The sequence below is a fragment of the Saccostrea echinata genome, unplaced genomic scaffold, assembly GCF_033153115.1.
Source record: "Saccostrea echinata isolate AGI-Se365-2 ecotype Australia unplaced genomic scaffold, CSIRO_AGI_Sech_v1 ptg000009l, whole genome shotgun sequence".
NCBI classification, from domain to species: Eukaryota; Metazoa; Mollusca; class Bivalvia; order Ostreida; family Ostreidae; genus Saccostrea; species Saccostrea echinata.
Genome location: NW_026889758.1, coordinates 32,371,784 through 32,443,872, shown reverse-complemented (window position 1 = coordinate 32,443,872; position 72,089 = coordinate 32,371,784). Strand labels below are relative to the sequence as shown.

At 33.3% G+C, this 72,089-nt stretch overlaps 2 protein-coding genes and 1 non-coding gene across 3 annotated transcripts; 2 read left to right on the top strand and 1 right to left on the bottom strand.

The window, feature by feature from the left end:
* Positions 1-19,378: 19,378 nt before the first annotated feature.
* On the bottom strand, positions 19,379-59,299 carry LOC133182225 (long-chain fatty acid transport protein 2-like). Its single transcript, XM_061316981.1, has 11 exons — positions 59,259-59,299; positions 48,381-48,753; positions 48,152-48,262; positions 42,340-42,546; positions 42,083-42,241; positions 41,845-41,969; positions 39,156-39,347; positions 38,523-38,616; positions 21,206-21,410; positions 20,215-20,312; positions 19,379-19,775 (listed from the first exon to the last, which is right to left on the bottom strand). The coding sequence occupies exons 1-11, from the start codon at positions 59,274-59,276 to the stop codon at positions 19,450-19,452; spliced, it is 1,908 nt and encodes a 635-aa protein (XP_061172965.1). The 5' UTR covers positions 59,277-59,299; the 3' UTR covers positions 19,379-19,449.
* Positions 29,003-29,076, top strand: Trnay-gua (transfer RNA tyrosine (anticodon GUA)). The gene has a single exon. It is a non-coding gene; the product is annotated as a tRNA-Tyr (tRNA).
* Positions 29,657-32,536, top strand: LOC133182226 (uncharacterized). The gene is made up of 2 exons (XM_061316982.1): positions 29,657-31,608; positions 31,769-32,536. The coding sequence occupies exon 1, from the start codon at positions 29,695-29,697 to the stop codon at positions 30,793-30,795; it is 1,101 nt and encodes a 366-aa protein (XP_061172966.1). The 5' UTR covers positions 29,657-29,694; the 3' UTR covers positions 30,796-31,608; positions 31,769-32,536.
* Positions 59,300-72,089: the final 12,790 nt, after the last annotated feature.

Genomic DNA, 72,089 nt, shown 5'->3' with positions numbered 1-72,089 from the left:
CTTTATTTCTGAACATTATTTAGCATTAATTTAGTATCTGTTTTGCATAGATGCACTGCTTTTAAGTGTTCTTTCTATATCTTTCTACATGTCTACAGTGGACTAAATTTAAACGTGACTGCAAGTCACGTACCATAGTATTAGTATTTACATAAAGTGTTAAGCTTCTCAGTGTTATGAAAAATAGTTAACGTAGCATTTAATCACTGAATAAAACATGGTCATCATATGGCAAAACAGAACAGATTATATTCTTCAGTTGTCTGGCACCTTTGGTATTTAAAGAATAATAAAGGTTGTTTTCTTCCAGTAAACAAATTATTTCAATCAACAGTCGAGAGATATTGTCTGCAATTATAAGGTTAGTCGTTTATATAATACTGTAAAATCATTTCGTGAGGTCTCTTTATACCAAGATAACAACGAAAATTAACCCCCATGCAAATGAGTGATTTTACAGTACTTTTGTGTGAATCATCTCCCAATTTAAGAAATATGTATATTGGTTTTGCCATTAGAACAATGCAATTTTGAAGCAGACGAAACACGGACCTAAAAACATCAAATCTGGATCAGGTACCATGGAGGAGTAAGCATTGCCCTGTGGACTGGTCATACCCGCCGTATGCTACTTGTCATGATCGGGAAAACTGAAAAATCTGTAGACAATTCAGTTAAATATAATGGCATAACAATTTGATTTAAAGAACGTTAGCCAACATTCGACTTAATAACAGATTGTATTTGTTGACAAGGTCTTTTATCGACCATAAAATATGCGAAATGATCATTTTCAACGAGACTTTTGATATTGTTGTTTAATCAACTGATTTGTCACAAGCTTGCCTCGTTTAAGAAATCGATCGTATGTAGAGCGTGTTCTTGCGTATCGAATCAAGTGGGAGACAAACTCCATATGCAGGTATATTAATACAACAATATGGGAGGTTGACGATAGAAAAGTTGAAGTCATCACGTTTAGCATAAAGTTTTGTTATTAGGTTACTATTAAAGTCTTTTTCTCGTAAAATATCCAAATATGAAACAGATTAGTCGGACTCTGAGGTGTCATTTATTTCGAGTTCAAAGGGATATATCGAATCAATGGAATAGAAATGAACATTGTTAATTGATATAACGTCGTCGATATAATTATCTAAAATTTGAATTGAAGGTCGCAGCAAGAGACTTCATCTTTTCATGTAAAAGTTTTTGAATAAATTCTGCTTGATATGAATGCAAAAGTAGGTCAGCTAATAAGTGGCGCAATTAGTACTCATGGGAATTCCAACAAATCGCTGGAAGAGTTAATCTCTAGAAAAATAAAAGTGCATAGATATTGCCAATCAGAAACTCAAGCATCTTTTGAAGGAGGTTGGATCCTGTTATCAAAAGGTAATGACAATTTTTTATCAAGTATATTTTAGAATCTACATACACAGCACAGCTTCATTAAAAATCAAAACAAAAATCGGGGGTCAATGCGCTTCTTTTAGTGCTAAGCATTTAATGACCTTTTTGCACTGAAATTACGTCTAACACATAAATCAATTTTGCAAGTTTTTCCTCAAATATTTCTTATCCAAATAAAAAATGGGATTAAACAAAGTCTTTTTCCATCTTGAAAAGTCACTTTAAATTGTGTGACTACAAAAATGTTTCAAATTATTCAATTATTTGACCTTTCTGCACTCAAAAAAGTCATTTTTCTGGCATTAAAAATTAAACAAGCAACAAGATTATTTGAAAGTAATAACTTTTTTCTGATTTTTAGCAGAATGGTTAAATTATATTATATATTCAGAAAAGAAAATTCAAAGTGGGTGTCTGTGATGTAAATTTTTAGATATTCCTAAAAAAAAGTGATAATTTTAAGCTAAAATTTGGCTTTTTTTCCAAAAACTTTCACACAATATTTGCTACATATTTGTCAAATATGATGAAAGCATTCATGACAGTTAATTTAATATATAATTTAGGACCAGCATAAAACATTTCACTGCACAAAATAACTCTTTTTGATGGCTGCATGTAAAATTAGGAATCCAAACTTAACAATACTGTAAATAAATTGATCATTTTCTTCTTAAAAAACTACCGCAACAAAATATAAAAGTTCTTCACTTAATGCTTTCGATATGGAATTTAATCATAGGGTTTTGACTGAATATAGTTTAATTCGCATTGTAGAATCCAAATTTATTCTAAGAACTAAAACGTTATGCAGAATTTTTTAAATAGAGGTCAAGACAAAATCTGCTCAAAAGCTCAGGAACGAACCTCTTTAATATCAACTTTGGAGTAATTGTGTGCACAACTAGAGGGTTCTTTTTAAAATAATCAGACTGCTTTGTATTACTGGTTTGAACCGTAACCACTCCCCCTACGCTACTATAACAGCCAGGTTTGGGCTTTTATCATACATTGGATTTGGATCTTTGACTAAAGTTGAAGGAAATACCACTACAGAGAAATAAATTACTGTTTTGAATATCAATGTATAGGCCCTGTTGTAGCAAAGAAGTTTGACGGAAATCCGTGAATGTTGCAGGAACATGAAACAATTCTAGTATACCGGTCCCTTTAAATATGATGCTAAGTGTCATCGAAGGCGGACGGTGTAATTTATGATACGATGAAATCGATAACAATTGCAAAATTAAACCAAAATTAATATTTCTTGTGAAGAATTTGGTTTAAAAAACTGGTTTTAAACACAGTTTTTTTAAAAAAAATGAGATTAAGATATTTCGTAAATTTTGTTTGTAGATAAAACTTCATCTTCAGTTGTTAAGAAATGTAGTCACTTGATCAATTTTTGACGTAATCTCATAAATATTCATGAGATGCGTCACTTGTGTGTTGACGTAATAAAGAACTAGCCTACTGGATTCAAAGTAAATTGTTGCTAAAATTGTGAGATTTTTTATGGGAAATGCAGGGATTTAACAAGTGGTAACTAATTACTAGTAGTTGGTTTATTGATTTGTTCATCATCATCATCGATTTGAAAGGAAAATATTCTGAATATGGATATTATATAGGAGGTCAGGATATTTTGCTCAAGAAAAGGTAAGTCACTTTTACCAATAACTTATCTATACTTAAAATAACAATAGCAGGATGATAATTAACAGTATTCAAGCTCAAAGTCCATTAAATAGTACAAATCGGAAGCATAGCAAACACAGACCTTCAGAAACATCAGAGGTGGGATCAGGTGCCATGTAGGAGTGAGCATCCCTTACCGACCTGTCACACCTGCCGTGTCCTCCTTGTCATGATCGGTAAATAACTGAAAAATCTGTCGACAATTCAGTGTGTAAATAATGGCCTAACAACTAGTATGAAAAACATCAGTCAGCGTATGACTTAATGATAGATTGTATTTGCTGACAAGGTCATTGTATCGACCGTAGAATTTACGAAATGATGACTTTAAACGAGAATATTGATATTCTTTTTTCATCAACTTGTTTGTCAATAACTTACCTCGTTTTAGAAATTGCTCATACATAGAGCATGCTCTTTCGTATCGAATTAACTGAGAGACAGTGGCGGATCCGGGAATCTTGAAAAGGGGGGGGGGGAGTTTGAGGTCGGGGTAGGGGCCCACAGCCACACCAAAAGAAATGATTTATTAAATCTTATGTATATATTGGACACAAAAGGGGGCGGCCCCCCTGCCCCCTCTAAATCCGCCTGTGAGAGATATACACGCCATATGCAGATGATAAGGCTATATTACTGCATAAGTAAGGGAAGTTGAAGATTGAAAAGTTAAAGTCATCACGTTTATCATAAAGCTTGGTTGTTAGATTACCATTAACGTCTTTTTCTAGTAAAATATTCAAATATGAAACAGATGTGTCAGACTGTTATTTCAAGCTCACTGGAATATATCGTGTCAAAATATGAATGGAAATAACTATTTTAATTGATAAGGATAGGATGTTTCGACATCAGACCCTAGGCTGATTCATCCAAGTTTTTGGTAACAAAACTTTCCAGTGCCTTTTGTAAGCAAAAATCACATAAATTAGCCCAAAGTCAGGGAGATGCGAGCATGGGTACGTGTTCATATAAAACAGTTACAATCTCAGAGCAAAAATAAACGTTTTGCTTAAGAGAGGAGCAAAGTCGGGGTCTGTATACATTGTTTCATGCTTTACTCCTGTAAGACAATATATCGGCATGGTTCCACATTAGGCTGATTCATGTAAGTTTTGGTCAAAAAAGGGCATTTGGCAGTGCCTTTTTTGACCAGAAATTACATGAATCAGCTCAAAGTCAGGAAGATTTAAGAGTGGATTTATGAAACAGTTCCAATTATAAATTTATATACTCTAACCCTAATCGTCCGATCGAATGCGTTTTGTCAAAGCAAGGGGGAAATGGCGGTTTGTTTACATTCTTCCTAACAACGTCAAGGGAAATAACCGCTCATGCGCCGGAATCAATCGAATATTCTCGGGTCTTTCCGTAAGAGATCGGAAAAACAACCTCGAATGTATTAACATCACCGGATGTTAAAATTTTATACAACTTCCTATTTATATAAATATAGGATAGACGGAGTTAAAAGTCCCTTCTATAGTATATTTTAGGTAATATCTTTACAGTCAATAAAGTTAGATTCTATACTTTACAGATAAGAGGTCTTCCCACATTTATTTGAAAGTTTGTGAAAAGGGAGGTTGTCATGGCGTCTACGTAATACATTCGAGGTTGTTTTTCCGCTAGTCGGAAAGGCCCGAGAAGTTGCGATTGGACCTGAATACTATAGCTATAAACTTTCCAAAACAATTGTCTTAGTCACCAATCTCGATTGAATGTTGAATGGATATTATTGAATGACACTTCTCCACTTACTTCGGGCGTAAGGGAGATACTGTAGCATAGATCTGTTTAGGTGTTAAAAGGGTATGTAAATCAGTCGTTTTTCGGGGTAATATTTTTGTCTGCTTCAAAGGAACAATGACAGTGAACTGCTTCAGACATGAAAATAAAATGATAAAATAAAAATTGTTTGATAATGCAGTTTTTTTTTTAAATTTCAAAAGGTGTTCATACTGCTTCTGAATATCTTTATTTCTGAACATTATTTAGCATTAATTTAGTATCTGTTTTGCATAGATGCACTGCTTTTAAGTGTTCTTTCTATATCTTTCTACATGTCTACAGTGGACTAAATTTAAACGTGACTGCAAGTCACGTACCATAGTATTAGTATTTACATAAAGTGTTAAGCTTCTCAGTGTTATGAAAAATAGTTAACGTAGCATTTAATCACTGAATAAAACATGGTCATCATATGGCAAAACAGAACAGATTATATTCTTCAGTTGTCTGGCACCTTTGGTATTTAAAGAATAATAAAGGTTGTTTTCTTCCAGTAAACAAATTATTTCAATCAACAGTCGAGAGATATTGTCTGCAATTATAAGGTTAGTCGTTTATATAATACTGTAAAATCATTTCGTGAGGTCTCTTTATACCAAGATAACAACGAAAATTAACCCCCATGCAAATGAGTGATTTTACAGTACTTTTGTGTGAATCATCTCCCAATTTAAGAAATATGTATATTGGTTTTGCCATTAGAACAATGCAATTTTGAAGCAGACGAAACACGGACCTAAAAACATCAAATCTGGATCAGGTACCATGGAGGAGTAAGCATTGCCCTGTGGACTGGTCATACCCGCCGTATGCTACTTGTCATGATCGGGAAAACTGAAAAATCTGTAGACAATTCAGTTAAATATAATGGCATAACAATTTGATTTAAAGAACGTTAGCCAACATTCGACTTAATAACAGATTGTATTTGTTGACAAGGTCTTTTATCGACCATAAAATATGCGAAATGATCATTTTCAACGAGACTTTTGATATTGTTGTTTAATCAACTGATTTGTCACAAGCTTGCCTCGTTTAAGAAATCGATCGTATGTAGAGCGTGTTCTTGCGTATCGAATCAAGTGGGAGACAAACTCCATATGCAGGTATATTAATACAACAATATGGGAGGTTGACGATAGAAAAGTTGAAGTCATCACGTTTAGCATAAAGTTTTGTTATTAGGTTACTATTAAAGTCTTTTTCTCGTAAAATATCCAAATATGAAACAGATTAGTCGGACTCTGAGGTGTCATTTATTTCGAGTTCAAAGGGATATATCGAATCAATGGAATAGAAATGAACATTGTTAATTGATATAACGTCGTCGATATAATTATCTAAAATTTGAATTGAAGGTCGCAGCAAGAGACTTCATCTTTTCATGTAAAAGTTTTTGAATAAATTCTGCTTGATATGAATGCAAAAGTAGGTCAGCTAATAAGTGGCGCAATTAGTACTCATGGGAATTCCAACAAATCGCTGGAAGAGTTAATCTCTAGAAAAATAAAAGTGCATAGATATTGCCAATCAGAAACTCAAGCATCTTTTGAAGGAGGTTGGATCCTGTTATCAAAAGGTAATGACAATTTTTTATCAAGTATATTTTAGAATCTACATACACAGCACAGCTTCATTAAAAATCAAAACAAAAATCGGGGGTCAATGCGCTTCTTTTAGTGCTAAGCATTTAATGACCTTTTTGCACTGAAATTACGTCTAACACATAAATCAATTTTGCAAGTTTTTCCTCAAATATTTCTTATCCAAATGAAAAATGGGATTAAACAAAGTCTTTTTCCATCTTGAAAAGTCACTTTAAATTGTGTGACTACAAAAATGTTTCAAATTATTCAATTATTTGACCTTTCTGCACTCAAAAAAGTCATTTTTCTGGCATTAAAAATTAAACAAGCAACAAGATTATTTGAAAGTAATAACTTTTTTCTGATTTTTAGCAGAATGGTTAAATTATATTATATATTCAGAAAAGAAAATTCAAAGTGGGTGTCTGTGATGTAAATTTTTAGATATTCCTAAAAAAAAGTGATAATTTTAAGCTAAAATTTGGCTTTTTTTCCAAAAACTTTCACACAATATTTGCTACATATTTGTCAAATATGATGAAAGCATTCATGACAGTTAATTTAATATATAATTTAGGACCAGCATAAAACATTTCACTGCACAAAATAACTCTTTTTGATGGCTGCATGTAAAATTAGGAATCCAAACTTAACAATACTGTAAATAAATTGATCATTTTCTTCTTAAAAAACTACCGCAACAAAATATAAAAGTTCTTCACTTAATGCTTTCGATATGGAATTTAATCATAGGGTTTTGACTGAATATAGTTTAATTCGCATTGTAGAATCCAAATTTATTCTAAGAACTAAAACGTTATGCAGAATTTTTTAAATAGAGGTCAAGACAAAATCTGCTCAAAAGCTCAGGAACGAACCTCTTTAATATCAACTTTGGAGTAATTGTGTGCACAACTAGAGGGTTCTTTTTAAAAGAAAATAACTTTGCAGATGACCAATGACAAGGTACGTAAATTAACAAGTTCCATTTTTTTTTTAAAAATTAGCTTTCTATGATGTCAAAATGTCTGGACTTTCATTTGTCGTGAGGAATTGTAAAAAGAGTAGAAAAATCGTACATTGTGATGCGAATGTTTTATAATTTTATAATTTTCTAAATATTCTTTGGAGTTTCTTAAGTACTTTGAATGTAAATAATATACGGTACCAATGAATATGTTGTTGTACAGTACTCCTCAGTTTCTCCTTCGCTCCTGTTAATGTTTTGGTTAGGAGTAAAGAAAGAGGTTTTATAGAACATTAACTGGAACCCGCTATGTTTCTTCGTTTTGAGGATTTTTATGTAGTGAAGGTATCCAGTATAGGTATGGTAATTCAAATCAAATTTACTTGTTGGGAATATTAAAAATATTTAAAACTAGCATATGATTTTGAAGACTTTTCTCTTTAAAAAGGGAATTATGAATATAAGTAATTACCACTCGATGCATTTAATCCAAGTTCCTCCCAAATAGTATTAAAATAATGAGTCAATGTTGTTACCTTCTTTGTCAGCTGGGACCAGTATATATAGTGTATATTTATATGAGGTCAATGATCAAATTCATGAGATATGTTATCTGGAATGGTTTTTGTTCATATTTTTGAAATTCTTCATTGCACGCCATTCAATTATTTGAAATAATACATACTTTTTGAATAATATTGAAAATTTAGTCCGAATTTTTTCTGCAACACGATAAATTTAATCTTGACCTGGCACATTTTCTTCAAATAATAAAATATTAAATTTTTCAATTGATATTGAGTTATAACATGGTTATTTTGTCCATTTAGAACAGTTTTTTTTAATTTAAGACATTGTATAGCATTCCGTTTCTGTCAGCCTAAACCCTGAGTAAGTGTCATCCTTAAGTGAACCCTTGGTTTAAACAACATAAATAAGTCCACAAAGCGTACATTGTATTTCGTAGACAACATTAGATTTGCAATTGAAATTCTCCATATATAAAACGATACAAAAAATATTGCCCATTAATTAATAGATACTGATTTTTCAAATCTGACTATCCCTAACAAAAAAATACTATAGTAAACTATAGTTTACTATAGTTAATTATAGTTAAACAAAGTTCCAAAGTTTTCACTATAGTAAATCAAAGTTCCAAAGTTTTCACTATTATAGTAAATCAAAGTTCCAGAGTTTTCATTATAATAAATCAAAGTATCAAAGTTCTTACTATAGTAAATCAAAGTTTCAAAGTTTTCACTACACTATTTCAAAGTTTTCACGATAGTTTATCAAGTGAACCTATTAAAGTATTTTAATAATTTTTTGCTTATTTGCCGTTTTTTTAGGGGGTGGAGATGGGGTTGTTGTACATGTTAATTAAAATTAACAAATTAGTTAATCAAAGTGCAATATTTACAATTATAAATGAAAATTTAATTTTATAGTATATTATTTTCATTTCGCCATAAAAAAAAAAACAACCTACATTTGCATTAAATTAAATACATTTTAATAAATGTTGCTCATCTATCTGCACGGGAGACAACCTTACATTAAAATTCATTTCTTGTACATTACATGTAATTTTTTAGGGTCAGGTTTATAAAAAGTTCTCTGAAGCTTTTATTAATTTTGACCATAAAATATCACAAAATGTCAAGAATGGGAATCAAAAAAATAACACCACTGGTTTTACTATAGTAAAGCAAAGTATCAAAGTTTTTACTTTAGTAATTAAAGTTTCAAAAGTAAATTAAAGTTTCAAAGTTTTTACTATAGTAAATCAAAGTTCCAAAGTTTTTACTTTGATGCTATAGTTAACTATAGTAAACTGTAGTTAACTACAGTTACTAATAGTATTTTTTTGTTAGGGATAGATTGAAAGCTCAATATGAAGGCTAACAGGATTGAGGTTTGATTAGAAAATCAAAGAACTATGCGTTTGAAAAAAAATTTACATTTTAACAAGTTTTTCTTTAATTTTTTTTTTTATCTCTTGGTCATCTTTCCACGATTTTCAAACGTAAAATTTGTGCATTTTAACTCAAAGAAACGAGAAAACTCTTGTAAAAAAATGAAGAAATGAATAAACTACTAATTCGATCATAAATTGTGTGATATTGCATGTTAATAAAAAAAATGAATTTATGGATATGTAAAACAATTAGAATGTCTCTAATATTTAATAACGTGCATTCTTTTACACAAACGATATGCACCCCCCCCCCTCCACACACACACACAACTAAAAAATTATATACTTTTTATATATATTGTAAGTATAAAACCCTGGTATTTTTATGTACATACATAACTTCATATTTTATAAAACATGAATTGAAGAGCAGAGGAAATTCTGGTCGATACAAACGAACTACTCACCATCTTTAAAAGTAAATTCGCATGATTTTTATCAGTTGATCAAGATAAAGGTAAGTCTTTGAATTTGAAATAGAAACTTTAGAGTTGTAATATAATTTTACGGGGTTCCTTTAATTATTCAATACATCAATAAATGATTTACGGTGCGATGTTGGACTCACAGTGTCAAAATAATGTCTAGAAACGTACATGTAGTTCTAAAGTAAAGACAAACACTTAATTAATTTTTAAGTATTTAAATAATATTAAAAAATGCACAAAGCAATAATACTATTACATGAAAGTGTGAAAATAAATGATTTTGCTTTGTTTCTTCATGCGTAAACATGGTAAAGTCCATTGAGGGTCTAGGAAAGAAGCAGATAATTCGTAATACAAGGTGAAGCAAGACAAGGTGCCCTAATTTGACATTAAGAGATAATGAATAGTAAGTGTTCTGCATTAAAAATTGATAGACAGTAGATTTGTTTGATTAAAATCTCTGTTAGAGAAAATTTTTGTAATGATTTTCTGATCGTCGAAGATATTTCTGTGTCGCAATTTTTTTTTACTGTGGCGCACGCATAAAATTTGAATCGTCACTGTGTCGGAGGAAATTTTACTGTGTCGGGGCTGACACAGTAAAACAGCTCATGGAGAACCATGAGATGCTATCATAAGACAGTAATACCCGTACTTAGGTGTTTGCCTCTAAATGCACCCTCCTTCATAATTGGTAACTAGTATAGAAGCCACAATAATTCTATAATTTACAAAAAATATATACATGTGTTTGTCAAGTGAACATGTGGCCCATAGGCCTCGTATGTAGGTATTTCATATAATAAATTCATTACCAGTCTAAAATTACATAGTTTTATGATGTAAATTCTGTTTGAAGGAAAATGTTTGATCCCCTATTGTGCCCCCACCCTATCAATGGAGGTAATTATTTCGACAAGCTTGAATTAACACTTTGTGATGAAGTTTCACATAAGTTAAAAACGTTTGTAGAGGCTTATGTATAATTATACCCTGAGGGATATATTCACTTGTCTCAACAAATTAGTTGAGGGTTCAATGAGTTGTTTACAAATTATTAAACACAATTTAATTAATTTTTGCATACTCTGAAGACAGTCGTGTATTATCTAAGGGATTTAAGTGAAGATCTTACATGTTATTAAGGAAGCACTAAACACTAATGAAAAATGCTTTTTGGACTTTGAGAAAAATATATCATATATATGTGTACATATTCAGTTTATCTAGTTCATTTTCAAGATAAGGTACCTGCCTTATTTCTGTAGAAAAAAATGATCATAGACAACTATTATTGTAAACAGAAATCACTGTTGTTTACTTGCATCGAGAAAATTAATGGAAATAATTCATTCAACTACTTAATCTTGGTCTAACATAACATTAAGAATACTTTAATTCATAACAAATTCTATCATTAACTGTAGACGCCTATTTTCTTCATTTCTTATAAGGGGGCAGATCACTCTAATTCAATAAAACTATTCTACAAATAGAACTTTTTAGTGTGCTTGCAGTGTTTAGAGTTTCCTTAAGGAGTTCTATATGGCATTTGTGACAAATCATGAAAAAACTTCTGGTTGTGTCCTTCTGTAATTAGATGTAGACCAAAGACATGATTATTAGTGAACTTATGGCTTTTTTACATATCTGGGAGGGATATCATCTAGCTGCAGTATGAATTGCATAGTATAAAATTCTACAAAAAAAGTTGATCAATGAAATATATGGAGATAAAGAACAGTATTCAAGCCAATGTCTTTTTGTATTAAAAAAATGTCATTTTTTTTGTCCCCCTTTGACCCCTAGGGTGAAAATAAAAATTCTGAAACCAAGTTGCACTTAGTTATCTTCCAAAAGATACTTAAACTACTGCATAAAATTTGAGAGGAGTTCTGGGAACCAGAAGTTTGTTTTTTTTTTAATAAAAAAAAAAACCCGTCATTTTTCGATCCCCATTTGACCCCAGGGTGAAAATGAAAATTTCAAACCTTATTGCACATCTATAGGACACCACCAATCAACTTCTAAAAGATGATTAGGTTACTGCGTAAAATGTAATAGAAGTTCTGGAAACTAGGGTGTTTATGAATTAAAAACGTTATTTTCGACCCCCGTTTGACCAACAGGGTGAAAATGAAAATTCCGAAACCTTATTGCACATCTACAGGACACCACCAATCATCTTTCAAAGGATGATTGCGCTACTGCGTAAAATGTAAGAGGAGTTCTGGGAACCAGTTTCTTGTAGAAAAAGCGTCATTTTTGGCCCCGTTTCGCACCTGGGGTAATATTTAAAATAAATTCCAAAACTTTATTGCACATCTACAGGACACCACCAATCAACTTCTAAAAGATGATTAGGTTACCGCGTAAAATGTAATAGAAGTTCTGGAAACTAGGGTGTTTATGAATTAAAAACGTCATCTTTGACCCCTTTTTGACCCCTAGGGCGAAAATGAAATTCTGAAATCTTATTGCACATCTACAGGACACCACCAATCATCTTCCAAAAGATGATAAGCCTACTGCATAAATTGTAAGAGGAGTTCTGGGAACCAGGTTATCATGTATAAGAAACGTCATTTATCGACCCCAATTTGACCCCCAGGGTGAAAATGGAAATTCCGAAACCTTATTGGACATCTACAGGACACCACCATCATTTTCCAAGACATCATTTTCGACCCCCATTTGACCACTAGGGTGAAAATGAAAATTCCGAAACCTTATAGCACATCCACAGGACACCACCAATCATCTTTCATAAGATGATTACGCTACTGCGTAAAATGTAAGAGGAATTCTGGGAACCAGGTTCTTGTAGAAAAACCGTCATTTTTTGGCCCCCGATTTGCCCCTGGGGTAATATTTAAAATTCCAAAACTTTATTGCACATCTACAGGAAACCACCTATCATATTCCAAAAGATTTATTAGTTACTGCTTAAGGTCAAGATCTAGTAAATGACTTTAGACCGTCTTTTTGGTGCTAGATCCATTATGACGTCATAATCAATTTAAACTTTCCTTTTTCCCGTACTTTACAGCTCCAATAGAATTATGTAGAAAATAAAGTATTTTCATGGCATTCAATTTGAAATCATGTGAAAAGTAATCCCGATACCTATATTCAATTTGACATTATTTTAAAAAAGAGGCTAAGAACATACAAATTACCGTTTTGTGAGAGACTGTAGGCAATCTGAATACGTTCCCTTCGTCTGATATGGAAAAAAAACTCCCATATTTGTGACTGGCTTTCTTAATTTTTCATTGAAAATGACAGTTTACAAGATGGTTTTTCGTCTTGTTTTCTTGCAAATTATTCCCCGATACACCTTATATGACCGAGCTATAGTTATAAAGCATCATAAAAGGAATTTATTTCTGAAGTTTGAGAAATCTGTAGGCTCTTTTCATTTACTAGATCTTGACCTTAAAATAAAAGATGAGTTTGAAGAAAAAGAAAGTGTGAGAAAGTATCATTGATGTACTTCTGAATTTGTTACGGTCATCTTGTGAACATTTCAAGTTAAAGGGGGTGGGGATAACCTCCATGGGATCTATAACCTTTATACATATTGTACCATTAGATACATAATAACACAAAAAACAAAATTATATCTGGGGTTAAGGGGAATAGTTTTCAACTATTTTAAGGTTACACGATCATTTGTCGTTTCAGGGACCGGGGTGGCCAGGGAGACCTCGAAGGGGGGGGGGGGTTCTGACTCCTTATACCATTTAATCTGTCATAATACAAAGACGGCTTTGTGGTTTCCGATTTTATTTAAAGCTATTTGATTGTTTCCATAACCAAGGAATGACCACCAGGGATTTGCTTCAATGTATAACTTGCATGTGGAATCCGATGTTCTCTGACCCTTTTTAAACTATAAAGGTAACCTAACCATTTGCATTTCAGATTATTTCACCCCATTCTATAACTAAACTTGTACTTACCGCCTGTCATAGGTACTGTCAAGTTCATTAACTATAATCCAATTAAAACACACAGTGAATTAATTCCTATTGATATAATGATGTGTACACCATGTGCAATCCAATGATAATAATGGTAAAACTAGTACTTGTAGGGTGAAGCAAGTCCAATGTGAGACGCGGGTCTAGAAATTTTCAAAAGGATGTACACATGGTAAATGTACAAATTTTATATTATAATTACAATCAATGTTTTTTATATAACTTTGTGGTATTTATTCCAAAAACAGGCGAATTGTGAGGAGGGGTTGGTTTTGACAAAACTGATCGGAGTGGGTTTGGAAGAAGGTTTTTGTCTACCCAAATACTGATAAAAGTATAAAAGTTTGAACAACGTGATCAATTCTGAAAGTTGGCATCTAATTTTTTTTAAGTTCATCAAAAACTATTTACACTAAAATAATAATATTTGTTGTTTTGAAAATTAATTTAAAAAAAGTTCCAATGCAATTATGGGCCAAAATTTACCTCCCCCCCCCTTTCATGAAAAAACATGTACATCATTAATTAGATTCTGTAATTTCAGACTGGTAATGAATTTAGCATATGAAATACTTACATAAGAGGGCCATTTTTTTTCACATGTTCACCTAAGCATTTTATGCTCCATTTGACAAATACATGTACTGTGTAAATTATGAAATCATTGTGGATTTTTTTTGGTTACCCATATATGAAGGAGAGTGTATTTAGAGGCAAACACCTTAGTGCGGGTCTTACTGTCTTGTGACAGCATCTAGTTTTATTTTCTTCGAAAAATCTTATTATGAGACTTTATGCAAAATGTGATATGTTAATGAACGTTTAAATTCTTAACATCTCAATATAAAGCCTTTATGCAAATATACTTTGAATATTTCAATTAGTCTTAAACCTGACAAGAGCAACCCTCCATTTTTGATAAGGTAGTTCGATCATTAGGTTCTGAAAATCAGCAGGTAACTGAAAAAGCTCATAGAAATGTCTCTGGATTCATAAAGTTACATGTACGTGTAATTCCCCATGGGATTTCTTCAAAGTTCATCATTGATCATATTATATCAAGGATACTATCAAATCTCAAATACATTTGAGGAAATGCTAATCAAAGTACCAGCAGTGTATTTTCTGTTGAAAATTGATCAACAAATATGTTTTAGAATTTAAAAAAAATTTGAGTATCCAGGTATTCGGAGAAAAAATGCATGTTTTTAATTCTTATACAGTATTTTAGTTCTTCTATTTACTTCATTTGTAGTGTAAAAAGCTTGTGTTATCATTGCAAGATATAACACTTCACATTTAATTCCATGTTAATAAGCATTTTGATTTTAGGATAGATTAAAGCGAATGCGATTTCTCTAAAAATGCATCCATTTTCGTACTTTTAGGGGTGGGTGGGTGGGTGGTATAAATGCCATCTTTTTACCAGACCGTCTCGAAGACTTAAAAAAAAGATTCATATTGAGATGCATGAAATGATAATTGTTGCCAGAAAAGATTTCAAGTTAAAGCTTTATTTTGAGATTTTTTTAATTTAATAAATGATAATTATAAGAGTTATCCTTACTGGCTGAAAGCGGACTATCCGTATTTTATTTTTACATAATTTTATACACAAAAAGTGAAAGGGATTGAGCAGCAGGCAAAGCCTATTTAAGCCCTCTCCCTATATCCTTATCTGATCCCTAGTTTACATTCTGATTTCATCTTTAAAGATAAAATCATTTTAACAAAGGTATTTGTGGATACATTCAGTCACAAAAAACTACAAATTTTCAATTGACCATTTGCCATTATTATTCTTGTCGATCCTTTATGAATAAAGTTATTTATGAGTGTTATATTGAATTTCTAATTACACTGTATTTGTCAACTAAAATGTGAAATTTTCAAATTGTGCTGAATGTTTCAAAAAATGACAGCTTTGTCATCCGGAAATTCCAGAGGTGGGATCAGGTGTCTATGAGAAGTAAGCATCTCCTGTCCAGCAGTCGCACCCGCCGTACGTGTGAGCCCTATATACTGAACAGGTAGACAGAAAATATTTTTTTTGTGTTTTGCTATGGTTTGTAAGAACATGACAAAAGCTTTTCTGAGCGAATTTTGCAACACAGATCTTAAACCTGATATGATTCAAAACATTAAGGAAGCAATATATTTTGAAATTTGATTTATTTTCAAGCATTAGTTTATAAGTGTTACATGTATGATAAATGTATATCTCAAGTACATGTATGATGATAATTTAAAAAAGAAACCACGCCAAAATACCAGTATTTAGTTTGTCCAGTGTACATTGTTACTAATACAACAATAATTCATTCTACACAATGTTTCATTTTATCAAAGGTCTGCATATTTTGTGAAAGAGATGATGCTATTTCTTGAATATCAAGGATAAATTTTAGTTCATGAAAGTGCAAGAAAAAATGCCAATAAAACTCACCCTAAAATTTAAGTTTTGATTATTTTCAGTCAAAGGAAGTTTCCGTACACGCTAGAATTTATGATATACCGGTCTGAAACGCTATTTCAATATGTAAGTCATGTTATTCTGTCGAAAAGTATGAATATGAGATTATTGCTCCTTAAAGATGATTTTCTATATTTCTATAAGTGAATTTGGATGTATTCTGTATTGGTAACGATTTCTTTTTCACTCAGTGACATTAAAGGTCGGAACACCTGGTAAGATTTGACTTATTATATTTTGTATTTTAATACATGCAGAATCTTTCTGTTTGTAGTGAAGTGTACCACCAGATTTTTTTGAATTTTATTAAAACTATTTAGAATCGAGCAATGTTCTATTTATTGAAGGAGTCTAAATTGACCTTTTATTTTTCAACCAATCAGATGTATGCACAGCAGGATGAAGTACTACTATCCTATTTTTAATTAAATTACCAGTTGCAAAAGCTGTGTAGATGGTATTTAATTTATTTTTTAAAAAGAAATACAAGAATAAAGATTTTCAAAATCACAAAGTATTTTACATATCATAAACTATCTTTAATTACTTCTGCCTTTTCTATCTGGTACGCGGACCAATGCAGAAATACAAAGTCTTCGCTGGTATAACTGTATAGCACAGAAAACAAATTTAAACCAGAAGTCTCTGATGAGACTGTAGCTCTACTGGTCTGTACGTATAACAAAGTAGCACTTGGATTTAAAACTTTGCAACATGCATTAATAATTAGAATTATGTATCTTAATGTAGTCTACTTCTGTGCCAAGTTATATTGAAATCAAACGAAAACTGTAGGAAGAGTAGCGTTTTGAAAGTATTTCACAGAAATTTCTATTGCCAAATCAGATTGAAATCAGACCAAAACTGTAGGAAGTGTAGCGTTTTAAAGGAATTTCACAGAAATTTCTATTTATAGTAACCATGGCAACAACGTTCATCGAAATCAAAAACTGATGCACTAAATGATGCATCTTAGTGTGTGTAGTCTACTTGTATGCCAAGTTATATAAAAATCAGACCAAAACTGTAGGAGAAGTGTTTTTAAGGAATTTCACAAAAATTTCTATTTCTAGTAACCATGGCAACACCGTTCATCAAAATCAAAAAACGATGCATTAAATTATGTATCAAAGTGAAGTCCACTTGTGTGCCAAGTTATATTAGAATCAGACCAAAACTGTAGGAGGAGAAGGGTTTTAAAGGAATTTCACAGAAATTTCTATTTTTAGTAACCATGGCAACACCGTTCATCGAAATCAAAAACCGGTGCACTAAATTATGTATCTTAGTGTAGCCTACTTGTGTGCCAAGTTATATTGAAATCAGACCAAAACTGTAGGAGCAGTAGCATTTTGAAAAATTGTTTACAGACAGACGGACAGACAGACAGATGGACGATGGACACCTTACTATCGCATAAGCTCTTCTGGTCTCTGACCAGTAGAGCTAAAAACTTTGAAAAAGTGTGTTCAGGCATTGCTGAAATAATTTCGAGAAAAATATGGGGGGAAAACCATGTTAAGGGGGCTCTCTACATCGTCACAACATGGCGGACTTCCGTTCGTACCGCCATTTTGGTCCGAAATGATCAGATTCTGTCCTGAACAAATTCACACAACACCGATAATTCACAGGGTATAGCATAAGATACGAGATGTTTACTCTATTATGAACAGAATGTATCCCCTTGAAGCGCTGAGGGTTGTCAAGGTACCCTTTCTTTAAACATGATTTTTTTTTCGTAAATATACTAGTATTCTGATTTTATTCACAGAAAATATTAAAATAAACTTATAAAGATAAAAAATATTATAAGTACTGTTTAAAAAAAAAAACAGTGAACGGATAATAAACCAAAGCCTTGTTATGATATCGATATTTGATCAGTAAGTGACAATTTCAAATATTTACATTTGCTGTGTTTTTCTACTATGCCAACTGTGAAATTGATTTGAAAGCCATTTTTGTGTATACTCAAGAAATATACACGGAAAAACTCGCGCTAAAGTGACGTCACAATGAGGCTATAGAGACGTTAATAAAAATATGACAATTTAGGGCAACGAGAAATTCAAACATTAAAGATATATACGCTATATAAACGCGATTTCTTATGTGAAACAAAATGATTTGAGAAACATGATGTGTAATAAAAAATAATTACTTTCCACAAAGATTTACTAAATAAGTCGTTGCAATTACAAAACAATTAAGCAAGATCTGCATTAAGAATTCAGCCTATTCACGAATATTGATGAAGGAAGAGCGTAAACAGTATATAGACACGCATGTCCGCGGGAAATCATAGACAACGAGGTACGTATCATTTTGACTACTATTTTGAATAAAAGTTAATATCTGTCATTACAGAGTAGATGGTTAATAATGGTTGTTTTCAAAGATAAGTATCTTTAAACATAAAACGTATGCCATCCATGTCAAAAGCTATTTCTATACCAAACGGCCTACCTTGTTTTCTTGACGCCATTTTTGTTTACCAATCTAAAAGTAGCGACGGTGTCACATGATGCATGAATTTAAATATAGCATTACTTTGCTAGTACGATAATAAATAATTATAATTTGAGATCTTTATAATGCGTTCATTTCCAATTGTGTAATTTACAATATTTTCGTAACTTTATTTGGTGAACAAAATAAATAAATTTCCAACTTTATTTTTGACAGACGCAAGTTATAGCGTGTATATCTTTAAGTATATTTTAGTGCATTTAAACATGTAAAATGTAAATATAAGGAATTTTTAAAGCTTAGTGTGAATTATTGGTGTGTAAATCACACAGACTTGCACGTAGGCATATTTCATGAAGCGCGCTAGACAAGTCTGTGTGATTTACACACCAATAACTCACACAAAACTTAAAAACATTCCTTAATTAGATGTTTCCATAAAGTCCTAAATTGTGAAAATATGATCATTTATGTTAGGAAAATTCTAACATGTACAAAAAACGACCCGAACGATATACGAGAAATACATGTAAAATCCTCGAAAAAGTGCAACTTGGCTATTCAATCCCCCCCCCCTCCCCCCTGCACACACACACATTTTGTATCCTGAAAGATTTTATCTGCACTCCGTATTCAAATATATTTCTTTGTAATTTACATCTTAATTTTCCCTGAGTCGATGTCCTTTTGTATCTCTGGTGTCATTTGTTTATAATTATTCTCCTTGCAATCCAGAAAATATACAGGAGAGGTTACTTTATTCAAATCGTATCCCTCCTCCTTCAACTTTAGCTTGCTCTGTTTGAAGGTACTGGTGTATATGAACTCCTTTACAACTCGTATAAACCTCGGTCTAGCGTATGCAGGTAGTTGTTTGACACAGTGTTCAGCAATGGAATTTAATTGTTCTACTTTTAAACTGAGGTTTTCTGGTTGAGTTTGCAAAGTTAACGCTGCCATTCCAGCTTTACCTTCATTCTCTGTAAGACAGAAATTATTGCTGAGTTATAAAACTAGTTTATATATATATATATATATATATATATATATATATATATATATATATATATATATATATATATATACAGCTTCACGTATTTCGAATCACGCTCTTGCGACCAAACAGGAAGCATAACTGTAATCATTTTCAAGCCAAAAATACTGTATAATACATGATGTAAGATGAACATTTTAACATTGTTTTAATATCTTGTATAAGTAAAATTAATTGATGAATTGATATTTAGGATAAGAAAAATATTTTCTTTTAAACTATGCATATTTTATTTTTCAATAAAATTCTTCGAGTTTTTTAACTGTTCTATGATTGATATTATAAACCCAAATAGGAAAAGAATATATCCTTTGGTACATTAACTCGAACTATCAAAATAATAAAATTAGTACATGTAAACAAACCTCCTATTCGCACACCATATACACAGATATCAGACACCAACTCCAGTTCCATCAAAATGTTAGCGACCTCTGTTGTTGATACGTTTTCTCCTTTCCATCTATTCGTGAACATAGAAATGCGTTAATAGAAAGTATATGATCAGATTCAAGCAACCAATGAAAATACAATTTAGCCCTCTTTCACGAACAGGTTACTACAATATATAAGACTGATCAGAATTTTATTTTTAAAAATATATAAATGGTGTGTTCTTTTTACACTTCTAATGATACACAGCAATCGTTTATCAAACTTCCAGAAAAACAAGCAAATTCAGAGAATAAATGTCCCCCGCTTAAAGGAAAACCTTTTGACCTCAACATCAACAGGATTCAATTTTAGAGCACAGGGAATTAAATTTTATTGAAGGATGCTCAAAGAAAAATAAAGTTCTCTGGAAAAAGTATGAATTTATGACCTTTGACCTACTGAGCTCAAAATTGTTTGTGGTCTTTTTCAAGGCCATTAAGAGTTGTGAAAAAAAATCATTAAAAAAGCTCAGATATGCAAAGATATCGCCCTGAAACGAAAGTGTTACACACAAATAGAATGTATGAATTAATAGCTCCTGACTTTTTGACCTAAAATTGTAAGGGGTCTTATTTAGACCATAGGGAGCAGTGGTATAAAATTCCATAGCAAAAGTTCAAAAGCTTCTTGAGATATCGTTGGAAACGAAAGTTTTACACATAACCGGAATTTATGATTTTTTCCTTGACTTTTTGACTTCGAAATCAACAGGGGTCTTCTTTAGACCATAGGGAGTTGTGGTATAAAATTCACTGCAAAAGCTCAAAGGCTTCTTGAGTTATCGTCCGGAAACGAAAGTGTTAGACATTGACAGAGAGACAGACAGATGGACGGACAGACACACCCAAATTAATATCCCCCACTTTCAGTGAAAGCGGGAGACAAAAAAGAATGATGATAATTATGCAATGTATACTTAACCTGAATGTGTCGCCTAATCTGTCAGAAAAATAGACAAAGTAGTCTTTATCACGCGTAAATGCGTCCCCTGTGTTAATGTAGCAATCTCCATGACGAATCACGTTAAACACCAGCTTCTTCTTTCTTTCGGATTCTTTGCCTTTATATCCCTCGAACGTCAGCCGACGCCTTTCATCTAACTTTATTAACAGCAATCCAGAAGATTCTACAACAGTGAAAAAAAACTTTGTTTTGAAAGTTACTATACTCATAACAAGCTAATTCAGAGAATTTGCGACCCTCGCTTTTAAGGAAAAAAAGAGAGGGTGGAAGAAATGGAAAAAAATTGCGATGGAGAAAGAAGAAAGGTCAACTTTGACCTTTCAGCTTTTGGCCTTAAGGACACATAAATTTAAAGTTAGATTTTCGTCCTAATTTGCTTAAAAATTGGGGTGGTTGAGCGGATTTTAATTTTATTTTCTATCGCTGTAAACTTCTACATAATGATCTTCTGATACAAAATTTTCACAATGTAAATATCAATATGGATTTATAGATTTGATCACTTATTCTTTAAAATGTGTACAGAAGATTCTTTTATCACACTGTTATAATGATTTTATGAGGATGTATGTATATGTCACACATACATGTAACTGTTAAATGCCACTATATTCGGAAGTTGTGTATCGAGTGGTTAGCTCGTTAGTCTCAAAGGAAAAATGATACTCAGGATTTTTATTGACAGGGTTCGAACCCCACCAATGCCACTTTTTTTTAAACAGAATAATTTTTCCGAGAAATTTTTCCTCAGAAAAGTTTTCATAAATTTCAACAATGAGAACTTTACTCTAAATACTTAATTCACAAATTGAAATTGATTTCTATATTTTTGAAGCTATAGGCATTCTGCACGCCCTGTTTACCCATCTCCTTTCAAATTGAGTTTTGATTAAAAGTTGTGATAAAAAAATTTCATTGCAAAAGCTCAAAGGCTTCTCGAGATATCGTCCGGAAACGAAAGTGTTACACATAGACAGAAATACAGCTAGACAGACGGACGGACGGACAGACAGACACAAACTAATATCCCCCAATTTCAGTGAAAGCAGGGAACAAAAAGCGTCCAGTTTACTTAGTCCCATTTCTTTCATTTTGTCTACGATGAGAATATAAAAATGTTTACAGTTCAGAATATCATACACTCAATATTGTGGAATATTGTACAATTTTGCTGTTTTTGAGGTCAATTCAATGATTTAGCTATCTGAGAAGTAAAATATTCACCGAACCAGAGGGGCAAGGTGAATATTGTATTTCGAAATCAATGTGGCTAAATCATCGTATTAACTGAAACAAGAGGCCCAAGGGCCTTAACGGTCACCTGAGTATAAAACAACAATCCATAGAGTATAAAATAAACTGATAGAAGAAGCTTTTGTAAATATTTGATCGTCCATTGTGGCCCCACCCTATCCCATGAGGCATGATTTGAACAAACTTGAATCTATACTACCTGAGTATGTTTCCATGTAAATATAAATATAACCAATCATGGCTTTGCTGTTCTTGAGATTTTTGCTACGTATTCCAATGTAAAACGTTCATTGTCCATTGTGGCCCCACCCTACCCCTGGGGGTTATGATTTTAACAAATTTGAGTCTATACTTCCTGAGGATGTTTCCATATGTTTCATCTTACCTGGTCCAGTGGTTCTGGAGAAGAAGATATCTAAAAGATACCATTAATTTTTCACTAATTCTTAATTATCTCCCCTTGGAAGAAGGCGTGGCCCTTCATTTGAACAAACTTGAATCACCCAAACCCAAGGATACTTTGTGGCACGTTTGGTGGAAACTGGCCCAGTGGTTCTTGAGAAGAAGTCGAAAATGTGAAAAGTTTAAGCACGAGTCACACCCGCACGACGACGGACGAAAACAGAGGTGACCTAAAGAGAGCAGTAATTTTTTTATCATATGATTCAATGATTAAAAATAAAAATGATACAAACTCGTTAATGAATCCATGCCATCTTACCTGTTTACATTTACTGAAGTCATAGCAAAACACAATGAGAGAAGATGGGTTAAAATAATTTGGAAATTTTAAAATCTGTTTTAGGTGTGAAGAAAATAATTAAATGTCAGGCACAGAGGATCAATTTTGAAAAAAGGGGGCACTGTAATGTAAAAATTGACAGCTTTTCTGAAAAAAAAATCTTTGACCACCCCCCCCCTTTTCAAAAAGAGAATTCTCCAAACTCCAATTTAATTTATTTTGTTCGTTTGTTTGTTTGGGTTTTTTTTTTTGGGGGGGGGGGGGTTAGGGTCCATTAACAGGGTGGGTGGGCGGCTGGGTGCGCAACCAGCCTTTCAAGCAACATTTTCATTTTCTGAAAAAAGTACGAGGGACAGATCTCCTGCAACCCCCCCCCTCCCCATTCTATCAGCCTGAATGTTATGTTCACTTGAGTGGAAGTCGGGTGCAAGTGAAATAACGTCCAGAACAATTTGTATCAATTTGGAATTTCCTTGTTTATATCTTTATTCCAATGTTGAAAAAATAAATTATAACGGTCACCTTCAGAGTCAAGTTCAGGTGAACATAACGTAGTATTTATTCTACACTGTTGGATATCAGTCAATCAGAGAGGTAGCCTTAAGAAATACCCAATCAGGTTATAAAGATAGAATTTAATGTGTTGTTTTTTTTTTTAAAACTTAATGCAACTTTGCATTCATTTGCTTTACAATAATACATAGCATCTTGTCGTGGAAATCTAAATAATGCGGGAATGCATGATATAGTGGAGATGGAATTATTTAAATTTCGTCTCATTTGATGTTGAAACAAAACAGAACTTTTTATTATACTTACAAACTTGGTTCCTATATCATTCTATATTTAAGTAAGTCTAACATATACAATGTTTTACTGAGCGGTCATAAAAAATCGATGTTTGACCGCAGATCGAGTGAGATGTTCGACCTGTCAATGAGATATTGGACCGCTTACTTCACGCTGTGGGCGGGATCAGTTAAGTCTTATTTGCATTGACAGTAACAGAATTGTCCGAGTTTTAGAGCAGGTCAAGGAAATTCACATCATGGAAGCCAGCACAAGATACATGTATATCAAAAAATAAAAGGTATAACAAAACATTTATTGATTGAGTTCTCGGACTATATGTGTGTCGACCACTCGAACCAAACTGTCTGCCTTCGGCCTAACGGCCTCAGGCAAACAGTTTTGTTCTTGGGTCCGACAAAACACATGCATGTTGCCCTCGAACCCAGACAATAAATGTATATTGTTGCCTCGGTTGATGAACTTTTTTCGGGTTCCCCACTACAGCACTCTGCTCAAATTATTTTTGTACTATTTATTATTAGTCCCCTACCAGTGAAACCGGAGGGGACTATAGGTTTCCTCTGAGTCTGTCCGTCCGTCTGTCTGTCTGTCCCTCTGTCTGTCTTTCAGTCTGTCCCACATGGTTTTCCGCACTTTTTTTCTAAACGCTTGCAGATATTAAGCTGATTTTTGGTATGTGAATGTATCTTGATGAGTTACAGATCAAGTTTGCATTTCGTTCCGCTTCAATGATTTTTGACGGAATTATGACCTTTTCGATTTTCAGGGTTTTCCGCATTTTTTTTCTAAACGCTTGGAGCTGATTTTTGGTATGTGACTTTACCTTGATGAGTTAAAGATCAAGTCTGCATTTCGTTCCACTTCATTGATTTTTGACAGATTTATGGCATTTTCAATTTTTAACGGGAACCAGATTACACTTGCCGGTAGGGGACTAGTATTGCTAATGTAATACTCTCAGAATGCTTGTTATTTTTAACAGAATAAAGCTTTTTATGATTACCATTGATCATAGAATAATTAATATTAGAAACAGTATTATGTACTTCGTAATTGTATTCAATTTTTTAAATTTAATATTTTATGTTTTACATTTAATATTTAGCTGCATTACTTGATCAGAAAAAATTCTATACATGTATTGAGAAAATGTTCTTGTCCTGTTTCGCTGCCTGTCTCTCAAACTTTTGAAAATCTTTTTCTCAGACATTATCTATTCTTTGTAACCATTATTTAAAGAAAGCTGCAAAATAATGTGTTTCGATATTTTCAATTTAATTTTATGGTCTGATTGCTTTTTTTTTCTCTGAAAACAGAATTTAGTTAGATGTTCACGATCAGAGCAGAATAAAAAAATTACCTCCTCCATACCTCCTGAAATTTTGATAACTAAACTTACATATATTTCAGAAGTTGGCTTCAGACACTACATATCACATTTTATTCAGAAAGAGCCTTTTTTAAAACTTAGTTTTAAAATTCATACTCCTCGTACAGTTCTTTTTAATCTGAACGAAATCTAGCATCAATGTACATCTTTTTTGTGACTGGCATTTCATAAAATACAGCAAGCTTAATTGTTAAATTTGTTCAACTTTTCTATTGTCAACTTCCCTTATTTATGTAGCAACGTACCTTTATCACCTGCATATGGAGTTTATGTCTCCCAGTTGATTCGATACACAAAAGCATGCTTTATGTAAGAACAATTTCTAAAACCAAACAAGCTATTGACAAACAAGGTGTTGAAACATGGATATCAACAGTCTCGTTAAAGTCAACATTTCGCAAGTCTTATGGCCGATACAATGACCTTGTCAACAAATACAATCTATCATTAAGTCGAAAGCTGACTGACGTTTTTCATTCTAATTATTAGGTCATTATTTACACACTGAATTCTCTGAATTTACGTTTGCCCGATCGTGAATAGAAGAACACGGCAGGCGTGACCGGTCAACAGGGGATGCATACTCCTCCATGACACCTGATCCCACCTCTGATGCTTTTAAGTGAGCGTCTCAGAGAAAACCATGCAAAATGGCAAAAATGGTCCACAAGCTTACATCTCAGATATTTTAAAACTTGTATAAAACTGGAAGGACCTCCCATGAAAGTCCAAATTTTGAATTCAATTGCCCCTCAATGTTGTTCTATTTTTAGCTTTGACCTACTTTAAATATTGGCCCAAATATCCTTTGAAAATTGTAAAAAAGATACCAAAAAAGATACATTTTGAGTACCAAAATATGAAAATAAGAGAAAAATTCATACAAACTTTTTATTCATATTTAAGTTATCTATGTCTTATTTTTTCAGTAAAACAAAGTTGAATTGGCAGTACTGCTTTTATAAAGATCAGGCAGAATTTAGAAAACTGGCATATCGATACCACTGCCAGATGTAAAAGAAAATGCTAACTTTGAGTAGGGTATAAATATACCTGTAAACGCTTGCATCTTGTCTATTTCACATGATTATAAAAGTAGAAGACCTAAATGGAAACTGAAAGAAAATCCATCTTTGGACTCTCAAAGTTTGCTGCACAATTGATAAAACATCGATCGATACATATACGAAATAAACATATTCTAGCTCATTCTTGAATTTATTTATATTTTAGACATAGAGACCTTAAAACGCTTTTGAAATTTTGAATTAATTTTAAAAAAATATTTTCTGGTCATAAATACTTCTTAGATCAATATCTTCCATGTTTAAATCCTGTAGATAAGTTTTGTTTCTATGAAAAATGATTTATAAGATTTACCTCCCCTTAAATGCAATCTCCAGGCAGAGGAGGTAAGAAAGAGAAGAGAAGTCAAATGGAAGTCAAAACATGATTATCAGAATGAGCTTGATGCAACTATTTTGATCTGTGTGGTTTGATCTTTTGAATTAAAATGACTTCCAATATTTTTCTGATTAATTTGATATATTTATAAATGGAAATGGATGTTCATTTACAAGCACTGCCAACCAAATGCCCTGCTGTGTGTGACTTTCATAATGGAGAAACTGTTTGTAATTTTGCAAACACTTTCTATGTTTATGAATGTGACAGAGATATATTGAATCATCTATATTCTCTACAAAGTGCAGAAATAATAGACAAGCATGTATATGATGCTCACGTATGTCCTGAGTATATATTGATATTATATCGAAGTGGGTATTTTACTGTTGATAAAACCGTTCTCTCAATGAGAATATGTAATACACACCGTGAAGAGTTGGGGGCACGATGGAAAAGACCCAAGGGAACCTTTTCCTATCCTGGTCATCAGGGAAAGATGAAAGCAGACAGAGGAGCCAGCCCAACAATGTGCAAAGAGCTCTGGTTAAATACAAGACAAATATTACCAGTAGGGTCAGGTTCGTTATGATAATTACATTATGAACCTAGTTATCAAATTTTCAATGAAATAATTATAAAAAGTTGCATTGACTTATGTGTTTGAAAGAAATATTTATTCCAGTAGAATAAATTTAAATAAAATATAATTTTAAATTATGTTTAGAGAGCATATACATGGACCTAAATTAAGGCTTTCACAGAAAGCTATAGGGAAAAAAAATATCATATCTTAAAACAGTTTAAAAGTACAACAGGTGATCATCATTTATAATTTGTTTATTTACTCAATATATAATTAAGCTTAGGAAATTTAAAGAAATTGAATTTGATAAAATGATGTGTATATGCTATAAATAAGCTCTATTACAGTGTAATTGTACTTTGACAAAATGTGCTTTATTTATTTCAATTACTTGTCTTGTAGCAATTTGCAAGAGGTGCTGAATGGAGCATAAGAAGAATGTTTCTCCCTCTTACAATGTACAGTTTGTGGAAGAACTTGGTAATTATAATATTTGTTAAGTATACATTAGCTAGCTAGTATGCAAAAGGATACATGTAAGCAATTTTCAGATTCAAAATCTCCACGTCCCACAGTGGGATTCGAACCCGCGACGTAAGGATCAACTCCTTACTTCGCGACTCTAGAGCAGACGCTCTAACCACTGCGCCACGCGGGCGACGTGGGACTAAGATTGATTGATTGTATATTGTTTTACGTCCCATTCGAGAATTTTTCACTCATATAGAGACGTCACCATATACCGGTGAAGGGCTTCAAATTTTGACCTTTACTCGGCACTCAGGGCCATTGAGCAGTGAGGGATCTTTATCGTGCCAACGCCTGCCGTGACACGGGGCCTCGGTTTTTAAGGTCTCATCCGAAGGACCCGCAACTTTCACTTCAAAGTGCCGAGCGCATGGCGAAGGAACAGTTGCTACCTATTTTTTACCGACTTAGGTCTGTCGCGGCCGAGATTCGAACTCACGACCTCCCAATCACGGAGCGAGCGCTCTACCGACTGAGCTACCGTGAACGGTAGTGGGACTAAGATGATTTTATATTAAAATCAAATATACATGAATTTGATGATTATTATTGAGTTATATCAACAAACCCAGAAACTTTTCATCACAGAGTTCTAATTCAAGGTAGAAATTCATGATTACTGAAAGCTCAAGTGAGCTTTTCTCAGATCACATTTTCTCTGGCGTCTGTCTAGCTGTCCATCTGTAAACTTTTTAACTTCTTCTCAAGAACCACTGGGCCAATTTTGACTAAACTTGTCACAAAGTATCTTTGGGGATTCAAGTTTGTTCAAATCATGACACCCGGGGTAGGGTGGGGCCACAATGGGGGATCAAAGTTTTACATAGAAATATATAGGAAAATACTTTTAAAATTCTTCTTCTCAAGAATAAACAAAGCCATAATTAGTCATATTGATATGGAAGCATCCTTAGATAGTGTAGATTCAAGTTTCTTCAAATAATGACCCCTGGGCTAGGGCTGGGCCACAATAGGGGATGAAAGTTTTAAATTGTGTCACTGGTTTCACAGACGTTTGAAAGTCAGTCAATATATTGGGTCTCAATAGCTCAGTTGGTTAGAGCGCTGGCACGTAATGCCAGAGGTCCTGGGTTTGAGTCCCAGTTGAGACTTTATTTTTCACCACCTGTGACAATTGGAATATATAGGAAAAATCACCACAATGGGGGATCAAAGTTTTACATATGAATAGATGGGGTATTATCTTTAAAATCTTCCTCTCAAGAACAACAAAGCCACAATTACTCACATTGATAAAGAAGCATTCTCTGATAGTGTAGATTCAAGTTTGTTCAAATCATGACCACTGGGGTTAGGGTGGAGCCACAATGGGGGGGGGGGATCAAAGTTTCACATAGGAATATACTTAGTATATTGGAAAAATCTTTAAAAATCTTCTCATTAACAACAAAGCCATGATCAGTCAGTCATATTGACAGGGAAGCATCAATATCAGTGAATGCAGTGTAGACTCAAATTTGTTCAAATCAAGATCCTCAGATAGTGAAGATTCAATTTCATTCAAAACATGACCCCTGGGGTAGGGTGTAGCTAAAACAGGCGATCAAAGCTTTACGTATGAATATGTATTTAGGAGAAGAAATCTGCTGATGAAGAACAGCAGGGCCATATTGATTCAGGTAGGTGATGTGGCCCATGGGCCTCTTGTTTGTGAATTCCACTAGAGGGTTACTCCCCTTATTTTTCACATTACATTCTATATTCAAACAATGACAATTTTGTTTTCAGGAAATCAGTTTCAACCTCTAAAGTCCCAGCTTACAAGACCTTGGTCTGAATTAGCAAAGTCTGCGAAGTACTACTACATCAGCAAGGCCAAAGAAGCTGTAATGATAGTTCTGTCCATCATAGCCCCAGGACAAGAAAACACCATTCTTGCCAAAATTTGTCAAACATCTGAAAATGAGAGCAAAGAAATAGACAAAGCCACACAACAGTTGATAGAGGCCTATCATGCCACAGCAGACAAAAAAACCCAACAGCAGATCCTGTCATTGTTTGTAAACAACTTTACAAAGCAAAAGCTTCTTCAACTTATACCATCTCTTACACAGTCCAAAATTGATGCAGCTAGAAAACATGCCTCAGTGATAGGACCAGGACAAATGCTGAATCCACCAAAGATATACAGAATACGTCTGACCAGACCAAAATTGCTGCACTTTATTGAATATGTATCTATGCCCTCTATTTCCCAGGTTCTTCGTTTTGGTGCCATGCAATTACATTTGTCAAGTGGAGAAAAGGTACAGATTCCAAAGGTCATCAGATATGCTGTGAGTGCCAGAATCATTGCAAACTATCAAGAGTATTGCAAGGAATCGGATTTCGAAACTTTCAGCCGTGCTTCATTGTACAGAATCCTCAAAGCCTGTCGAGCATCAAAAAGGAAAGCAATGCATGGACTTGACAACACCACAGCCCTTGGAATGGATGCCATGGAGTCATTACAGAAGGTTGTGACAAGACTTGTTGAATATGGAATGGAGACAGAGAAAAAAGAGAATCTGATTGACATGATCAACATCTGTAATCAGCATTTGAAATTTGATGTGAAGAGCCATTTTAGCAGAAGTTCTTCATGCAGTGATCATTGTACAATGTTTGCCCTGAGTGATCCAGCAGACAAATGCTTTTCAAGTAATTGTGACCATGACCATTCAGACACTTGCTCTAATTGTGTTTTGACAGACAAACTTACAGAGTGCATCAAGGAAGCCACTGAAACAGTTCAAATACCATCTGAGGATTTAATGGAGGAATTGCAGCATGAAATTGTCATGGCAACAAAAGCCATCAAGGACTGGTAAGCTCATCTTCTCAGAACTGTTCATCAAGATTTTGCAAGATCAGATGTCTAACAACACCTTGACCTAAACCAAGGACTTCTGATAATGGATTGGGCCATGAAATTCCTTCCTCTCCAGTACAGAGAAACACAGTCAGATTTCTTCGGAAAAAAGGGAATTAGTTGGCATATATCCTGTTTAATTACTCAGAAAAGTGACCCTGAACCAACAGCTAGCACCTTGCCAGACCATCTTGACTTGAACACCTATATCCATATCCTTGAGAATGGAAATCAAGGCTGGTTTTCTGTTGCTCATATCATTAGACACCTTCTTCCAACTTTGTCAGAGCAATTTCCAAACCTTCAAGAGATCTTCATAAAGACGGATAATGCTGGATGCTACCACTGTACACCACTCATCTCATTTATCAGTAAGAATTACTGCCATTTTCCTATTACCATCAAAGAGTTCAACTTCAGTGAAGCACAATCTGGAAAAGATCTTTGTGACAGCAAAACTGGTTCTTGTCGAATGCATGTGGCCCGATTTCTGGATGAAGGAAATGATGTTCTGTCTGCCTCGGACTTGAAAAGAGCTTAAGAAAGCAATCATGGATTGAAAGGAACTAAAGCTTGTGTTATCTCCATTGACAATGCAGAGGAACCAAAAATAAAATCCAAAATCCCTCAGATTAGCCTTCTGAACAACTTCATATTTAATGTGGATTCAATAATTATTAGAAAGGCATACCAGGTTGGTTGTGGAAGGCTCATTGAGACAAATCCCTTGAAAGATCAACATCTTGATGTGAGAGGAATGAAGGGTTTCCAGGTATTTGTTATAATTACAGATCTATATAATAAATATATTATCACTTTTTGTATGGATATACAAAAAATATTTTAATAGTTGTTTTTTTTTTAATTCTACAATATACAGTAGAATTGCTATTTATTTAGGTAAATATTACTAATGGATTTTTCTGGTATAGGTTTTAGAAGAATTTCCGTCCCACGCAGTTGATACTGGACAAGTTCTTATGAGAAAAAGAAACTCTAACAACAAAAATGAAGCTGTCGGTGAGCAGGAGCAGGATCAGAGGCAACTGAATGATGAATTGTATTCATGTCCAGATCCCTCTTGTCAGAAACAGTATGTAAGGTCTGCCAATCTCGAGAAACATCTCGCTTTGGGAAACTACCTTTACAGGAAAGCAGAGGAAACTGCGATTGATTATGGCATTAAAATCTGGGTTGAGAAGTGTTCTGCCATTCGAAAAAAGAAACTCACATCAGTGAGACACTGACCTCTCACAGTCATGATATCTCTTCCCAAAGTTCAGGAGGGTGGGCATTAAAATCTGCAAGTAAATGCTGCAGGTTCTCGCAAAATGTATAAGACTATGTAAAGCAGATTTTTGACAACTGTGAAAAGACAGAGAAACGCCCAAACTATGCAGCCTTAAGTGGAGAACTAAAAAAAAGTTTCCGATGAAAATGGATGTCACCTCTTTGGGCCACATGAGTGGCTGACAGCAAATCAGCTAAGAAACTTGTTTGCTTCTTACATTAATAACAAGAAGAAAAAGTGCAAAGGCAGAGAGGGTAAAAGTCTTTCAGTTGAATTAGCAGATACAGAAAGCATTGTGAACGATGAACACCTCCAAGAAATTGTCATGAATCTCAAGGCAGAAGAACATCACCAGATTGTATCAGCTTTGTATGAAAATGTGTTAAATGTTGTAAATGCGTAATTTCGTGTATCCATGGGAACCTATTTGATAAACATGTAGGTGTGAAAAGTTTATTTTAAAGCATTGTGAATGATGAACATCTCCAAGAAATTGTCATGAATCTCAAGGCAGAAGAACATCACCAGACTGTATTATGTATGTATGAAAATGGGTTAAATACGTAATTTTGTGTATCCATGGCAACCTATTTGATAAACATGTAGGTGTGAAAAGTTTATTTTCTGCAATTTTATTCTAATAGTTAAAGATATTTCTAAAGATACAAGTAACAATTCCAGCATTTTATGAAATGCACTTAGCATATGAATATATTAGCATATATACAGTCATATTTCAAATTTAAACTGGATATTTTGCTTTGTTTGGTAACCATGGTAAACATTTTTATGGTAGCTTACATGCTATATCAGTATAACATGTTCTTTTGTTTCTATTTCATAACACAAATAATAGTCCTTAATCTTCCTTAAAGTCAGATTATATATGTATTAGCAAAAGTAAAGATTTGAAGTATTCTCAGAGTATTCAATGCCTAGCTTGCCTGAATATAAGCATTATCAGAGGGTTATTGAAGAAAAATTGAAAAAAATTGTAAAATGTATGATGTTTCCATGGCAACATTTACATATTTTTTCTGTGTTTGTACACCAATGTTTTATTTTAAATGTTTGTAAATATTGGACTTGTTTTCATGATTTTCGGATCGAAGAGTAATGAATTGATTAAAGTAATTTTCATCTTTTTCAAAGAAAATGATAAAACTCCAAGAATATGGTATTTCAATGACAACATGTTCTTTATATTTAAATGACAAAAATAAATTTCTTAATATTTTTTAACACTTTGCCTTTTTATATAGAATATTTATTAATACGACAAACTAAAACTTTTTTCCTGTAAAAATAAGTTCAATGAATAACAGCCATTTGATGTTTTTTAAAAAAAAGAATACCAAGATAATATCGTTACCCATGACAACATATATGTTCTTGATTAAAATGTTTTAAGTTCCTTTTATGTAGAATTGTATTATAGTTGTCCTTTTTGTTTTGAAATATTATAAAGTGACATGCTGAAACATTTCCAGTTAAATTATGATATACTAGATATGAGCTATTTTAACAATTTTATTGTGATTTGCAATACATCAAATCATAGCATTGTTTGTGACCTCATATCTGCCCTATTTGAAAGAGTCCAAAGATAGATTTTTTTATATTTTCCTAATCATGGTCTGTACTTACAGGTGTAATTACTATAAAACAAATTGCAGTGTTTACAGACTCTTTAAAAATACTTTGAAAGTTCATAAATATTTGAATTTTTTGGAAATGTGAACTTTGGAAGATTTGTGACCTTTTTGTACTTAAACTGGATGAGAACTGAATAAATTTTACTATCCTGACTGATACTCTAGGCAACATACTTTTATGCCTATCAGTTAATTTCAATGCATGAAATGTCATAATTTGTTGAGATTTCCTCAAATATGTCTAGATTTCATGATTTTAAGCTCCTAGTTTGACGACATGTTCTATTTTTAGTAACATGCCTCTAAGTCATGAACTAAGGCAACAATGACAAAAATGTATGTGGCAAATTTAATGGTATATCAATACTATATTGCACACAAAAATTGATATCAATACATAAACCCTGCTTGTGGACTGTTTTGCATGGTTTTCTCTGAGATGCTCACTTAAAGGTCCGTGTTTGCTCCGATTTGTATTGCCAAGGACTTTTGAGCTTAATTACTGTTCGTTATCTCCATATTTTTCAAAAAACAGTACTCTTTACATTTGTTTTCTCTATAAGAATAAAGCATGGTTACTGTTTACTCAAATCGGATACACATTTTGAGTTATTTCAATTTTTCCAAACTTTAAGTTAATTGTAATAAAGAAAAGTTTCTATTTTTTTTTTAAATAAAAAAAAATATCATGATCTAACTTCGATATATTTGAAACTCTGGCTAAAGTATTTTTCCAAGACTGTTTTTAAACCCGACTTGTACATTATGTTGTCACAACAGACTTGTCTTGTTATTCTCTATCAGAAAATGCTGATTTAGTTTCACCCAGAAAAACAATGACCATGTACACCTAATCCTTTTATTTTTAGATTTATTTCAACACGTTTATTTTTAATGTTTCATACACGTTTACTGTTGGAAATTTGCTTTATTTAATTCAATTAAATTATTTCATTATATAAATCATTTTTGTTCACATTTTAAAGCATTAACCTTATCATTTTCTTCATATAACATTTCAAATTTTCTCCAGTTATAGTAATGACTGTTATGTATATGAACCATTGTTCTGTTCATTCCTTCATAAAAAGTTATTATTATGCTTCCTGTCAGTTTGTCTCTATATAATCAATACCCAACTATTTTCGCATAGTGTTCTAAGGATTTATATAGCGTAAGCATACTATGCCGAAATAGTGCACGGCTGTCTTTTCTAGAGAAAATGTAATTAGCACCCACGCTGGGGATCGAACTCACGATCTGGAGAACGTCAGTCCAACGCGTTACCGATTACGCCACAAACACCGCTACTTTACGGAATGTATTTTCAAGTATAAAAACGTAGTTTTTATACATTTGTCACAAAACAAGAAATAAATGAATATAATTTCTAAAAGACTGATATTATTGATAAGGATCTTAAAGAAAAATTCTCTAACAAATAATCGAATTTATCAGTAACCAAAATTGCAACGTAACATGAACTGGTTCTTCGGAGTCAATAAAACGCTTTTTGATATAACGCTTGATTAAAGAATGTTCAAGAAAATTTTCATTTAGATTTAACGTCTGCAAACAGGTTTGGGATTGAGAATTTAATTAAATTGTCGTATACAAACAACAGTCAGCATAATAATTATAATAGTGTTATTATTTGGATGTACTATGCCGAAATAGTAGTCAGGGTTTGACACATAGTGCACTCGCCTCCGGCTCGTGCACCATGTGTCAAACCCTGACTACTATTTCGGCATAGTACATCCAAATAATAACACTATTATATAAATATGGACCACTGATTGTACATGGTCTGTAGTTATAATACTGGGAGTCCTTGACACAAATAGAATTTTAACATTTAAACAGTAAATAACATTTATAAAAGCAAATTATTTAACAGAGTTATGACGTTATGGCTATTAATTAAGACTTGTTGTATACATGTAATTACTATTGTAAATGCCATACCTTTTAAAAAAATAAAGTATACAAGTTAACCATAGGTGGATCAGCATTAAGTATAATGAGCGACAAAAGAAAAAAATACACGTACTTATTTTCAAATAATCTATCTGTTCAAACAAAAATGGAACCACTGAGATTTTAAGAGGCCTGGACGCATATTATAAGTTAACATTTTCTCAATTTTTCTGTATAATATCATTACTTATATGTTGCTATAGCATTTTACATGGAAAAATAATAAAAGCGTGTTCAGAAACTTCTTTTATCTGGAAATTATTGAAACTACGAATTTTGGGACGCGTTTGATTGACACATCCTTGCACTTTCACAAAGCAAACATTATCCTTAATACTAAAGAAAAGTAGAATTTTTGATGTGTATTAATGAAAAAATTAAAACTATAATCCAGAAAATTCAGAGTAGAAATGAGAAGGCAAAACCAACTACATGTATCCAGTATTTTCAGTTCGTGTTCAGTGATTTGTGCAGTGTTTAACAAATTGAACACACCCGGTGAAACGTAAACATTAACAAAAACGGAGCTCGTGCCCTGTTTACAAAAACACACGTCTGACGTGGTGTAAATAATAATGTCGTTGTCATTGAATTCTAAGAATATTCAAGATAGTTCAATTCATTTAACTGGTTTTATTTTTTGAATAAGCATAGAAATTTATAATGTAAACAATGCAACTGTGTCCAGGCCCCTTTAACACTTTAACTCTGGAACAGGAATGGAATTTAAATCTTTGAAAATGGATATAGCAAACGGTGAACAGTTTTCGTTTATGATGGATAATAATATTAACATTTAGTGTTGGACAACTTTTAAATGAAATTTTTAAAAACAAGAGGCCCATGGGCCACATCGCTCACCTGAGCACATTGGCTAGACTAAGGCACAAATCAGTTCAGTAATGAACGGGGGGGGGGGGGGGAGGGGGGACTTGAATTTTAAACTGCCTGATGATGTCAATATAACAAATGAATTTGTTGTACTTGAGAAGATTTTAAAAGAATTTTCCCATTTATTTCTTTGTAAAAATTTGATCCCCCATTGTAGCTCCTCCCTATCTCAGGGGTCATCATTTGAACAAACTTGAATCTACATTACCTGAGGATGCTTCCATATCAATAAGACTAACATAGCTTTTCTGTTCTTGAGAAGAATTTTTTTTTCTATATGTTCTTATGTAAAACTTTCGATCCGCCATTGGGCCCCACCCTACCCCCGGGGGTCATCATTTGATCAAAATTGAATCTACACTACCTGAGGATGCTTCCATATAAATTTGACTCATAATGGCTTTGCTGTTCTTGAGAAGAAGATTTTTCCTATATACTTCTATGTAAAACTTTGATCCTCCATTGTGGACCCACCCTACCCCCGGGGGTCATGATTTGAACAAATTTGAATCTACACTACCTGGGGATGCTTCCATTTAAATATGACTCATCATGGCTTTACTGTTCTTGAGAAGAAGATTTTTAAAGATTTTTCCTAAATATTTCTATGTAAAACTTTGATCCTCCATTGTGGCCCCGCCCTAACCCCGGGGGTCATGATTTGAACAAATTTGAATCTACACTACCTGGGGATGCTTCCATTTAAATATGACTCATCTTGGTTTTACTGTTCTTGAGAAGAAGATTTTTAAAGATTTCTCTTATATATTTCTATGTAAAACTTTGATCCTCCATTGTGGCCCCGCCCTACCCCCGGGGGTCATAATTCGATCAAATTTGAATCTACACTACCTGAGGATGCTTCCATATAAACATGACTCTTCATGGCTTTACTATTCTTGGGAAGAAGATTTTTAAAGATTTTTCCTTTATATTTCTATGTAAAACTTTGATCGTCCATTGTGGCCCCGCCCTATCCCCGGGGGTCATGATTTGAACAAATTTGAATCTACACTACCTGGGGATGCTTCCATATGAGTTTCATCTTTCCTGGTCCTGTGGTTCTTGAGAAGAAGATTTTTAAAAGATGCTATTCATTTTTCACTAATTCTTAATTATCTCCCCTTGAAAGAGGGCGTGGCCCTTCATTTGAACAAACTTGAATCCCCTTCACCCAAGGATGATTTGTGGTAAGTTAGGTTTAAATTGGCCTCGTGGTTCTTGAGAAAAAGTCGAAAATGTGAAAAGTTTACAGACAGACGGACAGACGGACTACAGACAAAATGTGATCAGAAAAGCTCACTTGAGCTTTCAGCTCAGGTGAGCTAAAAATAATATGGTGATTTATTTTCAGTACATCTCTATAGAATATATTATGTGTTTTCTGCTAGTAAAAAATTGGCATTTCTTTTACATATATCATCAGTCGATAGCTTAACGATCAGAATTAGAGGAAAAGAGTAAAACTCACTAAAAAACAAAATCGCACGTCATTTGATAGTATGTGCATTTCTTTAAACAATCTTTAAATAGTTATTTCTTTCCTATGACATAATTATGGAATTAAAATGCAATATGGACGATTTTTCGTCCCATAAAGTCTTTGTTAGATTGTCCAGAGATGTCTATTTGTCCTAGTTGAGCATCACTCAATGCTGGAGAGTGGGGGAACGACATCCTTAAATTAAACATTAAAAAAACCCATAGACAGGGTCAGTCACTTCTTGACTTACGAAATTATACTGCTCAAGAAATTTTTAGCAAAGAGAATGAAAGTGCATTCTTTATTGTGTCCCTTAGTTTATTTTCTATAATGGCATACACTAAATTTCAAGGTATTAATACTGTAACAGTATTACATGTAATTACCTAATGGCGCCAATACACACAATCCGTTCTTGTTTCTCAATACATCTTCGTTTTCCTTGTCATATAGCACGAACTCACACGGCAGAGAAAATTTCTACAAAGCATTTAACGTTATACAATGTAAATGTTGTTATTATTGTATTACTAAAATTGTATCCTTTCTCTAACTATTAAATGGGATATTATGTCATTTTTAGAAGGCAAAGGAAATTGAAATATCTGTATTATGCAGTATTTTATATGGAGAGATCTATACTTGACACCTCCAAACTATGACTGATATGTTAGTTTGGTATATTATGGTAATATAAAACTCATAGAAACTAGCATGATTTTGTGAATCATTCAATTTATGTAGTTATTTAAAAGATTTTCATATGTAAGAATCCATATAAAATAATTATAAATTGACAAGTGTATATAAAACCTGAGTCTCTAAGTTCATTATCTTACACATTCACAAAACACAATCCTATTTTGACTTTCCACTTTTAGGAAACCCTCCTTAACTTACCAAATACTAGTACTAGTATACCACTACATCGTAAACATCAATAGTTAAAAACTTTTTTTTTTACCTTTTATGATAAAGAAGGAGGTAGGTGAGAGGCTATACAAAGAAAATTGTCTTACTAGGAGTGGCGACATGCGTCCAACAGCTCCAACAATGTTGTTTATGTTTGCAAGTCCTACAGGCATTTCAGTAGCTGCATAAAACTCGTATATGTGTGGTATTTTGAACCTTTCTAGCATAATTTTCCAAACATCTTTTCTTAATCCATTTCCAAAGGCACATCGGATGCAGTGGTTTGTATCAGAACTACTCTGTAATATTGTAATGGCTGTCATCAAAATAATATATATGTTACATAGATTTTGCAAGCAAAAAAAATCCTTATTGATTTAAATAAGATAGATTATACTAGAAAAATAACTGTTGCACATTAATTTATTTGAAATTGGCAAGTTGAAACGAATATTATTATCCTTACTGCTATAAAGTGATAATATATGGCGCGATATAAACTAAATGTCGAGACATCGTCAATTACACTAGCATGCTGACAAAAATTTCATATTTATTATCTGAAGAACTGCAATGACCACAATGAAATTCTCCAACAATAGGATATTCCTGCTGAATGACCATACATCTAAGTGTTGCAAAAACTTTTTCGTTTACTGGTATATCAGTTTCATTGATAATCGACTTATAAATATACATTATCATAACAGTAACTTGATCCAAAGAGCCGTATCACGTCGAGTTGACGGGCACGCATCAGCAGATCAAACGAGACGCTCTGATGATCCTATTCGGATCAAGTTACCGTTGCAATGATCAATTTATTACACTGTATATACCTCTCTATTATTAGCTAAATATAAATAAAAAAGCTTTTGGTATCATTTATGCAACCTTTATCTATTACACAAAATACTTTTTCAAGGAACTTGTTTGATACGCAAGAAACTAACGTCCTGTAAAATGTGTACTACATGTACGTCGTCAGTTTTAGAGAATGGTAGTACGGACTCAGAAAACCAGTGTGGTGATCTGTTGAAAGGTAAATGAAGTGTCAGGAATAGGAGTAAAATATATGGATAATTATTGGATACCACTTTTAAAGCAGGGGAAAGCATTAAATACAAGAAATAATAGCCGAAGCGAGCGACAAAAAAGCGGCGGCGTAAATCGAAGGTTTTTACAACGCTTGGATCTGTAGCTCTACAGATCTGCAGCTAGGCCAGAAGATATAAATTTTTTTTCTAAAAATCTTGAAAATAACAAATTAAGTCATGTTCATATAAGTAAAATGAATAACTTTAACCGAATAGATTTTCATTTTTCTTATAAAGTTTCACAATATTTGGATTTAAAGTAACAAAAATTTTTATACATTAAAAGGATGAATGCAGAATAGTGGAACTTTGAATATCGTAGTAAGTTTACAATTTCTTAATATTAATATTTTAGAAATTTATTATTCTAATCATTTACAACAAAAAAAGGTCAATAAATATATACCAATCCAGGCGTCCAATTTTTTTTTTTTATTTTGTATCATCTGTCCTAAGAAGAAAATACATTTGTACGTCATTCATTACATCTGTCGACATAGTTCATACTTTAAAAATTATGATAAATATTTTATGAATACACTTTCAAACAAGTAATGATGAAGTTGGTGTTGGGCAATGAGGGTCTAACTTCTAGAAAAATCCATGTTTAAATTTACATTCTTCTCAGGAATCACATGTGATCAATGAAGCGAAAAGAAGAATAGCTAAAAAGCCGTGGAAAGCCGTAACACTTAGACGATAGGAAGGAGTCATTCAACGTTAATATCGTTGATGAATTGCCAAGTATATAGCTACTGGATTCAGTTATTTTGACACTTATGGTTAATTTAAACAATTCCACTTATAAGGATATTGTTTCCATGAAATATATGGAAATAACGAACAGTATTCAAGCTCAAAAGTCCATTAATCAATACAAAATAGGAGCAGAGCAAACACGGACCTCCAAACATCAGAGGTGGGATCAGGTGCCATGGAGGAGTGAGCATCCCCTGCCGACCGGTCACACCCGCCGTGTGCTCCTTGTCACGATCGGGAAACAACGGAAAAATCCGTCGACAATTCAGTGTGTAAACAATGGCCTAACAATTAGTGTGAAAAACGTCAGTCAGCATTTGACTCAATGACAAACCGTATTTGCCGACAAGGTCATTGTATCGACCATAGAACTTACGAAATGATGACTTTAAACGAGACAGGTGATATTCTTGTTTCATCAACTTATTTGTCAATAATTTACCTCGTTTTAGAAATTGTACATACGTAGAGCATGCTCTTGCGTATCGAATCAACTGAGAGATATATACCCCGTATGCAGGTGATGAAGGTATATTGCTGCATAAGTAAGGGAAGTTGACGATTGAAAAGTTAAAGTCATCACGTTTATCATAAAGCTTGGTTGTTAGATTACCATTAACGTCTTTTTCAAGTAAAATATCCAAATATGAAACAGATGTGTCAGACTCTGTGGTATCTTTTATCTCAAGTTCACAGGGATATATCGTATCGACATAAGAATGGAAATAGCCATTGTTAATTGACAATACGTCGTCGATATATCTAAATGTCGAGTTGAAGGCCACAGCAAGTGTTTTCTTCTTTTCACGTACAAGATTTTGGACAAATTCTGCTTCATATGAATACAAAAAAAGGTCTGCTAATAACGGGGCGCAATTGGTACCCATGGGAATTCCAATAGATTGTTGGAAGACCTGGTCTCCAAAAACCACATACTTACTGGAGGTGTTGCGGCCACATATCGAAGAAGTTCACCAACGTAGTGTACCACTGTAACATTGTGTTCTCGACAGTCGCTGATAAACCGAGAGGCAGAAAATTTCTTTTTGAGAACCAAAGTTGCCCCTAAATTAAATTGAATTTTAGAATTTATTCATGAAAATTGTAATAGTCATTCCATGTTCTTTAAACAAATTTATATCTGACTCTAAAAGAGAAAAGTAAAGCTGATTGCGTACCCGTTCGTAGCACATTGCCAAGAGCAATAAGAGAAGCAGATGAGTGGTACAGTGGAAGAGCGGTGTACACAATATCATCCTGACAGAGATTCTGTATGGCCATACTCCAGGCACCTTTTACAAGCTTTTCATTTGGAATGTATGCAGCTTTCGGTAGACCTGTTAGGCGGGAAATTCTACTGTCATAATTCAATTATTAATGTTCATAACGAATTCAACTGAATATAATGAAATTTGGTGCGAATATATACAATCACCTGTTGTTCCAGAGGTATAAATGTAAAGACTGTTGTCTTTCATTCTGATGCATTTACGAATGTCTTCGCCGACATTTTCATTTGATGATCTTTCAATAATTGAGTCCATTGGAATGAAATTTGAATCTCTTGACTCTCCAAAATGATAAACAGGTATTCCATGTAGCTCCTGGAGGATTTCAGAAACCGGGTTTTGAAGATCGGTGTCTGTAAAACCATCATGACGATTTAAAAAAACATTTTTTTTATTTAATATGAATCATGCAGTTAGAAAAGAGAAAAAATGGATTTGTTGTTGTCTTATTCTCGAGAACATTATTTCCTATAGACATTGAATATGATGAATTTATTTAATACTATGATCCTATTAAAGACGTAAATTCTAACACTCTAACACATTACTCAAAAGCATGCTCTGAGTACGATCAAATTTTAAACCAAAGCATGCTTCTTACAAATATGGTGATGTTCAGGGATTTCAACAACCTTTTTAAAAGCCAGTGTTATTGTTAATTTTAGAGTAATTTAATTTCAACCGTATTTCCACCTTGTTAACATTAAATGTCAGAAAAATACCAAATAAACGTTCCAGAATTTAAAAAAAATAAATTAATAAAAAATAAAATTAGGAATTGAAAATAAAAGATGCCGGAAATGAAATGCAGCGTATTTGGCAGTAAAAAACTGTTGTAGGTATACAGTGAGGAATAATACATTTGATTTTTGTCGATGTTAGAAATAAGCAATGAATTTAAGTAACTGTATACATGTACTACCAAATATATTCTTTCAACAGCAGTAACGTAATTAGTGGCTCTACTGGTTTGTACTCAAAACATGAAAAAATTAAGGGACAGCAATAAATAGAATAATGATCCATGGTTAAGTTTCTTTTTGTGGGAAGATTTATAGCAATCAGACATAAACTGTAGGAGGAATAGCGTTTCACAGAAATTTCTTTTTATAGTAACCATGGCAACATTATTTATCAAATCAAAAAAATCCATATTAAGAGAATTATGTATCTCAGTGTAGTGTACTTGCATACCATGTTATATTAAAATCAGACCAAAACTGTGAGAAGAGTAGCTTTTAAAAGTATTTCATAAACATTTCCATTTTTAGAAACCATGGCAACAACTTTCATCAAAATAAAAAACCAATATATAGAATGTTTTATCTAGGTGTAATCTAATTGTGTGCAAATAATATTGAAATTTGACCAAAACTGTAAGAGGAGAAGCATATTAATATTACTAATCATGGCTTTACTGTTCTTAAACAGAAGAATTTAAAAATTATTTTTTTGTATGTTTTCCTATGTAAAACTCTGATCTCTCATTGTAGCCAAACCTTAGCCACCCTAACTTTGGACAAATTTGAATCTACATTACCTGAGGATTCTTCTACATTAATATGACTAACCAGACCAAACAAAGTAGCTTGACTTTAAATTCTAGTGAGGCAAAACTATACATGTAGCAGCAAGAGGTCTGGGGCCGCCTTAAGCCCCCAGCAGGTTCCGGGTGGTGTCATGGGAGGGGGGGGGGCACTCCGACAGAAAATACAGTTGGGGTTTTAAAATGTAATGAAATTTCATTTACTGTACTGGTTTGTTTATTTAAGACTTCAGCATGATACTACATATTGTAAAAGAATGTAAAAAGGTTAATAAATATGTTTACTAAAACTTTTGAAACATTTAAAGGTGAAAACGCCTCTTATCAAACTTTGCTTTTATTTCTTTAAAACTTCAATTCAACATTATAGAACTCCTTAAAATTTTAAAAGAAATGCCATTAATTTTACGTATTATCTGCAATGTATTGTTGATTATGGGAAGGGTGGTGGTGGTGAAAAATCTAGCGAGGCAGTTGCCTCATTGCAACAATGGAAGCTACGCCCCAGTCTAGGTTCCCATTGATAGATAGAAAACGGGTGTCTCAATCTTTTTCAGATTTACTACACCCAGAACTTAACATAAATTCTTTAGGATACTTGCCATTGGTGTTAATAACTTTTATTTTGCTCTTACCCTTAACATCCCTAATAGGACCAAATTCTTTATCCTTAAATGTCTATCACGTACATAATACTTTGATATTAATTTAAAGCATTTTAGAGTAGAAAGTTTCAAAAATGTAATTAACTAAGCAGTAATTAATTAACAAAGATTGCATTGATGTCTATGGGGATAGGCGATTTTTTAATTAAAAAAATTCAAATAATAAGAATATCAATAAATACTGTGGTGGAAAGATGCATTAAAACATTAGAAATAGAATGACAATTGAAAATGATTTTTTTTACCAGATAAGTTTTTTAAGATTGTTTTTTTTTTATTAATTAAAACAGAGGGGAGAGGGAGATAACTCTTACCCAAATTCAAGGTCATAAATTAGGCCACATTCCAGGCTTACATGATTATAGTAATTAATGGGAATTATGTCTAAATATACTAAGTTTTCAACCCCTACACATCTGTTATGTATTCAATTTCATTGAATCTGTTGCTATTAGGGATGGAATACCCTATTTTCTTTATTGCTGATTCAACATCCAAATTCTTCAGCTAGTTTTTAAATGCCTGACTTTCCCAAAGCTTTGCCTTATATATCCTTTGGTTTGGCTAGTCCATTCCAAGGGTTCTCCGGTCATTCCACTATTTGAAGTCTTCAGTGAGTTTTACTCAAATGCCCTTTAACCATTACACCTATATATTCCTATGTAAAACTTTGACCCACTGTTCTGGCCCCACTCTAACCCCAGGGGTCATGATTTGAACACACTTGAATCTATACTACCTGAGAATACTTTTGTATTAATATGACTAAAAATGGCTTATCTGTTCTTGAGAAGAAGATTTTTAAAGATATTTCCTGTATATTCCTATGGTAAACTTTGACCCCCTCTTGTGGCCCTGTCCTACCCACAGGGATCATGACTTAAATCTACACTAACTGAGTATACTTCTATTATGATATGACTAATTACGGATTTGCTGTTCTCGAGAAGAAAATTTTTAAAGAAATTTCCTATAAATCCCTATGTCAAACTTCGACCCCCTGTTGCGGCCCCGCCCTGCCCCGGGGGTTATGGTATGAACAAACTTAAATCTAGAGTATGTAATGAAGCTTTCACACGTTTCATCTTTTCTTGTCCAGTGGTTTGCAAGGGTTGCATTGATCCTTGTTTGCTCTGCTCCTGATTTGTATTTTTTCTATGGAATTTGAGCTTGATTATCTCCATATTTGATATTATGCTGTTCTTGTGAATAAGATTTCTTTTAAAAGATTTTCCCCAAAATATTCCTGCGTAAAACTTTGATCCCCATTGTGGCCCCACCCAACCCCAGGGGTGATGAATCTACACTACCTAAGGATGACTCCATATCAATATGACTAAACTTGGCTTTGCTGTTGATGTGAAAAATATTTTTTACAGATTTCTAGCTTCGAGTCGATTTATGAATGGAAATATAAACTATTGTGAATTGATAATAAGTCGTTGATATATCTAAATATCCGTTGAAGGCCACAGCAAGTATTTTCTTCTTCTCATGTACAAGTTTTTGAATAAATTCTGCTTCAAAATATCCCTTGAAAACAAAGTTATGGTTAACTATTTATAATATTTTAGGGAACTAATTTAAAACAGCCGTGTTATTAACCTGGCGTTTCTAAGTGATCATCATAATAATTTTACTAATACGGAAAATGAATACAGTTTTTATGGTGTGTGAAACGTGTTCTTACACTTGTATTTGATATAATATAAATACAATATTGATATGTCAACAATATTCACGATGGCTTGATGTTCGCCGAAAATTCTCTGATCGCGAACATAGTGAAATTAAAGCATCGCAGTGTATTCCACTTTCACAGTATTTTATTTTGACAAAATTCATATTAAATATCTAAAATATGCAATAACAATGTTTTTAACATTATGACTTTAATAACATTACTTTGATGTAACGTCAATGTGTAACAACACCTATTCTCTTTAGAGAAGTGGACAGGCTTTCGCCTACATCCACTTCTCTTCGCAAGCCTTCATGTTGTGAGTCTGGAAAACGTGTAAATTTCGAACCGGTGACAGCCTACACTTCAACTGACGTTTCGTCTAAAATTTGTTCGAATGTACGGTAACAGACGTGTTATATTATGTTAATCTCAGACTAATACATTTTCATTCTGACTTATAAAATCTGTGGCCAATTAGTCCGAACGGGAAAAAAAAATCTGGAAAACAAAATGAATAAATTATTGATGTCAATTCTCGACAACTTATACTGGAAAACTCCGTATGTATTTTTAGCTTTCTAGCTTCTTGTCGGGTTAATTTTACAATGTGATACGAAGTTGTCATGATTAAGTATGACACATAAAAGGAAGATGTCAGATGTTTTGAACGCAATTTGTAGAGAAAAAAGAACCGATATTGGGAATGTGATCGTATTTCCTGATCACGAGATCTGTGGAATAAAATGCTTCACGTAAATGATTTGTTATTTTCAAAAAAGTATAAAAGGTACATTCTAATATCTTTTTTGATCGTTACAATTAAAGCACTGATTTTCCTCTTTTTTGACGGACTCATAAATCGCGCGCGGACTAGTAAAAATAAAGAAGCACTAGTCCGGCCGGACAAAAGCCTAAAAATGTTAGTGTCGAACCCTGTAATTAAATAATTTTCGATAACAATTTTAAAATTACGAAATATATACAACCCTAGACAATCAAGTAATTGACACATATTATACTGAATTTGAGCTTTTTACAATATTACAGACTAATTCTATCAGACATGTAGCCCTAGTTCAATTATCAATGAAAGATTGATTGATGAATTGTATGTTGTTTTACGTCTCATTAGAGAATTTTTCGCTCATATAGAGACGTCACCATATACCGGTAAAGAGCTTCAAATTTTGACCTTTACTCGGCACTCAGGATTTTTATTGCTTGTGTTCGAAGCCCAAGAGTACCATATTTTTAAATCAAAGAATGGTTTTGCTGAAAGAATTTTCCGCGGAAAAGCTATATTTGTCATAATTTAATAATGATACGACTTCTGAATACTAAAAACAGAAATTGGATGTGACTTTTATACATTTGCAGCTATGGGCATTTTGCCATGTTTGGCCTTCTCATTATTTCGAAAAGTACATTCTTCACGTCCTTTAGGCAGTCTAAGAAAGGTTGTTCTCAATCCGATCGTATTAAACTGATAAAAATTATGAAAATACTTGTATTACACTAAAAATCTTTCATTCTTTTATACCTTACTCCGAACGAAATAATTCTGAAAGATGAGAAAGTTGGAAGAAAATCAGGCAATAGAAATTGATTGCTAGAAAAAAAGGATAATTGCATCACGGCTCCAATTAAAATTTTGAATTAGTTTTTTTGCTGAAATCTGAAAAAAAAAACACAGAATTTTCCAATCTTAAATTTATATTCGAATATCAGCCCATCGAATTATTATTCGAATATTCGTTTTTTAATTTATTTAAGTTGGATCATTTGTAATTTATTTTACATTGGAAACTTAGTTTTTGATACTAGTTACGTTTTAAAATTTTACCATAAATAGTTGTATAAAAGTTACTAGTAATGTTTAAAAAAAATTTACAATAAAGAATGGTGAATGTTTTATGCCCTGTTCACAGATTTGTACTGTTTATATATATTTTTTGGTTTTTGAAATCGATCATTGTTTGCTATTTTCACCTTTTTCATTGTATCAAAAAGGTGCCAAAAGCTAAAAAGAAATAATTATAATAAAAAATATAAATAAGACTTGCCTCTAGAAATAAATATCATTTTTGGTTCTGCAACTTTAATAACATGAACTAATGATTCATTTCGGAGATTAAAATTGATGAAGGCCATCTGAACTCCTATCTTCTGCAAACCTGCAAATTGTTTAATATATATTAAAATCTAATTCATAAACCAGGAGGTTTATTTGTATACAATTACAAATTAGAAAAGACAGAGAAATTGGCTAGTATATACATGATATATAGTTACCTAAAAATGTCCATATAAAATCGGGTTCGTTTGCCAAGACAATAGCTACAACATCTCCTCTCTCCAAACCAAGACTTAGAGCAGCATTGGCAAATTTATTTGATCTGGCGTTGCCTTCGTTGTATGTAAATGTTTTATTATCATAAACAAGCATTGTTTTGTCCCGGTGCTTCTTCACAGTTTCTTCAAATCGGTTGATTGGGAGCCTGCCTCTTTTGATATCTTTTGACATTGGGATTAAATAATTAAAGATAACAGTCCAGAAAAACTGTAGGTCATACTTGATCCATGGCGACCAGTATTTGATACCGAGGTATGTGGCACCGACGAGTCCTGTAATGGCGCCAGCCAGGATAGTCCACATGTTCCCTCTCTAATGAAAATAAACAATGGATTGTTATTACTGAAATTGCTTATATTTTACGTATCAAAACAATGATGCTAGATGTCGCAGGTAATTCCTATGTTTGCAATGAAAAAAGGTGAAAATAACAAACAGTGATCGATCTAAAAAAACACAACAACTACAAACAATATAAATCTGTGAAAAAGGCATATAATCACGGACCCCCGGAAATTCCAGAGGTGGGCTCAGGTGCTTGGGAGGAGTAAGCATCCACTGTCGACAGGTCACACCCGCCGTCAGCCCTATGTACTGATCAGGTAGACGGATTATTCCGCAGTCAAATATAGTATAAAAACAAAAGCCTAACAATTTCATCCAAAATACGGCCCAATGACAGATTAAATTTGCTTAAAATATCATTAAATAACGACCATAGAAGAGGGTGTTGCAGAAACTCGTGATTATTCCCTATATCGAGAAGGACATTTAAATACCCACGAAGCATGAAGAGTCATCTCTAATGCTACGTAGATTACTTTATTTATACGACGGGTATGTCCAGCTTGTTATAACAAAACATTTAACATTTTACGTTTATTTCATGCATATAGTTTTTTCCTAACATAGACTGGCGACCTGTAAAAAACTTTTTTTTCACATCTATGGTCACTGTCGCCATATTGCATGAGAAAAGTTAGAACGATAAAAAGCACAATTAATGGCAAATGCACCTCGCACATCATTTTGAAAGATGTACTGTAGACAGCGTGCGTTCATATTTTTCAATATATAAAAATGTGTCCAATAATCACGCTGTTGATGTATCCAAGAAATTTTATTGAGTCATTTCAATTTTAGTTGTTCCAAGACAAATCTGAGCCACTAATTAACAGAACAATAATGAAACGAAATGCGTATGAAAAAATTAAATTATTTAAAATGACAGTACTTTATTTTTGAAGATATCGCCACTAAATAATAACATTAAATACATGTCTTATTAGTTTTAGATCATAATATCAAGGGAAACAATTTAATTCTACATCCATTTAAAATATTACCCATTAATTTTCTGACATTATCTCCCTCTCTCTTTCTCTCTCAAGAGAGATGTTACATTGTAATTATTGTACTTTCATTATATATATATATTAGGGATGTCAACGAGTACTCGATCGAACGTCCGAGTATCGAATACTAAAATCGGTACTCGGTTACTCGAATGTATATTTTTTCGTATTTCAAAGTGCAAATATTTATTAAAAACTTTTATCTAAATATGCACCGTCCATGTCCATACAGTAATGAGCGTCACCTCCACCAGTTAATTCCCGTTATCGCTTGTGGCTGTGTACATGGATACACAGTAATTACCGTGACCAATCACCTGACACTGAACACAGCTGTCCTCATCCCTTGTGGCCTTAATTTTTGGATGGCTTCAATTATTTGATTTCAATGTTTCAATCGTTTAATTAGATACATTAATTATCCTTAGATTATTTAATTAGCATACTGTAGCGAAATCGGACATACCTAGAAATACCGCTACCAATTCAAAAGTGGAGAAATTCTAAAAATAACCGAAGATTTAAAAAAAATGTTAAAAGTCAGCTGTGCGTAGTAAATTAAGCGTATACTGGGTGGGGGGGGGGGGGATATATATTAAGGAATCACTGTCTAGTTTTTTGGGAAGAAGAAATCGTCATATTTAATTTTCAGAGTTATCACCCCCCCCCCCAAAAAAAAACCATTTGGAAATGTCAATAATATACGACACTCGATCACGCCAACGATATTCTTTTTCGCTAGTCTAATCATTACTAAGTTGCATCCTTCTTTCCGTTGATCAAAATGTTTTCCTAAACAAGAACTGTAAACTTAAGCATTCATTTTGTAGTCATTGGTCATGTATTTCGTGTTTGTTTGATACATAAATTAAGTACCAAATATCATTTTCGTTGGTCTCGAAGATAAGAACTACTAAATTGTTTGTAGCATATAATATGTATGTACATATTTAATATATATAACACTGAAAGAATCGAATAGTTTTATATATGTAGGTCTATATATGTATATATATATATATAATGTAGCAAGTCTATTGAAATTATTATATATAACTTTTTATTTTATATATTTCATGTCATACTATCTGATGTGCCATATGGCATAAGGAAAATAAAGAATTGAATTGTACATGCATTAAAAACGAAAGAAAACATCGATGGGGTATACAGGTCTGTAAATCAACAAACTTTTACATGTAAACACACTTTTTCCGAGTACCCGGGTACTCGATCGGAAAATCGCCCGAGTAACCGATTATCAAATATTGACCGATTTGACATCCCTAATATATATATATATATATATATATATATATATATATATATATATATATATATATATATATATATATAGGATCTCCCATGATTTGTAGTTGGATATGATTTTTATCCAACGAGTTGTGTGTTTTTTATCCCCGAGCCTTGGCGAGGGGATAAAAACACGCAACGAGTTGGATAAAAGTCATATCCAACTACAAATCATGGGAGATTCTTTTTATCCCTTGTTTAATACTTCACAACCAATGTTTTACACTGTTTTATATAGGACTCCACTTTATTTTACTTCATCACGCTAACGCAAAAACCATTGTGATGTCACAACTGCACTTAACTGTGGATTATGAAAAATTTATCCAGTGAGTCATATCCACGGGATAAAGGGGTAAACATGGGATAAATATATATATATATATATATATATATATATATATATATATATATATATATATATATATATATATATATATATATATATATATACACCAGCCATTCTAGGAAAAAGAATCTTTGCAGAGAGTCCACACACTTTACCGCTAGACCACCTCCGACAGTGAAGTATCATGTGCTATTATATGTGCACATTTTCCATTTCGGATGGATAGTAATTTTTATTCGATTTTTGTGATTTTCAAAAATATGCCTCTTTGAAACAAAAATCGGAAATAGAAGTTTTGAAGAAAAATTCTGTCTCTTAATGCGTATATCAAATTCATTCTGTTTCAAGGAGGCAATTTTTCAGAACAATGGGGATTCCCTATTTTAAAAAACAGAAAACCTGACTTATTTTGCTATGTGACTAATTTACACTTCATTTAATGGCAAATTGGAAGTCGATATGCAGTTTCTAAATATTGTTCTAAATTGTGCTGTATATACCGTTGTATCTGATAAAATTTAAGACCGTTTTCTGTTACTTATTTTTTTTTCTTTTAAACTGCTACAACTTTAGGGAAAATAACAAAAGAACTGCAACACCCTCTTTACTGAAGTGCTGACTTTAAACAAAGTCGTTGAAATCCCTATAGCATACACGTATCTGTCAGTGGCCTGGCATTGCTCATACTCAGAGCCTACTCTCGATTCTCGAATAAGTTACGAGACGTAAACACCATATGCAGGTGATAGCGGAATAATACTACATACATGTATATAAGGAAAATTGACGATGGGAAAGCTGAAATCATCTCGTTTGCCATAAAATTTATTTAGTTGGCCCTTATCGTCTATAGTCAGTATAGCATTCAAATATGAAACAGATATGACAGACTCTATGGTGTCTTTTATTTTAAATTCACTGGGATATGTCAAGTCGACATATGAATAGAAGTAACTATTGTTGATTGACAAAACGTCGATAGATCTGAATGTCGAGTTGAAGGCCACAGCAAGTGTTTTCTTCTCGTGTAGATGTATCTGAATATAAAAACGGGTCGGCAAATATGGAAGTACAATTAGTTCCCTTATAATACGTTGATAAATACATCAAATATAAAAAAAATAATACTTTATTCCTATTTTTAACAAGAACAAAATTTAGCTCAACAATGCAGAACTGAATAAGTCCAGATCATTACTCACAACATATGCCATTTCGAGATCTCAATGAAATATTACCACGAAATGTTATAACAAACAGTAATCATGGTCAAAGTCCAGTTGAGCAATGCAGATTGTGAGCAGAACAATGAAGACATAGACAGATAAGAAGTTACATATTACTGGGGCGATGGCGACATGTGAAATTTCGTTTCAAAAGAATCTCAAGTTATTGAGTAGATGCACAATAATGTGCAAAATTACTCACGACTTCTGTCAAATGTAATATGTGTATAAATATATGTATATTATGAAGAATAGATTGACTATACACACAGTACGTATACACATGCCCTGTAAGTAGTATGCGTTTTAGACTAGTTTTTAGCTCACCTTAGCCGAAGGCTCAAGGGAGTTTTTCTGATCGAAATTTGTCCGTTGTCTGTCGTCGTTGTCGTTAACTTTTCACAATTTCATCTTCTTCTCCAGAACCACTGGGCGATTTCAACCAAACAGAATATCCATTTTCCTGTGTATTCGTGTGTCAAATTTGATCGTCCATTGTGGCCACACCCTACCCCCGGGCGTCATGATTTGAACAAACTTGAATCTACACTACCTGATGATGCTTCCACATAAATATGACTCATCATGGCTTTGCTGTTCTTGAAAAGAAGATTTTTAAAGATTTTTCCTATATATTTCTATGTAAAACTTTGATCGTCCATTGTGGCTCCGCCCTACCCCCAGGGGTCATGATTTGAATAAATTTGAATCTACACTACCTGAGGATGTTTCCACATGAGTTTCATCTTTCCTGGCCTTGTGGTTCTTGAGAAGAAGATTTTTAAAAGATGCTATTAATTTTTCACTAATTCTTAATTATCTCCCCTTGAAAGAGGGCGTGGCCCTCCATTTGAACAATTTAAAGCCCCTTTACCCAAGGATGCTTTGTGGCAAGTTTGGTTGAAATTGGCCCAGTGGTTCTTGGGCAGAAGTCGAAAACGTGAAAAGTTTACAGACACTCGGACAGACGGACTACAGACAAAATGTGATCAGAAAAGCTTACCTGAGCTTCCAGCTCAGGTGAGCTAAAAAGTCACCAAATCGTGAAATTTCAAAAAAGTTGACCATCTGGGTTGGTCTAGGAATTATTACAAAGTTTACTTTTTTCCAATACCCAATACCTCTGAATTTGCCATATTGCTGTATACATTTTGTATATATCGGCGCAGATGAATTATTTTGGTTAAAAATAACAATGTTTAGATTGCTGGTATGTTTCTTTTAATGTTCTGTCAACAGTTTTTTAATAAAATGTCCCTGGGTGTCTTGAATACTCTAGCGAGTCATGCGTCATTCTTCAGTGTCATGCATTGCTTACAGAACAGGTAAACAGTGAAGTCTTGAACTCAATTTTTTGCGTTTATCCTAATAATTGTCTTAAAAGTATATTTTAAGACCCATAAACGTTACAGTTAATGTAACATAAAGTTCATTTTGTATTAAACTATTAAACAATACTTAGGAAAGGCGTTATGTTGCACCTACTACTACATGAAACTAAAAAGCTGCGTAAAGTCACGCGCAATCGAATTAGACTTGGCCTCGTTAAGAGGATTTTGTCTCGGATGTTCAATATTTAGACACTACAAGGATTGTTTATAATTGAAAAGTTTGGAAGCAATAGTTTTGGAATATCTGTAGGAAATACAGGGTGTAAACATATACTTCAAATTGAAATGTGGTGGAATGCACCAATATGAGTAATTTTTAAAGATCATTTGACAAAAACAATCTCAAGTTGCTCATCACTTTTTGAAGAAAAAGTTGGTAAGTGCATATGTAATAATGCGCACAGTTCGTACACATGTTCCAGTGCTTAAGGTCTCAGTTAAGTTGATAAAGGATCAGTTATTTTACTCAGAATATATATGAACAATTTTACTGAAATTCTTATAAAAAATTAAGTCATAATTCAAATATTCTTTTTAAGTGTAGATTTACCATAAGAAACAGCCAGGCTACAATAAATCAGTTATGTGACTGTATTCAAATATTAAAAAGTTAATTCAAGCGTGACACAACTGGCTAGGTAGGACTAACGATTGATTGATTGCATATTGTTTAACGTCCCATTCGAGAATTTTCATTGATATAGTGACGTCCCCGTATGCCGATGAAGGGCTTCAAATTTAGACCTATACTCGGTACACTGCCAATGAGCAGTGAGGGTTCTTTATCGTGTCTGTGTTTATCGTGGCACAGGATCTCGGTTTTTTAGGTCTCATCCGAAAGTCCTGTGACTTTCACATCTAATGCAGGTCGAACAGTCACTACCTATGTTAACGTCTTAGGTTTGATTGATTAATTGATTGCATGTTGTTTTATGTCCCATTGGACATTTTTTCACTCATATACATGTAGACATGTCACCATATACCGGTGAAGGGCTTCAAATTTTGACCTTTACTTGACACTCAGGGCCATTTAGCAGTGGAGGGATCTTTATCGTGCCAACGCCTTTCGTGACACAGGGCCTCTGTTTTTTTTTAAGGTTTCATCCGAAGGACCCGCAACTTTCACTTCAAAGTGCCGAGCGCTTGGCGATGGAACAGTTGCTACCTATTTTTTTATCTACTTAGGTCAGTCGCGGCCGAAATTCAAACTCACGACCTTCAGATCACGGAGCTACCGACTCTTAGGTTTGACACGGCGCGGCGAACGAGAATCGAACCCGGCCCTCCCGATCACGAAGCGAACGCCCTACCAATAGGCTATCTTGACCGGTCCTGGATTAACAATAAAGCTTCATATTTTAACGAAATTCTTTCCAAGATCATCAAAGAATTAGAGGAAATTTACAAAGAGGTCTGAGTGAAAATGTGAAGATATTGGGATTTCCATCAAAGAAATTCTGCATTCTGATTGAGTAACGAGAGGCTTTAATAATACAAATGTAATTAGCTTTTAATGACTTCTAACATAATTTCAAAAATTTGACAAATAAACGCTTATTTACATAATTTACGATTCATTTTTATTTTGCCAACTTGAAGAATGAAAGATGTTTTTGTTATTCCTATTTAATGACAGCATTACTACAGTTAACTTTCAACTTAATTAGTTTGGAGGCTTGGAATTAAAGGTTGAAGTTTTAGCGCGAAGAGTACAAAGACTTGCTATATACGTAAATGTAAATAGTTATTATAATAAAGAATATCTGCTAGGGTTCTGAAGAAAAGAGTTAAGTAAACAAAATCACATGGGAACATATCACACTTACATATGCCAAATATATAAACAAGTAAAAGTAACCGATTAACTAAATCTTAATCATTTGGCCACTAGTGGCGACGATTATAATTTGGAAATCAATGTGTTTTAACATTACTAGTCCGACAAGGTTGTGCCCCTACAACCCCCATCGAGGACTGACCTCAAAACCATAAACTGAGAACAGACCTAATAAAGTCTACATGTATATAACTTGATAATAAAACAGAATTTTCAACATGTTCTTGTAATTGAATATTACACGTATAGATGCATGTGAAATAAAAACAGGATATTCAAGATGAAATTTTTGATATGTCTCTTAGCTCATTGTCTCAAGGCCTGAAATGCTGGTTGTATGGATCCCTTAACTGGCAGTGGACTCCGTTACATCAGGTACCCAAAGGTCAGAGTCACAGGGGCCTTTACCCTTCATCTTTCATTACATTATATTATTGAATTAAAAGAATTAAGTTTAGGCAATGTACCCTGAAGAAAATGACAACGGGTTCCCTTTTAGTCCCCTATCATGTGCTTTGAGTGAGTGGTTCTAGCTCTTATATATTCTTGAGGTAGAGAATCTGAAAAAAGTGCTCATTTCTGGGGACAACCAGGTATTATCAAAAAGGATCCAACTGAGGACGGAAAATGGTAGTTCTATTGGGTACTCTGTCTAGGTCTAGGTCCTGTTTCATGAGCAAAGATGAAAGTCACAGGAACTCATCCTTAGTCTTTAACTACATTATAGAGTAAGTATAATAAGGAAGTTCTGGTAAGTAAAAAGGGACACTATCCATACGGATCCTAAAAAGGGTGATATGGGTTACCCCTCACGGTCCCTTATCGCGTGAAGTTCTAGAACTTAAAACATTGTTAGGTTACTAGGATTATTGTATGAGTTCTTTAGGTTCTTTGATTTTTTTCCTTTGAATGCTATTTTATCGGACTATTATTTTTTAAAACATCTCACAATATTGTCGTTGTGCTTTGGGTGTAAAAACAATTTTTTCCTTTCATAAATGTGTAGATTTACTATTATAATTGTATTTTGTTTTTGAGGGCAACAAAAATACATGTATAAAACAATAATTAGTATTTTTCTTACAACATAATTTAATATAGATTGTTATTTGAATTTATTGCGATTTCCTAGCACTTTCTAAATTTCGCTTTTACTCGCAGTTCTTGTGTCTCTCACAAGTTAGATATTGTAAGATATATCAATCTACCAAGACGGAAGAACTCAAGTGTATACTTACAGGGATTGACATTAACTTTATGATTCACTTGCCCTTCGGGCAAGTGATCTCAAACTTTGACTTGTCTGAATGCAAAACTTGGTTGCGCAAAATTAGGAAAGAACTTAAAAGAAGAAAAAATTAATTTCTTTAAAAGTTATGATAAGAAAAACTGTGATAAACATAAGCAGCTAAAAGTCAGTGAAAAAAAAATTGATGCTGCATTTGTACATAAATGTATACCACTGTACTTGTAAATTTAACCTTTTAACGCACACAGCCATGCAGCAATAACCCTTTCCTTTTAATTTCCTTTTAATAAAATTCATATTTAAAAAAAATATTTTCGGTAGGATCCTTTTGTGAATCGTGATTTTCAGAGATAACTGTGAAGCAACGCTAAAGGAAGATAGTTGCTACAAAACGTACATCTTATCTTGAACAGGATACATTGTGTTACGCTGTATCTATATTCTGTGGGTGAATAAATAATCTAATTTCCTGATATGAAGTTAACAAAATTTTGTTAGACGTAGAGCGTATTTACTACGAAGGAAAATAACGAACCCGATTTTTAAATGAATGGTATAATCAAGAAACGCTACCAAGGAATTCCGAATGCAAAAAAATTGTCAATCAGGTGCGTGGCGGAAATCGGTGTTCATTTTATTGTTTTATTTATAAATTAATGTAGACTAAATAAATATGTGCATTTCTATTAAAAAAAAATTCACTTGCCCGATCGGACAAGTACGTCAACAATTTCAATTGCCCGAACTGAGAATTTACTTGTCCCGGGCAATCGGACAACCGTTAATGTCAATCCCTGACTTAGTCAAGGCGTCAATTACCCTATTTTTTCGTACTTGATCAAATTTTACCGGAAAAAATTATGATATCAGTCTATTGTCTACGGATCTTTTTAAAGTGAGTTTGAAATGCACAAATGATTTTATTTTTTGTACGACCCTTTCTACTGTAACAGGAGAGGATGAAATGTATGGCTGGACCGACAATAGAAACCGGAACCCTGAAATCACTAGTTACGTGCTCTGCCAACTAAGCTACCCATATATAGATATAAACGACCCACACCATTACATTCCTCCCTCCCTCGATGACACAAACCATTTATTTATTTATTTTATTTTTTGCCCCTGGCGGGACTTCACCTTCAAATCCAGGGGTCGTCAACGGTACGTAACAGGAAAGGAGAAAACCTATGACTGGGCCGGGAATCGGTCCCAGGATCCCTGCTACACTAGTTAGGTGTTCTACTATTTGAGCTCTCCAGGCTAATATCCACGGCCCAAATCATTACACTATAATGTCCTTCCCCCTCTCTATCATAGGGGTTTGTCTTCTGGATTGTAAAATGCAAAATAAATTAATAAAACTTTGAATCTACTTTGAATAGCTTTAAAGGTTGTTACAATAATGATTCTGACAATTTCAGACAAATACCATGTTTTAAAAAAACATACCACACCTATATACATAAACTCTACAAGGGACCGTTTTCTGCTGGTTGAACGGGTGTTGACGACTGACAGAAAAAAAATAGGAAAATCATCACTGTAGGGAATAGAACCATGACAACGAAATAAATTAATGCTTTAGAGTTCACAGATAGGTGCTGAAGAGGGTGGGGGTATTTTTTCCAAGATGACAGCTTTCGTCCCTTATGGAGTTTATGCATATAGGTTTGGTACGTTTTTTGTGTGTGTTTTTTTTTGTTTTTTTTTTTTTAACATGGTATTGTTTGTCTGAAAGTGTCAGAAACTTACATGTTTATTGTAACAACTTTTTAAGTCTGTTTAAAGTACAAGCAAAATTTTATCAATTTATTTAAAATTTAACAATTTGGAAGACAAGCCCCTATGCTCTCTATCAGAGATATTGACTAGTACATTAACATGTATTTTAAGTTGGCAAGAACTGCCAGCCATATATTTCACGTATTAAGATAAAAGTGGGTCAGCGTTTGTGGCACAGATTTATGTGTTACTGAAATTAATTTTACACATAACCTTGTAGGCAGCGAATAAAATATCTTGAATTCTAATGAAATTGTCCAGTATTACACATAAAAACTCAACATAGTATGCTAATACATGCAAACACATACCTCCATGAATCCTCTCATAAGACTAGTCTGGCACGAGTGTTTTTTATCCAGTCATGCAAATATTTTTACAAGGTCGATAACTCTGTGATAAATATAACACCATGTAGAATGAATAAAGCAATTTGATGTTCTAGTATTCCAGAAGAATCATCCTAAAATGCATTGAGTGCGTTTATTAAAGTCGAATTACGTACTCATTGCCCATAGTAAAATCGAGAATGCATTTAAGTGTTATTATATACATGTATACAGGCACTTAAGGACATACGCAACTGGACTTGCTCAAGTATCTATGTTTTTTTTTAAATTAAATAATTCTTTGTTCATTTTTGTCTTGTTGTCCTCTGCTCTCGCTCATAGTTAAATGTTATCAAACATCTATGTTTGACATTATCAAAAAGTATGAAAGAGAGCACTAAAACATAGAGACTTGAGCAAGTCTAATACGCAACGTAGTTTGAACTTTATTGCCTTTTTCCATGGAGTTGAAGAGTTCCAATACTTGAAGGAACTGTGTGCTATATTTTTTATGTCTATATATGGTGTTGTACACTTCTTCTAAAACAAAAGTTTGGATTTTAAAAAAAATCTAGAATAATTTTTAGCAATTTTAATATATTTTTCTTTGAAACATTCAAGAAATTTCATCAGTTGATATCTTTTCAAATCCCCTGGTAATGCATGCTGATTTTTTGCCTATGAACATCTGATGTCACTTTGATTTTAAATTAAGAATATTTTGAAAAAATTATCAGTAGGTAAGGTACATTGCGTATGTCCTTAGATGTTTCTTGATATCAATTAAATTTTTTCTCAAAATTATAGTCTGCAGTGTACACTTTCGGCTTTGCAAATTTGTATTAGCAATTTATTTTGGAAGGAAACTGCTGTCTTGCCGTTTACTCTTTGCCACTCATACCAAAATGTTTGAAATATCTCCGAAGAATAGTATAAAAACAAGACCGGAAGGGGTCGAAGGATGAGGAGGCTTAAAAAACAATTTTTTATTTCCCTGCAAGAGATAAGTCGTGTGTACCCCTTGTTTTATTTCTATTTTGTTATTTCGCTTCTTGTGCAAATAAAAAAGAAATATCGTAGGTTTAATTTATTTATTTTAAAGAAGAGCAAATATTAAGATACATGCATACATGTATGCTATTTCGACACTATGATTGTTTTTACAAACTGACGAATGTTACAGTATATAAATGCCAATTTTCTTTTTTGTTGTACAAGTACGAATAAGTTCTGATATTTTGCAATGTTTTTAAAAAACTTTTAGAGAGTTTTTTTTTTCTATTTCGACATCAAGCAATCATGCATTAAGTGACATTTTTTTTTTTAAAATATCACCCGACATGATCGACCACAAGTGATAGTTAGGTCTATGGGATTTTTGAAAGTTTAAAATAGATTTTTGTTTTATTTGATTCTATTGTTACACTACAAGTAATTTACATGTACTTTAAATTGTTTTGATGATTTCTGGTCATATTCAAATACATTTTCTGTGATATTTCTCAAATTTACTCAGGGACTGTCATTGTCCTTATGTACTTAGAAATATTTTGCTCATATGATAGAGAAAGTACTATCTATAGTAATCCATTGAGTTTCCGCTCACTAAATTTCCAACTCATAGACGGCGCGGTTATTGAAATGTTCCAATACTGCCACGATGATTTTCCATTAAAATCGGTGTATTGGAACATTTAGTAGGAAATAAATTTACATAAAAAAAATCAATTAAGGAATGTTTTTAAGTTTTATGTGAGTTATTGGTGTGTAAGTCACACAGACTTGTCACGTAGGCATATTTCATGAAGCGCGCTAGCGCTTCATAAAAAATATACCTACGTGCAAGTCTGTGTGATTTACACACCAATAATTCACACTAAACTTAAAAACATTCCTTATATTTACATTTAACACGTTTTAAAGCACCAATAATATACTGTAGATTCCTTATTTTACGCGAGTACTTAATATTGCGAAATGGCCCTAGGGCGTCAAATCGCGAGAACAAAAATTCGCGAATCGTTGATTTATCTAGAGATTTTACATACATTAAAGCACTATGAAAATAAAAGCGAGTAATTTTATTTCGCGAGTGGTGCTTCTCGCGTACTTACGCGATAATTTATTCCTCGCGTATACTTAGGAATCTACAATACTCAATATTTGAATTTCTTGCTGCCCTATATGTTACATTTTTATTAACGTCTCTGTAGCCTCTTTGTGACGTCACTTTAGCGCGAATCTCACCGTGTATATTTCTACGCGTGAGTATACACAAAAATGACTTTCAAATCAATTTCACAGTTGGCTTAGTAGAAAAACACAGCAAATGTAAATATTCTGAGATGAGCACAACAAAAAATTGATAGATTATTCAACTGTCATCAACATCTTTTCAGCACAGCTGGTACTAACGTCTGTAATCGTGACGTATTATTTATGATGCCTTAAGACAACATGCACGTGTTCATGAAAATATCATTGAAAAGGTGCTAATGAAAAAGAGTATAATCTTACACATTATATTTAATCTGGTAGTGTGAAGTAGCAGAGTAATAAAGAAACATTTATTCATGGCGTACGCTGGGCAAAGACCTCTTAATCTTTTTAAAAAATGTTGGGGTATGATCAAATAATTTATGAAATACTTTAGGTCACTCATACTGCGGTATAAACAGATTCTATGATCAATTTTAAAAACTAAAATTGTCTTAAGTTATAAAATCCAAGATCATGTATTTAGGGGTTATATTCTCAAACATTAACATTGGACTACTTCACTTACTCGAAATATAACTTAAGTTAAAATAAATTCATTACAAGTTGCACTTACATGTAATTCAAATAAAATGAAAACTGAAAAATAAAGAATTATCAATTTAAAAGTGAATTCTTGTATGTGATACTGAAATGTACACACTCGTTCTTAATGATTGTTGATAATTGCTTACTCTAGTAATTTAGAATTTTGACCTTTCTGCGGGTTTTTGCGGAAATATATTACAATCCAATGAAATACGAGAAAAACATGATAAAATTGATATGTTTACCAGTCTAACACACAAATGATAATAATAATCTATACTACTATATTAAAATAATAGACTCGAATTTTTGGCCTTTAATACCGATAAATCGGAAGAGTACTGTCGTTTGTTTTATATATTTTAAACATCATTGGTACTTGAAGATTACCAATTTGTTTTTATTTTTTCTCAATTAAGCTTCGCTAATTAATAATCAACGAAAATTCCTCAAAAAATTCCGGAAATCATCTGGATTTTTTGGATTTTACAATTTTGCGCGTGCGTATTACATTCACGCTAAATCACGGTGTTCAAATCAGAGAAGACAAAAGTAATTTGAACTAAGTAGATATATATTTGTTATTTTATAATTTTCTCTAATAAGAAATCATAAATATATATGAACAAAATATATAGCAGATTTCCAATGAAAATTTACACGTATTTGTATTAATGTTTCTGAGTTTATCCATGCAAATGTGATATTGTGGCCACCTGGGTAATCATTCGCCATTTCGGAGACGCATTTATTATAAGTTATTTACGTCTCTGGTCATCTCAACGGAGGCAAAAAGCTCATGATCGTAGGAGTAATATTAATGTAACCATGCACCCGATTTTATTTTATCCTTCCTTTCTTTTATGCTTTTTTGAGGGGAAAGGGGGATGTTACAACTCCAGCTAGAATCACATCTTAATGAAGTATGCATTCTTTTTCCGCCAGAAATTACAATAACATTATTTTCATTTCTTAACTTTGAAATAAATCGAAATAATCAAATAACGTCAATATAACCGATATTTCCAATTTGAAATGTGTCTAAATGTTTGCAACTTGAATTTGTTCGCCATGTTTACTATTACCTTCACTGCTGAGATTTATAACTTCACCTCCAAAAATTTCTTTAACTTTGAAAAAAAAGTGGGTGAAATATGTATATAGAAGGGACAGCCTGTTCTTCTAAATATGTAAAGGTTGTCGTGGTAACTACGCTTGATAGGTAGTCTGAAGTCAGCCCTTGCGGCCCGTACAGTTCATTCTATCAATGCTACTAAAATATCGATTGTTTGTAAAATTTAATCCATGCACAGTTTTTCTCAAAACTATGAGGTGGGACAAAATTAAGATCGTAAAAATATTTATTCAATGATGAAATGAATTATATTTAATCGTAGCAAACAAACTTATGTTTTATTAAATCGCCACAAGAAAAAATACACCTGATATTATTAATTTTTATTATGATCTCTTGAACAACCAGTATGGAATTCCATATACGACAGCCAACTGCTTACTGCCAACTGCTCACTGCTTACTGCCAACTGCTCACTGCCAACTGCCACACATATTTGAATAAAATTTCATATTTATATTGATATTTATGTGAATTTTCATTAAACCAGGCGCGGATCCAGGATTTTTTTTACAGGAGGGGTCCACCCCAGTAAAAAAAAAATCCAACTTAGAAATTTCTTGACAAAAAAAAAACAAACAAACAAACAAACAAACCAAAAAAAAAAAAAAACAACAAAAAAATAAAAAACAAAAACGTAAACTCCTTTCCTAAACGTAAAAAAACCTATTTCGGCGGGGGGAGGGGAGGGGTTGACATCTTATGCTTCATATCTATGACTTTTCATATCAACTTAACACGGATCCACGTTTTCTAGGGGGGGGGGGGTGGTTCCAAGGTCACCAAGGGTTTTAGTTGGTTTAGTATATACATTAAATAACTCTACAAATTCCAGGGGGTGGTCTCCGGACACCCACCCACCCCCTCCCACCGACCCCCCTCTAGATCCGTGTATGTAAAACATAACTTATTTGGGAAAATAAAGAAAATATTTGAGAAAATATTTCACTATAGAAATTAACGGAAAATGGAAATTTATTTTCAAAACATCTTCCCCCGCGAAACAACAGATCCTTTTTTTCAGTTTTTATTCATTCCAAAGGTTTTGTTGTCTCACGGGGGGGGGGGGGGGGGCACGTGTTTTTGAAGATTAAAAACATGAAAATAGTTATTTTATTACCAATTTCAAATGAGATCACAAATAAAAAATGTACTTTATCAATCTCATATATTAGATTTTACATAAGTTGAAACATACGGTGAGATTTAAGAGTCATTTATCCATTTTCATGAGTATTTGAAAAAGGTGATGTTTTCAGCCTGATTTCAATTGATAAAATTTTGAATTTCCAACTTTAAAGTTGGAATTACCATCTTTAAAAAAAAAACATTACGTGGCACTAATACGCTTCCGTAAGGGAGAACTACTGTATATAGTTTATGTTGGAAATTTAGTGGTTACGCCCCCCCCCCCCCCAACCACCACGAATGTTTTTTACAGATCTAACAGATCGAACATTAGCCATTAAAACGATTTACATAAGACACATATAAAAATTCACACACAGAGGTACTTTTTCTAGGGTAAAAAGAAAATCCGAAAGATATTACTCGATATTTTAAACTAGGCAAAAGTTATTTGTTATTATAACTTTCAGTAATATTTCTATTATAAATACATATACCAACAACTGTTACTCAAGACCCTTTTAAAAGTTTGTTCTTTTGTCGTATGTGCCCCCCCCCCCTTTACCCGCATCAAAAAAAAGCTATCGAATTATTTGCCTGCAATGCAGAAATTAAATGTTTTGTTTTTAAGAGGAAATACTCCTTCTTTCGATTTACTCCTTCCTCGCCTTTACAGTTTAAAAATTCCTAAATCCGCCAAATTTTGTTATCATTGTAAGAACTACGCACACTAACTCTCGATTCCCGCCTACATTTTCCATCTATTTAATTCAATATAAATGGCAATTTGGATATAAAAACTTGTTTGAATGCAAAGAAAAGTTCATTAGTATTAAGTACTAATTTTAAAAACCAGTGACAAAAAGTTAATTGCTCTTATTTACAACTCCTTTCATAAGGGGGTAGAAAATTTTATCTTTTGACATCAGGCTGAAAACAACACCATTTTCAAATACTCATGAAAATGAAAATGGATAAATGACTCTTAAATCTCACCGTATGTTTTAACTTATGTAAAATTTAACATATGAGATTGATAAAGTGATAAAGTACATTTTTTCAATTTGTGATCTCATTTAAAATTGGTAATAAAATGACTATTTTCATGTTTGAAGCTTTAAACAAGTGCCCCCCCCCCCCCCCCCCGTGAGACAACAAAACCTTTGGAATGAATAAAAACTGAAAAAAGGATCTGTTGTTTCACGGGGGAAGACGGTTTTGAAAATAAATTTCCATTTTCCTTTAATTTCTATAGTGAAATATTTTTTTCAAATTAAAGATTTATATCTCTTTATTTTCCCAAATAAGTTATGTTTTACATAAATGCATCTAGAGGGGGGGGGGGTCGTCGGGAGGGGGGGGGGGTCCGGACCACTCCCTGGAATTTGTAGAGTTATTTAATATATAGACCTATACTAAACCAACTAAAAGTGACATTGGACCCCCCCCCCCCTAGAAAACGCGGATCCGTGTTAAGTTGATATGAAAAGTCATAAATATGAAGCATAAGATGTTAACCACCACCCCCACCCCCGCCGAAATAGTTTTTTTTTACGTTTAGGAAAGGAGTTAACGTTTTTGTTTTTGTTTGTTTTTGTTTTTTTGTCAAGAGATGTCTGGGTTGGATTTTTTTTTACTGGGGTGGGCCCCTCCTGTAAAAAAAAATCCTGGATCCGCGCCTGGTTTTATGAAAATTCACATAAATATCATTATAAATATGAAAATTTATTCAAATATGTGTGGCAGTTGGCAGTAAGCAGTGAGCAGTTGGCAGTAAGCAGTTGGCTGTCGTATATGGAGTTCCATACAACCAGTATGTTTTTTTTTTGGGGGGGGGGGGTATTTGCAAGATAATCTGTTCTGCTTCACATCTGCTAAATTGTGTAGAAATACCAGTATAGCACATTTTTCCATTTTCATTTCTGCTTTTACAGATTATATACATGTCTATTACCTGTGTATATATAAAGTATATGTATTAGCAGTGCTTAATAACTCTTTTATTGTTGAGGTCATATTTTGAACAAGTTGAGACCTGCAGTGTTAAAATTGTTACAAAATTTTTTACACCTTTAGTTTAATAACTAATTGTGTAAAAGTACCAGCTAAACACATTTCTTCATTTTCATTACTTTGCTTGATATGTATCAGCAGTGCTCAACTCTTTGTTGTTGTCATATTTTCAATAAATATCCATAATTTCTTTTATTAAATCTGTTTGGAAAGGTGAAATTTATGTAAGCTCCGGAGTGATTCGAACTCATGACTTGATTTATAGCTAAATGGGGGTCAAACCCATTCTGCGCTACGCCGTTACGCAACAATTTTGCAAAAAAAAAAAAAAAAAAACAAAAACAAAAAAAAAACAACAACAACAAAAAACAAAAACAGAATTATATTCACATTCATTGTTTATTTCAAAAGTACCTTACAATATATGAATGTGTCGATGTATCTATTTTGTAAATGTCCGATATATGCACATGGATGCATTCATAACAATGTCAACCCGTGCACGCACGGGTCAAAGTCTAGTAATTTTATATATATATATACAGTGTCATGCCAAAAGCGTTTCACGCTATCATGACATCAATCTTGCTCAGTGCTACGGTTCAATGTCACAAAAAAACCACTTACCTACTTACCTTACTATAGTTGATTACAGACTTCTGACTTTTTTTAGTATTTCGTGGCATGACCTTTAGCTCTAATTACAGCATTTAATCTTTTGGGCAAGGTTTTGTATAAACCCTGTATATACGCTGGGGTGAGGGACGTCCAGATCTGCAGTACTCAGTCAACAAGTTCTTGTTTTGTTTTGATGTTATCTTGCTCCTTTGAAAGTTTAAGTTTAATTGATCTCCATACATTTTCTATGAGATCTAGGTCTGGTGATTGAGATGGCCAGTCTAAACAAGGGATATTATTTTGTTCTTTCCATGCTTTAGCCCTAGCTGACATGTGGGCAGGACAGTTATCGTCTTGAAACATCCAGGGGTTGTTACTGAAGTGTTTGGCAACAACTTGCCACAAATTATTGTCCAGAAGTGTAATGTACTTACCTGTGTTTAAATTCCCATCTATGGTGTAAGTAAGCCAACTCCTGAATAGCAGACACAGATATTATTTTAAGGATATGCACCCCTCAGCGAGGAAATTAAACTTGACATAACATTCAATTTCAAACGTTAATTCTGAATTGTTTGTACTTTTCAAAACATTCATATTTTTACCTAGAGAAAGATCATGGACCGAATGAGAATATTTCATTCACAACAGATAAACTAAACGATATCAATATTAGCGACCTTTCCTGAATATTTCAAAATGACAGATATAGTTCAGCCATCACTCACTTATACACATTTTTTTTTTCATTAAGTGTCAGGTATGGGGTTATGAATGATTAAAAAAGATAAAGAAAGGAATAGACAATAGCAGCCGTGATGTTTCAAAATACATCAAACATAGACAGCATGCAGGAGGTTTGATATGTTACGCTTTATCTAATTGGTCGACGGAATACAGTTTAAATCATTCGACCAATCAGATAAAGCGTAACAATTCAAACCTCCTGCAAGGCTGTCAATAGTTGGGGTCTGTCAGCTAACATCCGCAACTGTACTCGGCAATGCTGGTACCGGACATCCATCACTGTACCTGCTCACTAATATCAAAAACGGAATGTCAGAGCAAGATTGTCCGGATTGTTCAACGTATTAAACTATATGTAATTAAGTATGGATTGTTTTTTAATGAAAAATACGAATATGGAGGAAAGAAAATTTCTGATTTCAAATAAATCTACTTTATGGAAGGCTGTAATCGCCAAAAGGTAACGATAACTGGCTTAGTGAATATATCGAGGAAAATATAATTACAGTGGCGGATTTAAGGGGGGGCGCACCCGGCGCAACCCCCCCCCCCTAAAACTGTCAAAGTTAGCGTAAATCATAGTTTCGTCAAGAAAATGAAAAAATGTCTACTCGGTAGACCTCATTTTTACCCTACAAAATCTCTAGAATCCAGGAGCTTCCGGGGGCTTCGCCCCCTGAGCCCTCACCAGGGCTTTGCCCTGGACCCACTGGGGGCCTCAAGGCGGCCCAAGACCCCCTGCCTACTTCTGCGCCCCCCCCCCCAACTTCAATTCCTGGATCCGCGCCTGAATTATGTAAACTTGACTACGCCTATATCCATTGCATGGATCGCTATAATCTCTAAAAAGTAACATTTACTACAGCGTGCATTTTGTATATCTATGACCGTTTACCTGTGCCTGACATACAACATCTGCGGCTGTACCTGTGCCGTACATACACACTACCACTGACTCAACCCGCGCTTGATTTATAACATCCACGACACGAAATTCTGTGGATTTTCTCCGATTTAGATTTAGACTGAATTCAATCAAAGCGCAATTAACGCTAATCTTTACATTACCCATGACAGTGATACCGAGACAAACGATGTCAGCAGTGATTAGGGAAGGATCCAAAACTTTTACAAATTTAAAATTAAAGCTTTAAAACTTTAACAATATGAGCCAGGTCTTTAATTTTTTTTTTTTTTGGGGGGGGGGGGGGCTGTGGGCATGATTTCAATTTCCTACGTGCTCAATAATAATGATGAATTTAAAATGAAACATGCTAGTATAATTATTGAAAATATACGAGTAAACAATAGACATAGTAAAATGAAAAAGGAAATTAAAATAAATATTTGAATTAATTTGTAATCCTTAATTTTATGTTAGAAAGTATAAGTACGTCGCAATATTATTAATTTCACCCATTTCATTGATCATGCATAAAAAAAGGCTGGAAGAACCCCCCCCACCCCCCAAAAATTCTCAAAAGAAATAAAAATTAATTTTATATGCATGGAACAATTACCATCTTGACTGGTCGATAACCGTGGTGTGATACCTAAAATATGCAGGGTATGGTATTAAAATAATTGATCATATTAAAGGAAATAAATGCTATAATTATCGATAACATCCGAAGAAAATAATTTTATAAGTAAATATTTTTATTAGATCCACCTCTCTAAGATTCTGCAATCAATTGTCTGGAATTAATCTATAGGGAATATCGGTGAATAGCGTTAATAGCACCTTTATTGAGTTCAGCTCATAGAAAATCGTAAGGAATTTCTTGGGATGCAAAATCCACAACTGTACCTGTCCTGACAACTCTAGAAATTTTACACCATGACTGTACCGGTGCCTGATTGACAACATCCACGACTGTACCTGTCTAGTACACACACTTTATTCTACATCCATGACTGTACCTGTGCCTTTTAAACAACATCCACGACTGTACGGTACAGAATCTTGGTTTCAGTTGAAATTGAGAAAAAATGGTTTTACTGTACTTCTTGGGTTCATTTATTCAAATGTTTTACAAGGGGGGAAAAAGACACATATATTTAAATTTTTGTAACATGTTAAAATAATCTTTTACATGTACATGTATATTACACTTATATTCAAGTACATTTTTTTAATAAGAATTCATTAAAAATATTTGAATCCATTGAAGTTGATTGCAGTAGATATAATGTGAATTATGAGCCTAAGACACAACAAGCAAATTTAAAGAATAGTGGTCTCATTCTGTCATTTGTCAACTGAAAAAGTTTGATGATAATAGGCCTGAAACTGTTCAAAATATGCCTCTAAATCATTTTGAAAAAGAATTGCTGCAAAATTTAAAAAGTAGGTAACCATGAACTACTTTTGACTCAACATGATGATACGAGGTCCTTAGATGAATCAACTGACAAGATTTGATGATCCTAGTCCTTATAGTAAGCAAAATATCAACATTTTAATAAATGTAATTTTTGGTCAACTTTGAAGTGACCTTGAGACCAAGTCCTTTGTCCCAGAGCGATTCCCTGTGCAAATTTTCATCTACAATATATCCTCATCCTTTTGTGAAAGTTTGGTGATAATCTGCCCAGTGGTTCTTGAGAAGATGATTTTTAGCAACCAGTACTTTTGGTTTTATTTACCTAATTATCTCCCCTTGTTTAAGGGTCACAACCCTAAGTTTACTATAAACGGGAGCCCTTGGGCCATGGATACACTGTGACAAATCTGACAATAATTGGCCAAGGGGTTCTTGAGTTATGGCCCATATTCTAACAAGAGGCCCATGGGCCACAATGCTCACCTGAGTTACTTTGGCCCTGCTGTTCTTCACCAGACCCTCCCTCCCTTGTAATACTTATTGCAGCCCCACCCTATCCCCGGGGGCCATGATTTGAAAAATTAGAATCTACACTACCCCAGGATGACTCCACATATGTTTCAGCTTTTCTGGACCAGTGGTTCTTGAGAAGAAGATTTTTGAAGATTTTGCCTATATATTTTAAACTTTGATTCCCTATTGTGGCCCAGCCCTACCCCCGGGGGCCATGATTTGAAGAATTTAGAATCTACACTTCGCCAGGATGCTTCCACATAAGTTTCAGCTTTTCTGGCCCAGTGGTTCTTGAGAAGAAGATTTTTAAAGATTTTGCCTATATATTTCAATGTAAAACTTTGATTCCCTATTGTGGCCCCGCCCTACCCCTGGGGGCCATGATTTGAAGAATTTAGAATCTACACTACCCCAGGATGCTTCCACATAACTTTCAGCTTTTCTGGCCCTGTGGTTCTTGAGAAGATTTTTTAATGACCCCACCCTATTTTTGTCTTCTCTTGATTATCTCCCCTTGTAAAGGGGGTTGGTCCTTCATTTTAACAAACTCCCCTTCACCCAAGGATGCTGTGTACCAACTTTGCTTAAATTTGGCTCAGTGGTTCTTGAGAAGAAGATGAAAATATGAAAAAATTACAGACGGATGGACAGACAGCTAGACAGACGGACAGACGACGGACAACTGGTGATCAGAAAAGCTCACTTAAGCTTTCAGCTCAGGTGAGCTAAAAAGTTTACGTACACCGCAACAATGGCCATAGCATTAGCTCTTTGAGTCTTTGGCTCAGAAGAGCTAAAAAGATAAAAAGAATTATGTATCTTAGAGTTGTCTATTTGTAATCAAAGCTATATTAAAATCAGACCAATTTCTTGAAATAAAAAATTGCACTGTTGTAGTGCAAAAAAATTAATGATATTTTACATGTCACTACAATATTCAAAGAGGGCATGTTGCAAAATTTTGAATTAAATTAGAGGGGTTATGACTGTTTCATCGCTAATTATAGATGATCAATGCGAAAACACAAAGTTAAGAATTGCAATGTCATTGAAAGTCTTGGAGATACGAAAGCCGGATAGGCTCATTTTTGACAAGATAAAAAAATAATTAACTCGTTATAACGAGATAGTTTTCTCGTTATAACGAGTTAGTATCTCGTTATAACGAGTTAGTTATCTCGTTATAACGAGTTAGTATCTCGTTATAACGAGATAATTATCGCGTTATAACGAGTTAGTATCTCGTTATAACGAGTTAGTTATCTCGTTATAACGAGTTAGTTATCTCGTTATAACGAGATAATTATCTCGTTATAACGAGTTAGTATCTCGTTATAACGAGTTAGTTATCTCGTTATAACGAGATAATTATCTCGTTATAACGAGTTAGTTATGTCGTTATAACGAGACAGTTTTCTTGTTATTTCGAGACTTAATAGCAATATAGGAATAAAAATGGCTGCAGTTTTAAATGCCATTGAATTTTTAGCAAGTAATTATCAGTCAAATTTAACTTGGAAGAATTGA

What these genes read in the sequence shown, in the direction of transcription:
- LOC133182226 (XM_061316982.1), top strand. Translation starts at nt 29,695, where the DNA reads ATGACAATTTTGTTTTCAGGAAATCAGTTTCAACCTCTAAAGTCCCAG.
- LOC133182225 (XM_061316981.1), bottom strand. An exon ending in ATGTGGCCGCAACACCTCCA is followed by an intron (nt 39,348 to 41,844) that starts GTAAGTATGTGG and finishes ACAATATTACAG; the next exon opens with AGTAGTTCTGATACAAACCA. An exon ending in ATATGGTGTGCGAATAGGAG is followed by an intron (nt 19,776 to 20,214) that starts GTTTGTTTACAT and finishes TCTGTCTTACAG; the next exon opens with AGAATGAAGGTAAAGCTGGA.